Raw genomic sequence first — 72,089 nt, 5'->3', positions numbered from 1 at the left:
CTGTGCGAGGCTTCGGACCGTGCTTCGGATCCGCAGAAGCTTTGGACACTTCGGCATCCAAAGCAGCATGTCCAGATGGAAGCACTGGCTTTGTTAGGCTTTCCAAAGCGGTTCAGAGCTTCTGAAGCGCTTCATAAAAGCTTCAAAGCTGCTTCGGAGATCCGGCCATAGGGTATAATGGGGAATCAATTAAATATTTATAACTTTGTTGTTTTTTGTCTGATTTGGATGAAATCTGCAGGGTTGGTAGCCTATTCAGAGAGCATGAAGCAAGCCATCAAGAAGATTGGTGCAGGGGTTTGGGGGAAAATGTACCCCAAATTCTTGAAGGAAAACTCATGTCACGTGTATGTATTACACCACAGCGGGGTAAAAACTGCTGAGATGCTAGCCCCTGCTGAGGCCACAAAGCCTGCCAAGTTTCAGGAAGATTGGTGCAGGGGTTTGGGGGGAACTGCTCCTCAAGCTGCTGACAGGCAAAACTCGTAACATAGATGACCCCATGAGTGTTAAGGCACAGCGGGCTGAAAATTGCAGGGGTGGTGGACCCTGCTGAGGCCACAAGGCCTTCCAAGTTTCAAGGAGCTAAATTCAGGGGCTTGGGGGAAACTGTACCTCAAGCTGCAGACAAGCAAAACTCATGACATGGGTGACACAGTGTGCATTAAGGCGCAGCAGGGTGAAAGCTGCAGGGATGGTAGCCCCTGATGTGGCCATGAAGCCTGCCAGCTGTGGAGGAGATAGGTGCAGGGGGGTTCTGGGGCCCTGCACCTCTGGCTGCTGACAGGCAAAACTCGTGAAATGCATGCTTGTGCAACTGTGTCTGTCTTGGGGCGGGGGAGGGGAACTACTGCAGGCCTGGCTGCTAAGCTACTGTGTTACCAGTTACCAATCAATCATGATTCACTCAGGGACCAGCTCAAAACACAGTTGCTAGCTAATGTAACCAGTTAATTAGCAACAATTAACACCTACAAAACAACAGACTAAGGAGAGGAAAGAATCAATATAGACAATCAACTGCCCCAAGACAGAGACAGTCAGTTGCACAAGCACCCATGTCATGAGTTTTGCCTGTCAGCAGCTAGAGGTGCAGGGCCCCAGAACCCAGAAGCCCCTGCACCTATCTTCTCAACAGCTGGCAGGCGTCATGGCCACAGCAGGGGCTACCATCCCTGCAGCTTTCACCCTGCTGTGCCTTAACGCACACAGTGTCACCCATGTCACAAATTTTGCTTGTCCGCAGCTTGAGGTGCAGTTCCCCCCAAACACCCACACTTATCTCCTTGAAACTTGGCAAGCTTCATGACGTCAGCAGGGGCCACCACCCGTGCAGGTTTCATTCAAATCAGACAAAAAACAACAAAGTTATAAATACTTCATGGATCCCCCATTGTACCCTATGGCCGGATCTCTGAGGTGGCTCTGAAGCTTCGGAGGTGCTTCAACTGGATCAAAGCGGGAACCTGGTCCAGAGCTCCAGATGGGATCCCTGGCATCCGAAGCAGCCACATCTGAAGCCGAATAAAATAGCTGCCTACTTGCACAGGCCTATTAGCTATCTCCTGTATTAGAATCCTATTCACCCAAATAACTTTTACCTCAATTGTAGCAATGTTCATTGAATTCAAGTCATTTTTCTAGCCAATGTCCACTTGATCCAAATCTTATTTCTTAAAAAAATTAAATGAAAATCCAAAACATGGTTTTCTCTACTGTTAAAACATCTTGTATACTGACATATTTTTTCATAGTCGTGTGAATACATGTTTTAAAAGAGCAAGTGAATTTTATGAAGTTATTATGAAGTTGTGCTACTTTCATGGTCATATTAACAATTGCATTGACAAGGGAAAGATTGCTTAAAAAAAATGAATTGATTTGAAAGCCTTATGGTACATGTCTACACATTACATACTTACTTAGGTAATGAGCTGTCCAGGTCAAATTTAATTAGGGACAGGCAATTGCTTTCAGAACAAATCAACTCCTTAAGGTTTCACTAGTTTTACAAAGCAGGCCTGGCCAGTTTATTTTGATCATATAGAAAGTGCAGACAACTGTATTTAGTTAATTTTGAAAAAAAAGTGAACTTCTCAGTTCTGTCCAGGACTTGGAAATAGGAATACTAATTTAGCACAACAACAAAGAAACAACAACATGAAAAGTGATTATTCCATCTGAAACAAGAAAAAGAAATAACAGAAATGACAACTAGAACCTAGTTTTCTTGTCCAACCCAACTGTATACACACAGAAATTTTGGACCATGTGCATAAACTGTGCAAATATTATGGGACCGTAGCAGTTATATATATAAAATATATATTAGATCACTGAGTCAGTTTTGTGCCAGGGCATGGGAATCAGTACATCATTTCAATAGATCTTCAAATCCATTATTTTGCAAGTGGAAGCTATAGTTTGCCAAGAAAAATCTACACAGTCTTGATTTTAGCCCAAAGGCGAATACTTCAATTAAGCAACCAAACTCTGGAATGGTTCTACAATTCAAATCCAGACTTAGAATCCTTAGAGGTTTGTCCTAACACCACTATGAATGGTTGGTTTCCTCACAAAGTGTATGTTTGACATTTCTTCAGTGCAGATGTTTTGGTGCCCTGGAAGATTTTAAAGAAAAGTGTGAAAGAAATATACCATATTTATGGCACTCTGTTATTTTATTCCATCCTTTCTCATGTTCTGAAAGGCAATTTCACACTATTTCCTGAGGGGGCCCTAGCCTTGAGGAGTGATGACCTTTGTGTTGTATCTTTTTTTTTTCTAAGCTGTGTTTTACATCTTGTTGTGTCATCAACCAGTATATCAAGAGCATTACTACACTTGACTTTCCTTATTTTCTTTTTGACAGTGTCCTCAGGGTTGATAAATGGTCTTGCTTTCAAGGAGAGGGGAATGTATTTATTTTGGGTTTATATATAAGTTTATGAAATCATTACATTCTGCAATAGTGATGGGAACAGCAAGCACAAGCTATTACATCAGTTATTCCTTCTGGGTTCATTTCTTGGTTTCTTTCTATCACTGGTAACTACTCTGGAACCAGGAGTTTTTGGTTTTTTGTTTGTTTGTTTTTAATATCAATATGCTGCACTTGGATATTTGTGAAGGAAGCAACAGGGTGGTGATGTGAAAAAAAATAGCAATAACATTTGGACTGATTTTTTAGTCCAAATGTAACACATCTAAAATAAAACAGGTGCTTCTGAAAACGAAATACTCGAGGGAAATATTGCTTACAGATAGTGTGAGAAGAGGGAACTGAAAACATAAAATAAATCGAATCCTCCTCTCTTGTTCGTATACTGTCCATTTCATACAAAGCTTAGTTTAGCGGATACCTCTGTAATTTTTAGTCAGCTCATTATGAGGTAAGCCTTGGAGGATGTAAAAGACTGGAAGGCCTGTAATACAGTTTGAAAAAGTTTTCATTGAAAAACATTTGCTCATTCCATAACACAAAAAAATGAGGATTGCACTGGTATACAAGAAGAAAGTGTGAAACTGGAGCAAATGGTCAAATGTGTATGAAGAAATGGCATTGTGAGGAAAGAGATACCATGGACAGGACTCAGAGCAATGATCTTATCACTTCTTTTTCATTTTGAGGTTGAAATCATTCTGTTTATTTAGTGATGGTCCAACTCTTCATGGCCTGCCCCATCCCAAATCTTCTTATAGGTTGTACTGTATAATAGGCTCCTTTCACACCCTTAACATATTTTTATTACCAAGGCACTAGCTAGAAGGCCTCTAAAAATGTACCTACAAAAAGTAACAATTTTAAACATTACTGAACCCAGGAGTTTCCCTTGTTTGAACAGAGCCCAGAGCAAAGGGATCTCCAACTTCATTTCCAACATAATAGACATTACAAGTACTAATAACAGCAGCAGGCACACTTGTTTTATGGATGTGAAATCAACATCTACACGTCCAAAACAGATGGGTTCACAAATCAGTTGGCAATGATTTTTTTAAAATGACCTCTAGAGAGCTGATGCAGAGCCCAGGCTCTGTCATAAGGACTCTTCCTATAATACTGTTCTATAACAACCCTCTCCCAATGCAGTGGAACCAATGAGGTAGAATCAAGAAGCCAAAAAGCCATGGGCCACCATGGACTCTACAGCCCACTCTGTTCACCTGATACCAGTAATCACATGCTTTAGATTATTATGGAAGCAACGGGTTGATACTGATTACTGAGTGAGTGCCAAATGCATGTTTACTAAATATTAGTCTCTGACTATGACTAAATTAGGAAATTTGTTTTTATTTGTGGTGTCACTTTATTATATACACTAATTAGGTTTCATATCATATGACACCCGGGGGGTTATTTGTACATAAAAAGAGAGATGTTGAGCTCAATCCCTTTTATTGAGCGTGTTAATGAAATTAAACTGCAGTAAATAAATGGATGTAATTTGCCACCACACAAACATTTCTGTTTCTGAATTGCTGGGGAGCAGATCACACTATTGCACACAATTACAAAATGATCAAGTATTACTTTTTTATTTTAGAATGGCATAAGAGGAAGTGTAAGTAATTAAGAACAGCCTGAAATTACTTCTGAAATATTTTGGAAACTCTGTTATATTATGCATAATGTATCAGTACACTCCTTACAAAATTCAATTCAATTATCACTGCCTGAGTCATTGTCATTTTGGAGCCTAGACTAGTGGTTCAGGTAATTCATATCAAAGAACCTATTACAGCAAATTCCTTCAGCAGCCATCTGTATCATGTGATAAGTTGATCCTCAGTTTTGCCGCTGTAACGCAGTGGCAGTGGCAGTAAATTTGCTGGGATGAATTCCCTGTGGTCACAGATTTGTTCAGCCAAACAAATGGCCCTGCTCAGCAGCCAGCAGATGCTGTCATCTGCACAATATAATGATCTTGCCTCCTCTGATTGCAACTATGAACATTTTAAATATATAAAACAGATATAAAGTCCGTGTATAATGTAGTCATTTCTGTGTTTGCTACTTGCAAGTGTTCATCCTTTGTTTCTACCCTTCCCCTCAATTCCTCCTCTGAACTCCCCCTTTCCCTTGCCTCATATGTAATAGAGCTATGCTACCTACTCTTGTATGTTCATTTATTTATTCATTTATTTATTTATTTTTCTCCTGGTTTGCTACCATTGAATAATTCACGGAGGGCACATCTAAATGTGCCTCTGTTACTGTGCCATGATTTAGTACTTCCTATTGGAAATATTAAATGATGGCACAGTAACAGCCCATACTGCACCATGTTGGCAGGACATGGTTATTTTTAGCCCCTACATTGCCTCAGCAATGTGCTATAATGAGATAGCACATTGCTACAGCAACATAGCTGTGGCATCATGGTTCATGCCCGCCTATGCTATGCCACTATAGCGTGTTGCTACAGTGACAGGACGTCACATGTAGATGCACCCAGAGGCACAGTGTTATAGTTCTGCCGAAGTGTTGGCTTGGTGGGACTTTCTAACAAGTGCTGATGGCTTCTTTTTCGTAACAGCATAGATCCTCTTCTGCTCCAGCTGCGAAAAGTTTATATTCATGAAACATGTCCCAAGACATAGATGTCTACCACAGTAGAACAACATACTTAATTGTTAGCAGTAAATGGTGGTCTCTGTCTGATTTACAATCTTTTTATAGTTTTTTTTCTATCTGCCCTGAATGTACACAGTTGGCTGATTTTCCAAATAAAATTTCATATAAGGTATGAAAGTCTCCGAAATTTGCCTGTATTCTGTGTTTCTTTAGTGACCCCTATGGGTGGTTATTTCAGAACAGAAATGAAAAAAATCATACCCCACCATGATCATAAGTTGGTGGAGAAATTATTTTCAAGCTATTATAATGTATATTCTCCTGTCACTGTTCCCTACAGGAACGTGTTTGTCAAGCCCAGGTTGCCTGTGCTCCTGATTATTTGCATATTGTGGCTGTGCATGGACAATGCTGCTGAGCCTTGATGCTTTCTCATCACTTTGGGTCAAGCAAATACCTTTTGAGAAACCCCACATGTTTGAACCATAAAATCATTCAATACCATACAGTTTTCAATCAGCATTTGCATAGGATCTTTGTCCCTAAACGTATGCCATGAAGAGAAGTACAGTATTGCAGTCAAACCTGCTTACAGTCCAAGTGCTCTGACTGGAATCAAATGCCAATCTTCCACTGAAAAATACAATATGCCCAATAATGTGAATACACTTATTTTGGACACTAAATAGAGGATGCAGGGGCACAACTAACCTATTCTTTAATACCTGAGTTTTAAAAAGGTACTACCTGCCTACTGTAAAATACATGAAAATTGTCATGTCTATGTGCTGCTTATAAAACGGTAATGAATATTTCTGAATGCAGACATGTTACAGGTCTAAATCAGCATAGGTGAATCTGGGATTTTAAAAAGAGGGGTTCAGGTAGTGTGGTGCATCATCCCATATAATATATCACATATTTTTCTGCTGGTAGAAGCTTTACTAAATATGCTAGGGGCTTAGGGCTATGTTATTCGATTTAAGATCAAAGCACTAACAAAGATGACTTTATTGGAATGAGTTAAAAACAATCTGCAGGACTGTGAATTGGAGATGCATTACCAGGAGCAGCTAACAGACAAAAGAATTACAGGAGAAAGGCTAGCTTGGCTAGTGGAACATCAAGACCATTAAAAAGGAGAGAAAGCCATTAACCCTTGGATGCATTTCAAGGGTTCTGAGAAGGGGAAAAAATGGAGCTCTGCCTTGGGAGATCCCTTTGCCCTCATCCTCCTCCCTTTGCTCTCATTCTCCAATCTCAGCAGTATTTTCATGCTACATGTAGCAGGAATCTCAGCAGTATTCCTACCCAGAGCAGGGGAGGATGATCTTTTGATGTCCCTTCAAGCCCTTAATTTTTATGAATCTATGAGGGCAGGCTCTGGCAGGCCATGCTCTTTCTGGAATGGGAGATGGTGCTAAAGGAAGACTGTCAGCAAATAAACTGGGACTCAAGAGAAAATTGCTGCAGCATCAATTCAGACCCTTTCAGCTAAGTTTCTCAATGGTCACAATACAACTGGGTTCAGACCAATCTGCCGCTGCAATTTGTCACCCTTTTTCTGTGCTGTGTCCTCTTTGCCCCTAGCCTGAAATTATCTGGTGGTGAATAAAAACATTCCATGGGAATTCTACATCTTGCTACTGCACTGAGTTATTCCACATTTGAGCCCCCTCCCCAAATCAAATCTTTACCAAGTAAGACCAGTATACATGCATCCCACTGATGGCTCACTCCTTCTGCTCAGTCACATAAAGTCTCTCCATAACATCAGCTGTTCCATTGCTGCTTTAGCACAGCTCTCCTGAACTGCTCACTGAGTAGACTGCTAACTGCCCATAGATGCACAGAAATCACTGAGTCCCCTTGGCATCTGTTAAGGTGGCAGAGCTGGAGAGGAAAGGGAAGCACCTGTGACTGTAACAAATATGATCTAGAGAGGGAGGAATATGCCAGGGTAGCATAAAAGAACAAGGAGCAACAGTCTCAAGTTGCAGCAAGGGAAGTTTAGGTTAGATATTAAGAATAATTTTCTCACTAGGAGGGTAGTAAAACACTGGAACAGGTTACCCTGAGAGGTGGTGGGATCTCCATCCTTGGAGGTTTTCAAGACCTAGCTAGACAAAGCTTTGGCTGGGATGATTTAGTTGGGGATGGTCCTGCTTTGAGCAGGGGGTTGGACTAGATGACCTCCTGAGGTCCCTTCCAACCATAACTTTCTATGATTCTATGATTCTTTCTGTAACACCTGCGGAATGAAGTGTTTAGAAAGAATCGGTTACATTTTAACTGGGGTGACGAAGTCAACTGACTCCCTCTCTTTTGCCACTGCCAGGAAGTTGGTTTTAAATATAAAATGAACCAGGAATAAAAGTGAGGGGTGCAACTATACCATGCCCCTCCCTCCCCTCCCCCCCATCCACCCCCGTAAATTAGACATCTGCTTCTAGTTATAGGGGGGCTACTTAGCAGATGCTGAGAAGCGGACTAGGCAGTCATTTTTATTAATATTAAATGGTACTCAGATTTCAAGGATGAAATATAAATAATTTATCACACTGATAAGCGGTAGGTCCTCAGACAGCTCTAAATTCTAACATTTTATACCATAGGAGTATCTGTTTTGTAGTATATTACTTACTATGCATGTCTAAATGATTTTGGACTAGATAAGGATTTCCTTTTCAGTAGTTTCGTATGAGTTCCCTCTTTTTCCCCCAGCATACACACAATCCAGCTAGAGTAACAAAGGCAAATTGTTTTTGAGGTGTTTAGAACAATGTAGTGTCACCCAAAACCTCAGACTGAACATTGTTAAACTTGGACAAATGTCTCCAATCTAATTTCAGATCTTCAATTTTGGGTCTGGAGCCTGTGTCAGGTTAGCATAGTGAGAAATAGTTCTCCCTACTTCCAGTTTTAGAACTTCAGCTACAGTATCCAACCTAAAGTGTTCAGTTCCAAAAATATTTGCTGCACTCAAAAGAAAGTACAAATTCATGTTTTGGGTAACTGGGACTAGAAATTGCATACAACTTTCTTATGACATTTCAGATTCTCATTGTTGCTGATTGTGCCAAATATGCACAAACTTGTTCATGAAAGGTCTATAATTTCTGCTTCCTCTCTGCAGATACTAGAATATGTGCACAAATATGAATAAAACAGTAATAAAAGAAAAGAGGACAGCTATAGTGTGTATTTTTCTGAACACCAAAAAGGGCTCCCATTTGGATGTGGCTGGATCTGGGAAGAATGTTTTCAGTTCACTCACTTATTTTCAGTGTAAATTTTTACCATATCTTTCTTGACAAACACTAAGGATTTGGTTATGAACAAGCAAAATTTATTTATTACATAAACATTTATTTTTTCTTAAGTAATCATGCAAGCAATTACCAACATTTTTCCGCAAGATATGTGGAATCAAGTTGAATTTATTGCGTGTAGGCAAACCTTAGGACTGGCTTTGAAAATTCATATGAACTATGTAAAGTTTTGTTTTGTTAAGAGTTTCCTCATGTTCCAGCCTGTGGACAAGCAGGGAGTGCTTTCAGAGGGTATGGCCAAGAGGCTCATGCTTGTATCACAAATATATCACCAGACTGATCTTCCTGTCCTTCCTACACTGTGAAATAAGGCTAACATAATATGATGAAGAGATTACTATAGAAGATTAACAGTGCCCCGTGGGCTGACTAGAAAGCTCATCTTCATCTCCTGAATCAGTAACATTTTTATTCTTAGCGACCAGCCTAGCCAATAAAACATATAGACATATATGATCTGTGTAAGAGGAAAATTTAAACAGGACCAGAAAGGAACCCAATGGCATTAAGAACACATGTGTTAAGAGATGTCCCCAAAACAATGGCATATAACAAATGGTAAAGCAACAAAGCTGGAATTCAAATAACAAAACATTTTGAGTATTAGAAGAAAGCATGTTTTATTTACATAGAATAAATAATATTATGATTGGAAAAAAAACATATTAAAGCACAAATCAACCCTAAGTTGAATGTGAAATTAGCCACACGTTATCTTGTAGCAATTAACTATGAAAAACTGTGTTTTCAAGGAAAAAAAAATACCCACCTCCAGCAAACTACAGGCAACATCTGCAACGCCGTATGCAGTAATCCCTGTGAAGGGATACCGGAGACAGGAACAGTAGTGATATTAGACAAATGTTACAAAAACAACAGGCCAAGTGATTGGACCAAAAGGCACATGCTGTAAATTAAAACTTTAAAAGGGCATATGGTGACAAAAGGACAGAGGGCAGCATTGCTAGCTATTCTTGACTGTCAAATGATATTTTTTCATGATGCTTATACCTACAGGACATACATGTACTCTGTCAATTATGCTGTGAGAGGATCTGAACTTTGGCTGTATTACAGCAGAGACTTTGAAATGCACTATCAATTGGTAAACTCATGAAAGGGAACCAAAGACTGAAAAGGAGCTCATTTATTCCATTCTTCCTCCCCATTGCTTCTATTCTCAGAAGGTGAACCATACCTGTCAGGGCTAAAGCATGCTTGGAATTATCCAAAGCAAGGCTAGGGCTGATCAAATCCCAAATCCCAGTTGGAGGTAAGCTGGGTGCATCTATACAGTCAATAATGCACCTTAGGTACTGCACATTCAGTTTAGTACTTGCTTAATAAAGTACTAACTAAATGCGCAGTAACTAGAACTATTGCTCAGTAGCACTGGTGCATGGTTATTTTATGATGCTTACTGTGCATTAGCCTAATAATGCTACACAGTAGGCTGTTAGCATGGTTTTTAACCACCACACTACTGTGCAGTGTTATTAAGCTAATGCATAATAAGCGTCTCATGTAGATGCACCCACTGAGTCATCCCTCAAAAAGAAGCCCTGCCCTCACTGTTTATATGAGCTGACACCAGAGAGCAGGTGAGTTGTCTGGGCAAAAGACCATCTTGCTGTGCTTCTGACCTGCTTGGAACCGCTAAAACTGACTCCAAACTCTGAACCTCTGGCTTGTGAATTTGCGCTTATTCCTGATTGTTCCTCTTCCTGACGTGGATTTTCCAGCTTGAATCAACTGTTTGTCCTTGTGGCTTCATATCCTGAATCAGGCTAATACCTGGCTTAACCTTGCCTACACTCTGGTAACACCTTGACCACTCAGACGCCACTGTCTGTGTCCACTTGAACTGACCACCCATGATCCAGTCAGTCTATTACAATACTGTGAAGGCCATGGGCAAATGATGGGTGAAAGCATGATGAAAACTTGCCAATCTTCTTTCTACATCAAGCCTTTTCTGTACCTAAATGGAGGGCTTCACTCCCATTGATTATGTGCTCACATCCCGCCCTACCCCACCCCCATGCTTGCCCAGGAGTGCATACCATGCTGGGAGCCACCCTTTCCCCATCCCCACACCCCACAAAATGATCTGCTCACAGCTCTGTCCCTCACCCTGCCCCAGCTGGGTGGCTCCTGTTGGTGTCCCTTCACTTCGGCACCTGGGACAGTCACACCGCTCATCCCCAACTGGCTATAGCATCATGTCTAAAAGTATTTTGAAGCTTCTTAAAAGTCTGAAGAAAGCACTGACAATCTGGACCTTATCACCTTAGTATCCATGGCTGTGTCCAGATGAGCACGGCTGTGTGGTATGTGGCACTGCAAACACATACTGCACATTCAGCTGTTCTCCTAACTGCAATGGAGCAGTGCAGGGCTGGAGGGAAGGGCTTGTTAAGACTTGGATATCCAGGGGTCAAAAAAACCCACACACACAAGAAAAGGGAGGCAGTGCTTGCCACTTAAAACCAGAGCTTGTCCAGCCGGAGCCACATTCCAGCTGCCAGCCAGGCTCTGAGCCACAGGATTGCCACTGCTACAGGCCTAGGGGTCCCCCAGCACCCCAGGTAAGGCTACTGGGGCCAGCCCAGTACTGGCCCCAGCCTCTCCTACCCTACCTGGGGTAACCTGTTGTGTACCAGAGGGCACATGGCACAGGCTTTCCCCAAGGGCAACAAGCAGCAGCACACTGCTAGTTGTCCCTGGGGAACTATATGTCCATGCTCATGTGGATGTGGCCCATGTGTCTCAACATTATTAGTCAGGTTTATCTTTGCAGAAGTCTTAAAAGGTACAGATATGTTGTCTTCATTTTAATAAGGTACAAGGGAGGTATAAGACCTGCATGTCTCATAAAGGATTCTATGTTAGAGCAGGTACTGTACTTAGGTCTCTTGAGTGTAAAATCAGTGCCCTAACAACTAATCTATTCCTCCCCTCACTTGAGAAAGGAGAGAGGAAGTGTGTTAGTGAATAGTAACAAGCACTCTTTTACAATAGTTGCATTTAATCAAACACAAAGTCCCATTAGGGGTTGGGTTGCTCAGGAGGAGGGTTGTTGCTTGAAGACTACATCTTAGACCGCATATGCTCTGATTAGTATACCTTTGGACTAATAAACCCCAGATTCTGTCCACAGAGAACAGCTTCATTTTAGAGCTCTCTCCCAGACATTATTGGTGATGTTTCCTTGTTTGTGATTCTGTTAGGGAAGAATCTTTCTCTTACAAGAGACCCAGGGATCTCCTAAGCAGCCTTGTCTGAATGACACAATTCTCTGGGCTGAACTGGGATTGGTGACAGCATGTGTTTTGCATATCCACTCTAGGACATCTCTTCATCCAGGGCCTGGTCTAACTCCCAAGCTTTCACAGGTTCCATATTGAAGAGAAACTATGGCTTGAGGATTTGGTACGTTGGTTACCAGGTCTGTTAGTAATTACATACAGGTTTACTTCAGGCTGTAAAAAAAAAAAAAAAAAATCCTCTCTTCCTGCTAAAACAATGTTGTATTTCTGCATTAAGAGTAAAGAAATTGGCACAAAATTCACAATCATTATTTACACCCAGGGCTCTTCAAGATAGAAATTACAATGAAGTAAATAACAAAATGAAGGTACTGATTTATGACAAAGCAATTTAACACATTACACTTAGAAAGTATTAGCACCTTATGAGAAACTAAAATCAAGTGAGCTTTTGAAAGGGGGGTTGCTGTGAGCTAGAGCAAAAAACATCGCTGTATGAGCAGAAAATAAAAACAACAGAAGCCATATTTCTGAATGGCCAACAAAGAGGGGAGGGAATGAGTCAGGGCTGATACCATATTTCTCTTCTGTGTTTCAGGCCCCTGTGTTTCAGGCCAGACATCCAAGTAAAGGCATCATAGTATCTGATGCATGGTCCCCACAGTTGCACTTCCTACCATGCCACACATACATGGCAGGAGGTGTGATTGTAGGATCAAGCACCAGATCCTATCATGCCTTATTGCTAGTGCCTGGGATTATGATCCCAGGCTCCCCATGCACCACCAAATAGCAGCTGGGAGCCTTATCAGCTGATTCAGGCTCCCAGCCATGGGGGCACACCCTGTGGCAGGGAGTCCCAGCTTGGCCACACATTCAGTCATTGGCAATGTGTAAGGGGTGTACCTGGGTGCACATGCACCCCTTGAGCTTGGCAGTGCACCCCTTGCAAAAAGGTACTGCTGACACTGCTAGCAGTGCCTGCAGATGGTAGCCACTCACCACCCCCACCCCCTCAACCATCAACACTACTGGCAGCATCTTTGGGCAGTTCCCAGTCACTGCTGGCTGCTGTCGATGCTGCCAGCAGCATCTACAGGTGGTCGCTGATCATCCTTCAAAGCTCGCCACCCCCCTGCCACCGACAGCACTGCTGCCGCCTGCGGGAACTCACCATGTCGCCTCCTGCCCCACCTCCAGGGGCACTCAGTGTTCATGCATTCATTTGATGATGTGATAAAAATGAGCCACAAACTTATTGTCCATTTTTTGGTGTAATAACTTTGCAGCTTCTTCCTTGTTTTATCACATCATTCATTGCACGAACATGTGGCCAGGTAACAGCTCAAGACATGATAAACATCTTAAGTGTAACTTGTGCTGGAACCGTGTGAGTTCTGAATAAATAACTAGCATCTCTAATATTTTATGGTCTTGAATTTAAACACATATTTCTTATTTTTAGCTCAAGACTTGAAGTCACACTGAAAAGTGATTGAAAAATTACAGTGTACTGTTCAGACGTATGTCTACTTTACAATTAAAACAGTGTAAGGAATGTTTACTCTTAGGTACCAGCTATGCAACTTGGGTATGAAATCTGAGGGCATATCTAGATAAGTGCAGATGTTTGATTCCCTGGGGACAAGTAGCAGTGGCGCACCTCGAGCCGCAGTTACTTGTCCCTGGGGAACACCCGTGCCACATGCACTTTGGCTACAAATTACCCTGGGGGCAGTAGGAAAGGCTAGGACCAGCAGTGTCTGGCCCCAGAAGCCTTACCTGGTGTCCTGGGGGCCTCCCGGGCCTGCAAAAGTGGCAATCCTGCTGGGTAGTCACAGTCCAGCTCTGAGCAGCCTGGCTCTGCTTTTCAGCACCATGCGCTGCCTGTGAGTGTGCTGCTCCAATTTTTCCAAACCAAACCAGACCAGAGCATGCACAGGCAGCATTTCCCTGCAGCACAGAGAATGCCTAACTGTGTGGTATGTGGCACTGCAGACATGTTTATGGCACCACATATCGCACAGCCATGCTTGTTTGGAAACAACTTGAGAGTCAAACTTGGTTCTTGTATTCTGCAGTACAAATTATACTTTCAGCAATACTTCTGCAAACCTGTTATCTTCAGTAGATTTGCACAAGCATCACCAATTGGGAAGTCTTTAGAGGTCTTCAATGGCCTTGGTTTTCTCCAAACCTAAAGCAAGTTAGAAGCATTCAGTGTTTCCTAGGTATAAGATTATCTGAACTTCTCCCTTTCCTAAAAAAATGAATTGGCTTTCAACACACTCATCTGAGCTGGTGGCCCCACTATAGATAAAATCAGAGACTGAGGACGTGAAGGACACAATCATTTTATGCACCCAAATGGCAGTTTGACTCTTACTCCATGTTCAGTACAGCTACTGGACATGCACACTAGACTGCTGTCTGACTGGGAGTGGATACTGGATACAAAACATAGGAAGGTCCCTTCCTCCTGAAGCTAACACCTGCTAGTCATAGGTTTTTGCTGGGTAGAATTTTGTGACTTACGCTTGCCTAGCATATGCATGTGCAGAGCTGTGTATCTGCCTGGCAGTCATGCAACTGAATGCACGTGTTCAGTAGCCACGTTGTCCATGCTGCAAATGAACTTTTAGCACAAACAATGCATAAGGCCTTAGTTAGGTGGGTGTGTGAGTGTCATTTGGGTTCGAAAAGTAAAAAAGTTCCCAAAATGGTCCCACAGAGGTTACTTGTGATCAGTAAGAACAAGGCTATTTTTTTCTAATGTAGCCCCCTATGATGCAGGTATACTTTGATATCTTTGGGGCATGGATCAAGAAAAGACCAAGACTACTTGGGGCGCAGCAATGTTGTGGAAGCGTAGAGACATTGAAGAATCTCCTGGACTTTTGCATACTATGAGGCATCTGCACATTTAGGGCTTCATCCCACCACCTAATCTGTGGCAATGGGAAGATTCAGGGAGAAGAGCTGAGAAAGATCCATTGTAGAATTTGCTTCCCCTTATCACAATGGCTTTTAAAACTGAAGGAAAAATGTGTCCAGGATCAGGCCCTTTTTGCTTTTTGCTGGTGTACAACAGACACTACAGCACCATAGTGTGTCACTATAGCGCCGTACCATACTGTGTAGATACACCCTGTGGGCTCCTATTTTAAATGTCTGGGTTAATCTTGTGAATCATGGGTAGATGTTTGTACACCTAATAGTGCTAGTCCTGCCTGTAAATCTGTTCTCTCTCTCCTCCCCTTTCCACTCTCTGTATACACTCTTGGCATTGGCATGATAATATATCCCTTCGTAACTGAAATGAAATATGATTAGAGAGGGATAGATTTAATAGATTTCATAGACATTGGGGCTGGAAGGGACCTTGTGAGATTATTGGGTCCAGCCCCCTGCCAAAGGGGCAGGAAGTCAGCTGGTATCAGATCACCCCAGCAAGTTAAGCATCCAAGCGTTTCTTAAAGGTAGGTGCTTGCACCACTTATCTGGGGAGTCTATTCCAGACCCCGGAGATTCGGATGGTAAAAAAGTTTTTCCCGATGTCCAGTCTAAAATGGTCTTCCAGCAGTTTATGACCATTAGACCTTGCCTTCCCTTGGGGTGCCTTCATGAACAGATGTTCTCCCAGTTCCTGATGCATACCCCAATAGGCTGCCACCAAGTCCCCCCTGAGCCTTCACTTCTCCAGGCTGAAGAGTTCCATGACTGTCAGCCTCTCCTTGTAAGTCTGATTCTCTTAACCTCTAATCATGTGCATTGTTCTTAAGCGTCACCACATCTTTTCTAAAGTGTCAAGCCCAGAATTAGATGTAGTACTCGAGCTGCGGTCTCACCAAGTCTGTGTAAAGTGGGAGGATGACTTCTTGGATCTTGCTTGAGATGCACCAGTAGATGCAAGCCAGGGTTTTATTTGCTTAGTTAGGCCTTAGTTAGGTGGGTGTGTGAGTGTCATTTGGGTTCGAAAAGTAAAAAAGTTCCCAAAATGGTCCCACAGAGGTTACTTGTGATCAGTAAGAACAAGGCTATTTTTTTCTAATGTAGCCCCTATGATGCAGGTATACTTTGATATCTTTGGGGCATGGATCAAGAAAAGACCAAGACTACTTGGGGCGCAGCAATGTTGTGGAAGTGTAGAGACATTGAAGAATCTCCTGGACTTTTGCATACTATGAGGCATCTGCACATTTAGGGCTTCATCCCACCACCTAATCTGTGGCAATGGGAAGATTCAGGGAGAAGAGCTGAGAAAGATCCATTGTAGAATTTGCTTCCCCTTATCACAATGGCTTTTAAAACTGAAGGAAAAATGTGTCCAGGATCAGGCCCTTTTTGCTTTTTGCTGGTATACAACAAAGAGTTTAACTCATTTTCTTTTTCTCAGTGTGTTGGCTTCATAGGGTTAATAAAAGTAAATCCCAGTGACATTTGTTTTAGCAAATCAATTCATCTTATCTGTACACATATATAGAGCACAGCTACAGAATGGATTTCATTTTGTAACTGATCTATAAGGCTGCTAAATTAAATACCTTCTATTGTCAATTTTCCAGCTTTATGGAAAAGATTCTGTTGGTGTAATGGGGCCCCATGCCCCATTACTGAAGGAGAGAGGGAGCTGGGATTACCTGGATGGTTCCAGCCCCCTGGAAAAACTCATAGGGACAGACAGCCCTTTAACCAAATGGCCACCTGCCCCAGGTGCAGCCAGCACAGTGTGTCTAATGATTGACAGGCCTGGGGTGGAAGTAGTAGGTCAGATGACCCAGAGAGGGGCCAGGGCCTGATGCAAGGTGGGCAGGCTGGCCCTGTAGACTACAAAGAGTGGTGCTCAGGGAGGTGAGGGGCCTGACTGGCCAAAGAGGAAGGACGCTAGACTGCAAAAAGCTGCAAGGAAGCCCCTATATGATGAGGCAGAAAGAATAAGCATTTTGGGCCTGGTGCTGTAGCTTGTTGCCACAGTGCGGGGTTGACCCAGGAGCAAAGGCTTTTTGTTTTGGAGCACATGCCCACAATTTTCTTTTCTGTGAAAGCTGGACTGGAAGACTACACAGTATGGTTCTAGAGGAGGAAGAGATCACCAAGAAGGGTGCCAAGAGCACCCAGGTCCTAAATCCTTCAAAGGGGTGGGGGAAGCACTGTTAACAGCAGAAGGACTGTGATGTCAGACAGCAAAAATGGTGGGAGGCACAAGCCCAGAGCCTGCAAAGGGCAAACCTGGGGCCAAGGGGCCCAGAACTCACAAAAGGTGCAGCTGGAGGTGGAGCCCTGAGAACCTAGGGTCCTGGGATAGTGGACCTCCGGCAGAGGGTCCCAGCCAGAAGAAAGTGGGCCAAGACCAGGGGGCCTCAACCCAGTCAAAAACCCAAGACCTGAAACAAAACCCCTGTGCCCTCTATAGGGAGCTTCGCTGTGCAACTATAACAGCAAAGTGTGGCAAGCCAGACAACAGGGTGGGACCCTGAGAGGCCAAACGGGGAGAGCAAGGCAGAATCCAGGTGGCCACCAGGAGGTGACTTTCCCACCCCAGTACTGGACCTGCTACATTTGGGAATATTTTACAGGAATGTCCTTGAATGTAAGTAGCATTCAAGTAAGCATTGCTAAAAAATATGAATGCATGTAACTTGAGCTAAAATACAAGAGAAAATGGTATTTGGTACAATCCTGAGAACTGCCCATTACTTTTCAGGGAAGACTTTAGCATTCTCAGTCCAATATTTAATAGAGTGAAGACCATACACGTTAGTGGATACTCTCAGTCATGGAGACTTCCTGAAACCAAAGTTTTCCCTTTGGTTCATGCTTGTTTGTATTTTTGTTTTGTTTTGGTTTTGTGCCTTTAAGAAAAATTGCTGCTTAAAATGTGTGCAATACTACAGCTCATATAGACAATATTAACTAACAAATTAATTAGTTGTTTTCCCACTAATGGTTTTTCCATTGTTTCATGAAATAGAGATTTTCCATTCTCAGGTTATTCTGTGCTCCCCCTGCACCAGAAAGAAGCAAGCTCCCATGGCTTGAAACCCCATGCATCCCAATTAAAACCCCCTGGGGCTAGAGGATCACCGCAGGTTAACCCCCACCCCTCCCCAACCCTGGGGGTGCACGAAATCCCTGAAGCCAGAGGATTACCACAGGGCGATTCTCCCCCCACTCCAAGGGGTTTGGGAAACCTGTAACATGTAGAGGGGGCCTTAGAAAATGAATAAACAAAACGTGTCTATTGTATCCAAGAAGATCGTAGAAAATAGATAAAGCTGACTGAAATAAACATGAATTTTGCAAAGGCTTTGATTGAAAGCTGTTCATAATTTTATAAAGCCTTACAAACACTCTATTTATTTTAAGCCACAGTGCTTTCCAATCATTTATGTTTTGTTTTGGGATTGGGATTCAAAGAAACACAACTCCTTAATTAAAATGGCAACACAAAGTTTCAGTCCATTTAATAGTGAAACCAGGTGGACTCTTATTTCTCACATGGTTTGATACAAAAGCTCCAAAATCATCATAGAAGTATTCCAAAGGGAGGCAAAGACTTAAAAATTCTTACACTTAAGTAGAGCTTTTGTCAAGCCTAATCTATATTTCAGACAAACTTCATCTGTTTTTGTATTCATTTGTAATATAGGTGATTACACTGAATTAATTATACATTCTTGCTTGTATTCCATCATTCATTAAGGTGCTTGAGAGAGAAACTTGTGTATCTTGATAAGACAACCAAGAAGGAGAAATATTTAAGTAATTAAATCTACACTGAAATGAAAGAGGCAAATAATTCGAAGCTTTTGTGTCAAAATAGCCAGTGATATGACAGGTTATTAATTATGTATATTATGGTACTTTCTAAGAAGCAACCAAAAATGGGACTAAATTATGTTAGGCATTGTGAAAATAAAAAGTAGCGTACAGTTCATGCCCTGAAGAGCTTACACTAAAATAGACAACATGGATACCTGATGGGTGAAGCAATCAGTATAAATACACAAGCCAAGGGAACAATATCATGGCAGCAAATGTCATGTTACTACCAGAATACTGTAGATAGATGGTAGGTTTAATTATGAAGGAATAATTGGAAGGGAAAGGGAACAGGAAAGGGTAGTGAGTAGTATAGGCCATATATATGGGTAAGAAGGGCAGGTACAGAGTGAAGGTGAATGAAAAAAGACTGAGGGAGTAGGGAAGGAAAAATTGCAAAAACCAAGTTTGAACATGGCTGACAAATTCCAATTAAGATTGTAAAACGTTTTCTGAAATTCAGAGGGCTCCTAACTGGACAACTTCTGAAGCTTCTCCTGTTGGCTGGAGGTTCTGTGGGTTTCTTTTACCCTGCCCCATCCCTGAAAGTCAATGTTTACTAAAAGGAATGGATAGTGTCCCCCTGAACCATAATTGCCCAGGATAGGATGAGGTTTCCCCTGTTTGAGAACAACACATAAAATAACTTGGGCCAGGTATAGACGTTACACTTTTGTTCATCTAAGAGATCAGAATCAATTCTAAACTCATATCCATACAGATGTTTGGCACACATTGACCAGTCTAAAAGTGGCAGAATCAGGTCTAAGATAGACCTGGTTCAAGGTACACTAAAATTAAATTGATATAGGTTAGACCAGTGCGTTAAACTTCTGTACTAGTTCCCCTATTAATCCAAGTTATATCACTTTTCTCCTGTATCCCAGCTTCCTTCGCAGAGCTCTGCAAGTCCCCTGTTGCAGGGAGGTGCGCGAGCACTCAGCCTGTGTTCAGCCTCTCCAGCTGAGTGCCCAGAAGGCCTCATCTATGAGTTCTTCCAGAGCTGAACCAGTACAGGCCCTCTTCCTAGCCCTGCCTCCTGCCTCCAGCCATGTCAGCCACAAGCAGGCAGCAGGGGGAATGGGAGCATCTATGTCCCCTGCACAAGCCCCAAGACCAGGGCACCTTAGTCCCCAGTCCATGCCCTCACATCCTGTCATGAAGCACTCACAATGTACACACAGACTTGACACTGAGTCCAGAAGAACCCACATACTCAGGCACAGCTGCACAGACCCCCACCCCTAGCTCCTGCACACCCAGCTACAGATCCGCATGCCCCTGCACTCAGGCATAGCCCTACAAACCCTGGTCCTGGCTCCTACATACCCAACCAAAGACCCCTGTGTCCCCACACATGGTCATAGCCTCATAGACCCCAATCCTGGCACCCACACACCCAACCAGGGACCTGTGGGTTGAGGTGCCAGGGGGCAAAACACTGGGACTAGGCCTGCATAAAGGCAACCCTGTGACATCCATGGCTTGACCACTGTCAGCAGGTACCTGGGCCATGGGCACCTGGGGTGCTGCAAGACTTTTTTGCCCATGGCTACAGGGTCCCAGAGTAGAAAATGTGTGGGACACTGAGCATCCAAGCTGGGGCAAGTAGGCGGATGCCCCTGAAAACTTCAGGAGCAGGTGAGGTGTAGCCAGTTGCCTCTGTGCTGCAGATAGAAGATACTGGAAATTTCCCAGCCAGGTTGTAGGGCACTGCCAGAATCACAGGGTGTCTGCTGGAAGCCTCTGGAAAGTTTAAGGTGTGGGGGTGGCCTGATCAGTGGAATACTGGTCACTTTGGACAAGTTAGATCATTTCCTTCTCAGGCTTTTTGAATATCTGTACTTAGCCTTAGTCAGAAGTGAGCAAAACTTAGCTAGAGGAGCAGGAAGAATAACTAGGGGGGTTGATCAGGGCTCCAGACACAGTCATAGACAAGGTGCTAGTATGGCCCTCCTTGCCTTGTTATGTGCAGCCCAGTCATAGGACCCAGGTAAGTGCAACCCCATGCCCAGCATTGGATCTGAGAGGGAAGAGGTTGGAATGACTCCCCCTGCCCAAGGCTTTGCTATAGGAGGCATAGCCCTGAACCTGAGAGAGAAGGAAACAGGGCACCAGGAGCAGCAATCTAAACCCGGGCTGCCATGAATGACTTGTGCTTCCTGAGGCTGGGGTGGACATGGTGACTGCCCACAGGCAGCAGCAGTGTCAGCAGTGGGGGCAAGACAGCAGTAAACAGGGACCACCCACAGGTGGCTGCAGTGACGGCGGCAGCAAGCGGGGCTGCTCCCTAAGTGAGCCCCAATAGGTAAGACTCCACTCCCCCTCAATTCCCCTGCTCCCACTCTCCAGTGGTCTTCATAATCCTTCCCCTCATCTCTGTCCTGGGTGCTAAAAGAGCTTGCTACACCTCTGAGAAAGATGAAAGCAGTGTCAAAAGTCCCTGTGCCTACTAACAACAGATTTGGATTTGGGTACTTGTTTATGTGGAAGTAAATAAACTGCTGGTTCAAGAGCATTGTGCTAAATCTTTTGTGATGGTTACTGTTTACACTTCACCTTAGATTCGTTTTATATTTCCTTGTGCTTGTACCCCGTAGGTGATGGATTTGACTTCCTGTGCTTCACTCCATATGGAACTGATCAGAGCACGCACTCTTGGCGTGACCCACATGCTTTCCCGTCTGTCATAACTTCCCATGTGCAACTTTATTTGGCTCCCCAAAGCCTTTGCACTCCAGGGACTTGTGACTAGCAAGATGATTAAAGTGGCTCAAAAACGGCATCTTCACACAGAGTAATATTTGTTCTTTCACCCAAAGTTCAAAGCATACAGGGTAAAGATAAAAGCCTGCATCTTAATTTTTATTTGCCAGCTAACACCTCTCTCTTTCTGGGGGAAACAATCTACACTGTTCACAATATGTTCCCTCTCTCTAATTCCTTGTAGGCCTTGCTGTCAACCTAGGCAGTGTCTCCAGCCAGTCACTCTCTCTTCCTAGTTTTTTCTAGGATGAAGGATCCTCTAGTGTTTTAGCATTGTTTGACCTCTCTCTTCTCAGCCCTGGCCTAATGGTTACCTCTTCATGGACATGAACCTGCCTATTGTGTCCACTGGGCTGCTTTCTTTTTGGCCATGCTTAAACTTTCCTGCTCGATTTCAGTTTAGAAACCCCTTTTGATCTAACTGCATAGCAAAAAACATATATTAAAAAACACACAGAGGCACGCAGCATTTTCAGAACAAATACCGATATTTCCCATTTTATCAAGCTTGCCCATCACAACATCAGGTGTTTTAAAATCTCTAAAAAGGAATAAATAAAATATTTATGTTGCACCCTGAGTGAAGATCCAGGATGCTTGATAATTCATTGGAATTTTGTCCATTCCTAATTGAAAAGCCAGGTCTACTGCAAGAGATTTGATTGTTACATGGTTTGACCAATTAATGTCCCACAGACTTGGAATTATTGTTTTATTAAATGGGAGCATCTCTAATATAAGCATGCTGCTAGTATTTTTTTAATTTTCAAAATTCACATGATTCATCTCACAGTCAACATCCCCACTCATCTGAAAATTGTTTATCACTAAGTAAACATCATATTTTTTCTTCAGCAAGGCAGTTTTACTGAGGGTGAAGATTTGCTGCCTCTAAATGAAAGTGATAAACTGTTCATACAAAAACTGAAGCAGCATGTCTTAGAACTTCATTTTAAATAAGTAGAACTTACATCCCCTTAGTGAGATGAATACGCTTCTTGCTTTATTGCCTTTTGACAAAGTTGTAGATACAAATAGGCATTTGCTGAGGCAGCAGAATTGTTTGCAATGCTGAGTTTCTAAGGTGTGTTATACTGCAGTTGGTACAATGCACACAAAAAGATCTAATAGTTTTTTCTCAAAACAAATGTGCATTTTTATGTAAAATGTTCAAATGAGTATATATGCATGGGCAATTCTTACAAACTCGAAATTTTATGCTAAAGCCATGTTAATTTGTCATAAAATTGTGGTGTGATTCTTTCTTACTGATTTTCATTAGCATGATAATTGTTTATAAACATAATCTCCCACTTTAGAACCCAAGGGTGGGCAATTATTTCAGCTAGTGGGACACTTAATGAGTTTTGGTGAACTGTGGAGGGCTGCACACATCAAATCTTTCAGAAGATATCATTTTAACAAATTATAGATAACAAACAAATCATATACTAAAAATCAAACATCTACAAATATATTTGAATTTTATTTCAAAAAATATTTTTTCTCCTGATCATTTTTTTAGTAGCAATTGCATAATAGCTCAAAATAAAGCCTTACTCTTGTATTTTGTATATGTAGGGGATGTGGAGTATGTGTGGCAGGGCATAGGGGCGTGGCGTGTGTCGGGATGTGTGGGGTGTGTGTGTATGTTGGGGTGTGGGGTATGTGTGGGGGTTGGGGGGTAAGTGAGTACATGTGCTCCTGCATGCTAGGTCCTAGGACCTGGCCAGGAGTGAGGGGAGGGATGGAGAGAGAAGCAGAGGGTGCATGCAGCAGAGCTCACCTGGGTGATGTGGGGCAGGTGCAAGTGCAGTCCACCCCCACGCCCACTTGGCTGCCTTCCACCCACTCTTGCAGACAGCGAAGTGGGTGGGGGGTGGACTGAACCTGCCCCACATCACCCAGGTGAGCTCTGCTGCATGCATCCCCTGCCCTTCCCTCCCTCCCTCCCTCCCTCCCTTCACCCCCAGCCAGCTCCCAGGACATAGCATGCAGGTATCCCCCTCACATACATGCACTAATCAACCCTCTCACCCTCTCACACACCCTACCACCTGGCTGCAGCTTCTCCCCTGCCTGTCTGGGCATGTGGTGCCTGGCACACACCCCCATGGTCACAGTCACTTCCCTGCACTACCTGCTGCCTGGAACAGAACAGCAGTGGCATGAGGAGCAAGAGGAGGAGTTGCTGGTGGCGGGGGGAGCCAAGAAATACCTGAGCAGCTGCAGCAGCAGTGAGAGCAGCCCTGCCAGGAAGCTTTGTGCGCTGGCCAGGGCTGGGGCTGGGGTAGTGCCATTGGAAGGTTTGGGGCAGGTGTGGATAGGAGTTCATCATGGGCTGCCCCAGGCAGGAGTGGGCAGGACTCAGCCCCATGCAGAGTGCTGCAGCAGCAGCCATACACTGAATACAATCTATTGGCAGGGCAGATCTGGTCCATGGGCCATATTTTGCCTATCCCTGTTATGACCTCACCTCTCAAGCTCTTTCTCTATAGCATCCAAGTCTATCACTGTCAAAGACAGAATACTGAGCTGGATGGACCATTGGCATATCTACATGCCACTGAAATAGTTGGCATAGGTGCACGTTCATTAATACACAGTAGTTACTGCACATTTAGTTTAGTACTTAATGAAATTCTAACTGAATATGCAGTAATTACAGTTACTGTGCAGTGTTTTTAGGCTACTGTGCATTAAGCATCTCATGTAGACACACCAAGTATGACACTTATTATATTCTTATGTTCTTATGTTCACCTTGCCAAGTTACATTTTAAAAGCAATGATACCATTACCATTTAGCACTAATGCTAAATGCAGGCATTTATATTTACATTTGATTTTATAAACTTTTAAATATGTTATAAGCCAATGCCATAGTGATAGTCTTTCTACATGAAAAACCCTATAAAATAAAATAGAAAATGAAATTAATTATTTGTTGTTTAAACCATCCCTGGAATCAGATATACAATTATATTATGTCTATAACATTCTATAAGATAGTTTAAAATATTGAAATTATACTAAACTGTATAATGTTCTCTATGCTTTTGAGTAATTTCTGCAGATATCTGAAGGCTTGATTCTTCTTAAAGAATAAAGAAAAAAATAATTGTAATTACTAATGAAAGGAAGGGTGTTGACAACATAGAGAGTGACAGATATTTCTGTTCAGAATAGACAGGCTATGCAAAGAATTCAGAGCATTTTCCTTGGCTAGTGTCCACTATACTTAGCAAAAGTACAGCATCAATATAGAAGGCTTTGTAATTAATCAAAATGTGTGGATGATACTTCTGTTTGTACACTTTAAAGTAGAGAAAAAAATACAGGAAGTACAGAAACTTTAGGCAGTACAGAAACTTTAGGCAGTTTCAACTGATAACATAGAACAGTGGTACACAACCTTTTTTAGACTCAAGGTTGTTTACCACCCATCATGACACCCAGAAAACATTAGTTCTTAGCTTTCACTCATTTCTTGATTCTATAAAAATAATAGAGAAATTCTGCCTTGCAAAGAACACAGAAAGACCACAACAGGTCAGAATGTTTTTGACACTGTGGGTACATCTACAAGTGGCCGTACGACACCTTTGTTACTGTGCCATCATTTAGTACTTCCTTTTGAATGGCACAATAACAGCCCATACTGCACCATTCTGCCCAGGCACAGTTATTTTTGGCCACCGTGTTGCTGTAGCAATGCACTATAATGAGGGAATGCATTGCTACGGTAATGTAGCAGCAGCGGCATGGTTTTTGCCAACAGACACTACAGCACCATAGTGTGTCACTATAGCGCCGTACCATACTGTGTAGATACACCCTGTGGGCTCCTATTTTAAATGTCTGGGTTAATCTTGTGAATCATGGGTAGATGTTTGTACACCTAATAGTGCTAGTCCTGCCTGTAAATCTGTTCTCTCTCTCCTCCCCTTTCCACTCTCTGTATACACTCTTGGCATTGGCATGATAATATATCCCTTCGTAACTGAAATGAAAAGAACCAGAACACTAATTATCCAGTCTCTGAAACATCATTACGTACCCTAATGAAGATGATATTGAAATTCTTGTGTCTCTTCAAGACTAATGATTCTCATCAGAAACTAATAACTCAAAACTAAGGTCACTAGTATGTTTTAGAGTTCACACCGTTCAGCTCTGTGCTCAGCCATCTTTGCTTCAGACAAACCTTCAACATGTTAAGAAGATGGATTGTGCATCAAGAGTCTCCTCTTTTGTCAAGCCTCAACATTAAACCTTTCTTTTGCTGTCACTATCAAATGGTTATCAAATGCAGTTGATTATTCAACTGACAAATATACTGTATTTGTCACTTATGCTTAAGAATGATAATGAAGTTCTAACAGGAGCTATCCCATTCACTCTTAATTACAGCACACTTGTCTGCTTGTATGCATGGTAACATAATGCAATCACAAAGACCCTACTTCAGCAGTGCTAGAATGTGCATATATTATTTAGCAGAGCTTGATTAGGTTCTGCAGTCTAACTCTTATTGTCCAACCCATGTTGTTATTTCAATCAGCTTTTAGAGAAGGCTTAGATGAAAATAATGGATTTGATAATTCCTGAGGAGACCTCCCTGCAATTGAGAGATAGGAAAACTACAAAATAGAGTAATGATTATTTTGTTGCTTTAGAAACACAGAAATATATGTGTGTGTGTGTGTGTGTGTGTGTGTGTGTGTGTGTGTGTGTATTTTTCATTAACATACTTTCCTTTCATTCATACATTTCATTAACACTCACCAAACTAGTTAAAATTCATTACATTCATTCCCAGTCACAAAGTTTTGGTGCTATGTATGTCCATTCTATCCTTCCCCTCTTTCTAAACCCACACCTCCTTGAACTCATCCACAAATTTAACCTAGTACTGATATGTACTGATAATAACAGATGGTATAATCAGTTAACTTTTTATTTTCAACTGTATTAAAATGTTCTCTTATGAAACTATGTTTCTGAGACAGATAAGTACAAGAAGACATTTCTGACCACCTTAACAGATAAGTTCTATGGTTTGCTTTATATAATCATGCCTGGGGATCGTGTCACCTGGGAACCCATCATTTTAGCTTATTATATGACCTTGGGCTAGCAATTTCACAATTCCCTCTGTCTCTTCCTCCATTTGTAAAGTGAAGGTGGAAATGGTCTCTTCTGTAATGTTCTTTGAGATCTCTAGCATATATCATACTGTATAAATCTTGGGGAGGACCCTACACCAGAATTTTCTCTTGAACTGCAAAATACCATGAAATCCCACATTGGCTTCTGAAAAAACTACTTCCACTTATTCCCCACTCTCCTAATCCAGGAACTTGCTATATCAGTGGTTCCCAAACTCTTACAGATTGCACACCACCAATTTAAAATGATACAACTTAAGTACCACCAGCAAATTTTTGTCATATAAAGTAATTATCATAAATTTGTTAATGCGTATCACTGACAGGTTGTCTGCGTACCACTGGTGATACACATAACCACAGATTGGGAACCAATGTTCTATATACTTCCAAAATCCATAAACAAGGTAAGCCTGGCATATCTATCATATCCAACAATGGTACACTCACTGAAGAGCTCTCAGGATTCATGATAAAAATCACTTATCACTTAAAGAGCAAGTTTTCTAGAAGATGCAACAGACTTCCTTAGCATAATCCAGAATATCAACTGAAAGCAATACTTGCAACCATGGATGTCACCAGCCTGTAGACTAACCTCCCAAACCATAAAAGCACAGCTGCCTACCTGAAGTACCTACAAGAACATGAAGTACACTCAGATTTGGAACATGTTGCATAAATCATCCACTTCATCCTCATCCACTGCAACTTCACCTTCAATGATTGAAATTTGGCTCTTCAATATGCCAAACTCCTCATGACCCTCCTGGAGGAAAAGATTCTAAAAAGCTTCATGAAAGTTATTTTCATCATGTGGACTGAAAACCTAGAATCAATTATTGACTTCCGCCTCAAGTTTACCAGCTATTAACTCGTTATCAAACTTTCTCTGGAACACTCCTACAGTAATATCAACTTTTTAGATACCATAATCTACATCCAGGATGGCACCATAAAAATCATCATATACAAAAAAACCACGGACCACCATCCTTATGTCCACAAGACCAGAAATCATCCCAAGCCCACTGAAAAAGCTGTAATATACAGTCAGGCCCTCAGATACTACCACAACTACTCAGAGAAGAATATTTGTGATGCCAACCTGGCCAGCCTACATTTGTCTTTATATAAGGACACTCCAGTAGAGAAATATAGAGTATATTACAGGGGAGTATATATTTGAAAGAGTTATCCAAATACCCTGCAGTAACCCTGCTATAATACAAAAAGAAACCCCCTCTGATTGCATACCCTTGGTGACCCCACACTGAAACCAATCAGGAGAATCATCAAGCAACTATAACCTATACTCAACAAAGTTCAGACCTTGGAGGAAATAATTCAGCTCCTCTGATCCCAGTTTTCAAATAACCACCTAAACTTGTTCAACTCATCATCAAAAGAAAACTCCCCGGTGTCCAACAGACATCAAGTGGGATGCAGCCATGGATGGATCTAGGATTTAAAAATGGGGGGTGTAGGTGGTATAGTGCATCATCACAAAAACACAACACATATTTTTCTCCAGTTAAAAAGAAGCTAGAAGCTTTACTAATAAGATAGGGGCTTAGAGCTATATGATTCAGTTTTTAAATAGCAGAGACAAAAACTTTTATGGAATGTGCATTAATTTGCTATATTATATGTTATGTATCAAAATGCATCATTTTTTCCCAATCTGGGTAAAAATAATCAAAAGATGTTATTTCTTTAGTTCTGTAGTCATTATAATTAAATGTACATATCTTTTTCAGATTCATATAACAAAAATCTAGCCACCTTGAGCATTGTGACAATACATCCAATACTTCACTGACAGTTATTTCCACACCTGAGTAAATATTCACCTGACTTAATGTTTTCACAACTGAGTTAATGTTTCCAGCTAGAGTTACAAAGCAGTCTACAGGGCTGTGAAATAGAAACTACATTACTAGGAGCAGCTAACAGGCAGCAGAATTGTAGAAAAAAGGATAACTTGATTTGTGGAACCATTAAAGACTCTTAAAAAGAAAAGAGAATTATTAACACCTGTGAAATGGAAAGATGAGAAGAAATCAGGAAGTCAACCAACTCCCTCAGTGCTGCCTGAATAGAAATGCTACAATCAGCATTTGGCTTTCAACTTTGGGTGGACCAGGAATCAAAGTGGGAAGGGATGACTCACCACTGCAACCTCCCTTGATCCATTTGCCTTAGCAAGAAATGCTTAATCTATCAAAACTTCTCCATTCCTACTATACTCAACATCTCCCATAACAAAATCATCAGAATCTATAGATCCTATATATGCTTTTCTCAAAATGGGATATACTTGATCCAATTCACCAAATGCCCTTATGGGGAGTGTCCAGTTGAGCGCACACATGTTTTTCCCCAGGGACAAATAGCAGCCGCACAACATGTGCCACTGCTACTCGTCTCCAGGGAACACCATGCACACACATTCTGGCACAAGGCAACTTACCCTGGCTGGCCCCAGAAGCCTTCCCTAGGGACTTAGGGGCCTCATCCCTGCCCCCAGAGTCCTCCACTTCACCTGTAACTGCTGGCACTGTTTTGGAGAAGCAGGAAATGCAGGGGAATCCACCTGCCCCACCGTTGCTGCCACCATTGCCGCCAAAGGTGGTAGTGGTGGTGTTGGCAGAATGCAGGCTGTCACAGAGGTGTTCCTTTTTTCCCTTCACCTTATGTGAACAATATAGGGGTTGTAAATCCCTCTACCTGTGAATTTCATTAAAATGATCCCTGCCAGAAGCCAGTTTTGTACCAAAATCATAAATGGTCTTAGAAAAGTAAATTGATTAGTTTTTTGAATGCAATGGATTGCATGAAAAATATTTGAGAGGCAGGATAATCCCATATGTGTCTACAAGAATCCACACTCCCAAGTTTATTACCTGGTTGTTTATGACACATGGCAAATGATGCATTTTGAACATGAAATTCTACAACCATAAAACCAAATAAGTTGGATATCAGATCCTGCTCCCTGACTCATCAGAAGACAGGAAATCAAAGCATTCAACAGACATCAGAACAGATATCTTTGCTTTCCTGTGAAACAATCATGAAAAGTATATAAGGCACAACTAATCAGAAAATGAAAACCACTTTTTGTGTTGTAAATAAAATGAAAAACATTCTCCAGGCTTTTCTCGGTATTCAAATAACCTCATGTTGTTTCTGTTTTTAAGCCTAAAAAAGTTTCTTATTCTGAACAATAAAAAGTATTTAAGGCAGTGTTACTGAAAAATACAAATTATATTTTTAACACCAGTTGCTGGTTCAAATCCAACCTAGGTCTCTCCAAAATGACAAATACAACCCCATGCTAAGGCTGCTTAACAGCCTGTGCGAAATGTGCTTTGTATTCTTTTTACTTGCAAAAATACATTACTATGTTTACAACAAAAATGTTATGAGATATTGGCAAACTAGTCATAAATCCTATTAAACTAATCAGCCATTTTAATCACTCCTTTTATTTGTTTCTTAAGCCACACTTCCTAAAAACTTTGAAGGATAGATAGGTATTTCAGTATGCACTGAATACTCACACAGATTTGGGTTGACAAAAGGGACACTGAATTTGGTGGTTGCAATCTAGCCCCTAATGATTGGTCCAGATTTTCTCCTTAAGGGACCAAAGTAAGGTACATAAGTACTTCTAGGTATCTAGCTGAAAGCAACCTGTGTCTTAGAGTTGCCAAGAATAATTATCTTCCATTGACCTCACTGGATATTGTGGGTATTCAACACTGCATAAAATTCAATGACTTCTTACTTAGGTACCTAACAAAGGATTTATGCTCTTAACATTAGGAACCTAAATTTGAACATATCCACATCATAAAAGCATTATCACAATGGCTTTAATTGGCTGCAAATATCAGCCTATATTATGAGTGACTGCATGCTCATCAAGGTAGAGTATTCTTTAACACTATTATTTGCTACTTCAGATGAAAATTAAGGTACAGGAGAAGACAGCAATTTCACTTTGCATATCATTTTGACAAATGACCTTGTAGGAGGGCACTAAGGTGCCTGCTACTTGGAGAGCTGGAATAGCTGCTTAGGTGCCGGTTGCTAGGATGACCAGAGGGAGCCAGTGTCCCACACCTGCTAGCGGCCAGCTGACCAGAAGGGGAGGGCCTGGCTCCCATTTAAACACCAGGACTGAGGACAAGGGGGCAGTTCCCTGCCAGCAGCCAGGAGGAAAGAGCTCTCTGTCATGGGAAAGAGGAGAAGCCTGATGCAGGAGCAGCATCTGACACGGCTGTGAGATAAAGAATCCCCAGTAGGCTTAAATGTTGTTATGGCCAAGTGGCTTCTGTTTATGTTATAGCCAAGGGCTTGCATTTTGTTTACTGTTTGGAACCGGTGGTTTGGGTGAGGCTACTAGGGGTTGGAGGAGACTTCATAGGGGACCCACAGCAGTGTGGGAACCCCAGCACCAGCGAGGGCGTGGCATTCGGGGTGCACTGACCCGAGCCCCAGAAAGGGGCAGTTGAGAAGCCCCAGAAAGGGGGCATTGCTGAGAAGCCCAGTGTGGGTGTGGTAAGCTCCAGAGAAGGGGGCAGCATTACTGAGGAGCCCCAGAGAAGGGGGCAGTGTTGTGAGAAGGCACAGAGAAGGGGGCAGCATTGTGGAGAAGGCCCAGAGAGAGGGCAGCATTGTGAGAAGGCCAAGAGGGTAGTGGGTTTTGGGGCTTGCGACCCTCCAGCTGGGGGTCTGGCACCCGGGCCTCTGGGCCAGGCTACAGATTGGAGCGGGAAAAAGGGGCCACAGGCCTCAAGACAATAGAAAAGACTAGAGCCTTGGAGTCAAACCCTGTTTGGTGGGTTTAGATGGGGAGGCCTAGCAAGAGAAAACCAGGGGTCAGTCCCACGTAGGGGAAAGGCCCCAACATACCCAATACAATAGGCAGCCTCCCGCTCGCAAGAATATCATCATAATTTCCATCAAGACATGGCAGGATAGTATAGGGCGGAACATAAGAACCCTAAAGAAGGATTCAAGGGCGCCCCATGCAAGGCACAGAGTACTAGGAAGATGGCGCTGGGAAGGGTGACTTGTTACAGTGGTGTAGTGGCCAGGAAGTTTGTTGCGGTAATGTGTACCCTGAGACGATGATTGACCCTAATGAAAGAAAGAACCCTTGGGTCTAAGAAGAAGAAGACAGGAAAGATGGGACAGACCCACATATTGGATTTAAAGGCACAAAAACTGGGGTTGGAACTCATGTGCAAAGTGGTCCAGGCTCTACAGAAACAAGCAGAAAGACAACAGGCATGGCTAGAGAAGATGGTGAGGGACATACAAACAAACCAAGCTTCATTCGTGGGAAGTTGTGGGTATTGTGCCAGGGTTTACTCAGAGCCAGGAAAGGAATGACCCATGCTGACTGTGGATGTCACGCTGGAGGGACAGAAAACCCGAGCAATGTTAGATTCCGGCTCATCACACACAATAGTACAGAGGAACATCTTACCGAGAGGAAAGAGGGAAGTGGTGGACCAGATCACCATCCAATGTTTGTGTGGGGAGGCCCAAAGGCAAGACCGAGTGTGGGTCACTCTGCAAGTGGGCGAGAAAGTATGCCGAATGCTGGTCGGAGTGGTTGAACGCTTACCCTACCCAATGATGCTGGGATGTGACTGGCCAGAGCTTCTGACAGTCATAGCTCAGGCAAACAGTTTGAGTAGCACGAGGAAGAAGGGAGGTACCACGCAACGCTACCCTATGCCCACTAGGGGGAAAACCTCTGCAGAAAATGCAGGGGCAGGAGAAGGCCCCAGTTGGAGACCACTTGGAACCAAGAAAAAACAGTGCAAGATAGTCAGGTCTGAAGTGGTCCTTGGGGGTGAGCAGACAATAGAGGCATTCACCGGGGAGTCTGAACTACATCTACCAGTGGAAGAAGCAGAATGGGAGGTGGAGGTGGCACATCTATGGGAAAATGAACATTTCAGACTGGAGCAGAGCAGACAGGCCTTCGATATGCCTTCCAGGAACACCTAGCCCAGAGGAATGGGGAAGTGCTGAGGCCAGAGCTGATGCAGACCACCCCGTGATTTGAGGTGAGGAACGATCTCCTATATAGAGTCGAACAAGGCAAATATGGGGAAGAGGAAGTGATACAATTGCTAGTGCCCCGGCGATACCGAAGGGCCCTACTGAAAGTGGCACATGAGCTCCCTATGGGTGGGCATTTGGGGCGAGACAAGACCGAGGCTCACATTAGGGGAAGATTTTTTTGGCCCGAGTTAATATGGGAGGTAGCTAAGTACTGTGCATCCTGCCCCGTGTGCCAAAAAATAAGCCCCAGTTGTCCTCCAAGAGCACCATTAGTACCACTACCATTGGTGGAAGTCCCCTTTGAGCGTGTGGCTGTGGATATTGTGGGGCCACTGCCAAAAAGCAGTGGCGGGCACCAATTTATTCTCGTCCTCCTAGACTATGCGACAAAGTATTCAGAGGCTGTACCTATGCAGACAGTGTCCACACCCAAGGTGGTAGAAGAACTATTGAAAATATTCTTCAGGGTGGGGCTCCCTAAAGAATTGCTGACAGACCAAGGGACTAACTTTACATCCTGGGTGTTTGAGGGAGTGAGTAAAACACTGGGAATCAAACACCTAAAGACCACGGTATATCACCCCCAAACCGATGGACTAGTTGAGCAATTTAACAGGACCTTGGAACAGATGCTGAGAAAGTTTGTGGTAGAGAGTCCCCAGAGGTGGGACCAGATGTTACCGCCCTTGTTGTTTGCGATGAGAGGCACCCCAGGCCTCAACCGGTTTTTCCCCCTTTGAACTGTTATACGGACGACAACCCAGAGGAATTCTTGATTTGGTTAAAGAAGGGTGGGAACAGCAACAAAGTAAAGACCAGAACCTAGTTCAGTACGTGATACAACTGAGAGAACGCCTGGAGTCAGCACGGAGGGAAGCCTTAGGAAATCTGAGGGAGACCAAAGAGTGGCAAGCAATCTATTATAGTCGAGGGGCTCGGGAGAGGAAGTTTGAATTGGGAGACTGTGTACTGGTCCTCTTGCCAGATCAGGAGAGTAAGTTGCTAGCATGATGACAAGGCCCTTATGAAATAACATGCCAAATAGGGCCCATAGATTATGACGTATATCAGCCAGACAAACAAAAGAAAAAACAGATATACCATGTTAACATGCTAAAGTCGTGGCAAGAACGAGAGGGCCTGTATGTGGCCCTCCAACCAAAAGAACCAAAGCTAGGACCTTCTCTGGGGGAGAGAGAAGGGGAAGGTGAAGTGAAAGTGGCTCCCCAACTCTTGGAAGAGCAGAGGTGGCAGGCAAGAGAATTGGTGAGGGAATATGGAGATGTGTCCGAAGAGGTCCCCGGGAAAGCTCGAGGCGTGATACATCGAATACAAACCCCTCCAGGTCAGGTGATCTGTGAGAACTGGAGGTGAATCCCACAACAACTCCAAGGCCAGATAAAGAAGGAACTCGGGATGATGTTAGAGAAAGGCATAATACAAGAGTCTCGAAGTGAGCGGCGCAGCCCCACTGTGGCTGTGCCGAAGCCAGATGGAAAAATTAGGTTCTGTATTGACTTCCGAAAGGTGAACGCAGTGGCCAAGTAGGACGCATACCCAATGCCAAGGGTAGATGAAATAGTAGAGAACATTGGGCAAGCCAGCTATATGTCCACATTAGATCTAACGAAAGGCTACTGGCAGGTCCCCTTAGCACCCGAGGACCAAGAAAAGACTGCATTCGCCACCCCATGGGGCCCATTTCATTTCAGACGCATGCCATTCGGCTTACACAGGGCTGCCGCAACATTTCAGCGGCTAATGGACAGAGTCCTGGCTCCGCATAGGAGATACACTGTGGCATATATAGACGATATTATTGTGTATACTACAGATTGGCCCAGGCACTTAACAGCACTGTGGACAGTATTGCAGGACTTAAGAAAGGTGGGGTTGACCGCCAACCCAAAGAAGTGCACAACTGGCAATGAAGAGACATAGTACCTGGGGTTCCAGTAGGCAGTGGGAAAGTAAGACCATTGGTGGACAAGGTGGAGGCCATAAGGGAGTATCAAGCACCGCAAATGAAGAGGCAAGTGAGGGCCTTTTTGGGAATGGCAAATTATTATAGGAAATTCATCCCTCATTTTGCAGAGGTAGTGGTACCTTTAACCGAAATGGTAAAGGCAGCAGCCCCGAACAAAGTGAGATGGACACCAGAAGCGGAAACAGCATTCCAAAAAGTGAGGGAGGCGCTGTGTACACAGCCACTACTATATACGCCAGACTTCAGTAAACCACTAGTGGTGGTGACCGATGCATCCAACTGGGCTATCGGGCAGTATTGGCCCAAATGATGGAAGGAGAAGAACATCCGATAGCATACATTGGTAGGAAGCTACACCCTCCAGAAAGAAACTATGCTACCATAGAAAAAGAATGTTTGGTGATCAAATGGGCCATAGAAACGCTCCAAAATTATCTGTTAGGGCGGAAGTTTACATTAATCACAGATCACACTCTGCTGCGATGGCTACAGAGTATGAAGACCGATAATGCAAGGTTAATGAGATGGGCCCTCAGTCTTCAACCATACTGCTTTGAGGTGCAGCACCGTCCTGGGAAAAAAGACATAAGTGCAGCTTTTTTATCAAGACAGTATGGAGAGGAGGAGGGTCCAGAGGAGAAAGGAATACCCCAGACAAAAGAGAAGAGGGGGGCGTGTATAACAGGGCTTGTATAACCCTGTCACTAGACAGCAAACCCGTACCTTTAAGACAAGGACTTTCTGGGCTCGGAGTACTGGTGTGGAAGGGGGTAAGGACAGGTTCCGGCCCACCAGTCAACCAACCAGAAAGGGGCAGGATAAGAAGCCGAAGCAAAATAACAGAAGGGAAAGGAGTGCCCCTTGAGAGCCCCACAGAGAAGTTGGTAAGTGGCCCAAAGGCGGGAACTAGGAACCTGTGGAAAGACGGCAGCTTTGTTTTACCAAGGTTGGCTAAAGTGGGGGGGACTGCCCGTGGTGGGGAAATCCAATAAAATCCCACACGGTGTGCTTTGGGGAAAAGGCGAGCAGGAGGCGCCTTAAAACTTCCGCCTCTATGTATTAGAATAGTCAAAGAACAAGAGCCAGGACCAGAGAGAATGGAGACAAAGGACGTGCGGTGGAGAAAAATCAAGACCCGGCCCAGTGAGTCTGAATCTTAAGTGGGGAGGTGTGTAGCAGGGCACTAAGGTGCCTGCTACTTGGAGAGCCAGAATAGCTGCTCAGGTGCCGGTTGCTAGGACGACCAGAGGGAGCGAGTGTCCCACACCTGCTAGTGGCCAGCTGACCGAAAGGAGAGGGCCTGGCTCCCATTTAAACACCAGGACTGAGGACAAGGGGGCAGTTCCCTGTCAGCAGCCAGGAGGAAGGAGCTCTCTGTCATGGAAGAAAGGAGAAGCCTGATGCAGGAGAAGCATCTGACATGGCTGCGAGATGAAGAATCCCCGGTAGGCTTGAATGTTGTTATGGCCAAGTGGCTTCTGTTTATGTTATAGCCAAGGGCTTGCATTTTGTTTACTGTTTGTGACCGATGGTTTGGGTGAGGCTACTAGGGGTTGGAGAAGGCCTCATAGGGGACCCACAGCAGTGTGGGAACCCCAGTGCCAGCGAGAGCGTGGCATTCGGGGTGCACTGACCCCAGCCCCAGAAAGGGGCAGTTGAGAAGCCCCAGAAAGGGGGCATTGCTGAGAAGCGCAGTGTGGGTGTGGTAAGCTCCAGAGAAGGGGGCAGCATTACTGAGGAGCCCCAGAGAAGGGGACAGCATTGTGGAGAAGGCCCAGAGAGAGGGAAGCATTGTGAGAAGGCCAAGAGGGTAATGGGTTTTGGGACTTGTGACCCTCTGGCTGGGGGGCTGGCGCCCGGGCCTCTGGGCTGGGGTACAGATTGGAGTCGGAAAAAGAGGCCAAAGGCCTCAAGACAATAGAAAAGGCTAGAGTCTCGGAGTCAAACCCTTTTTGGTGGGTTTAGACGGGGAGGCCTAGCTAGAGAAAACCAGGGGTCAGTCCCACATAAGGAAAAGGCCCCAACATACCCAACACAATAGGCAGCTTCCGGCTTGCAAGAACATCATCATAATTTCCATCAAGACATGGCAGGAGAGTATAGGGCAGGGCATAAGAACCCTAAAGAAGGATCCAAGGGCGCCCTACGCAAGGCGCGGAGTACTAGGAAGATGGCACTGGGAAGGACGACTTGTTACAGACCTCTATACCAATGGGTCAGTCCCTCACAGTTGAATCATCTCTTAAACAATAAAATTCACATTTTTAAATATTAAAATAATCCCAAAAATATAATATCCAATGAAAGCTCACACCTTAATCTACTTAGTCCTTTCTGACACAATCAAACATACAATTATTCATTTACCTCTGTTTTACATTTGTTTCATTCAAATGATGTACTTGATGTTATGCTAAAAAAATGGTATAATGATCATTGATGATTTTGACCGAGCATATGGAAAAATGTTAACTTTGTTTTTCTCACAGAATGGGACCTTCCAGATCATTGAATCCATTCCCCTCCACTTACAGACAAGCATTTCTCTTTATTTGTATTTTCCTTCCCCTTTTTTCAGCAATTCAATTAAATATCAGGCATTATAAGAGTGTCTTATATTTATCTGAATATAAGCCCAATGAAATCAACTAGAGTTCTTCTTGCTTAAGGACATCTGAAATGGGCTTGTGGGGCAGCTATACACGTGTGGGATGTCTACTCTGATGTGTGCTAATTAGCATATGTCAGAGCAGTCTTGATTAATAAAGTCTGCTGGAGAGTGCTAATTAGCATGGTCTAGCACCCTCTGTGTCAAGTGTATTCAGCACCCTCACACTTCAAAATGGCAGTGGGGGTGCTTTAAATCTCACTAAATGAGCTTTAGTTAAAGCATCCCCACCACCATTTTGAAGCATGGGATTCTGAATGCATGTGACACTGTGGGTGCTTTAATTAGAACAACTCTTAGAACTACTCTAATTAAAGTGCCCCACCCCTCCACTCTGGAGCATGTGTATAGACACCATAATTCCTCACTACCCAGTTTCCTAAGCTTATAATATTCTCTTGTGAAAGTTCAGAAAAATTACCAGTAAAGGAGAGGAAAAGACAACATCAAAATCAAGCTATTGTGATTTTTTTTGTAATATTCAAACTGCTGTGACTTCTTGATAAATCGCCATTTCCTCTGTACAACTGGCAAAGTTGGCATGAATAAGTAGATGTGTTAACACATCATGTTTTAAATTCAGTTCAGCATCCTTCTATAGGCTTGTTAATTTTTTTTAAGAATTGCTGATCAACAAAGTGTCCTGAAATACTGATACCTGATTAATGATCTTGTTAATAAACTAATCTAAATGCATGCTTCTGGGCATCTTCCAAAGAGAGGGAGGTTTTTAGAAGCTAGCAGAAATGGTGGGGAGGGGAGAGGAAGCAGCACAGTTAATGAATAATAGATGTATTTGCTGGCTTATAGCTAAGGTCTTTTGCTTGCAATGATGTGTTTTGATAGCTGTAAATAGCAGGGATTTGCAGATGAAAGATGCTCCCTACATAAGATACTTCACCATTATGCAGTTGTGACAGATTGTTAAATCACCTGATATTAAAATCAGTAAATGCTATCTGACCTTAAGGTCGGCAGTAAGAACAATTGTTTAATGATTTTCCTAGAGAAGTCTAATGATTTTCCAACATATTCTTCAAATCCACCCAAATTAAATCTCCAAGCATGTGTCAAGATTCTTTAGTAGAGGTTGGATTTCTCCTGGAACAAACCCTTTCATCCTGGGACCCTACATATTGGTAAACCCACTGTCCCATCTTAAGTATCTCTGAAGCATGCAAATTAACACTTTGCCTCAGGACAATAGCAGCTAATTTGAATCAACTGCAGGTAAACTGTTTGTGCCTGTTTTGATGAGAGTCACAGCTTGGGACAATCTGTCATGGAATAAAACCCAATGTTGTTGGAGTTTTTTTAGCCTAAATGGACTCTTCATCTCTTTCAAACCTTTCATTTTCATAAGCTATGAGTCTGTCTAAAAACCTTCTAAACAGCATATTAACACTGAATTACTACAGAAAAGTCAGTAAAGTTTAATAAAGTTTCTTGTTAAACTCAAACTTGATTTTCCTGTAATCTTTCCTTTCTTGCATCTTATAAATAAAGTGTACCCTGGTGTTATGTTCCTGTGACTTCTCACATTTGTTGGATATAGATAGAGTTACCAGACATTGTGGTTTTCCCAGACATGTCCTTGTTTTGAGTCCTCTGATCTCCATCTGGGAACTTTTTGAAATCTGAACCAAGGTCTGGGATTTTGCTTTGCTCTGATGGGGGGAGCAGAGGGAGAGTGATTGGAGATGGGGTGCACCACCTGCATCTGCACATGTACACATAAGTAGCCAGCATAAAGCCAGGCTGGGTGGTGGAAGAAACCCCAGCAGCTGGATGCAGGTAGGTCTATAGGGGACAGGGGTTGGAGGGCCAGAGCTTGGGGGCTGTCTGGGGGGTTGTGTGTGTGGGAGGGGTGTGTGGAGAGGATGTGTGTGTGAGGGGGGTGGGTGTCTGTTGGCACCTAAGGGTGGTGGCTGGGCTCTGGGACTGGGGCTGCAGCCGGACAGAAGGGGCAGGTGGGAAGTGCCTGCCCATCCAGCAGGGGAAGGGAGCAGTGGGAGCTTTGAGGGCAGAGGGGAGCTCCATGGCTAGGCCAGAGACACAAGGGCCAGTGCCTGTGCCCATGAGGGTGGAGTGGCCAGAAGATGCTGCCCAGTAGAAAGGGGGAGGGGGACCATGGGCAGGCCACCTGAAGCGGCATGGTGCTGGAGCCCCAACCCAGGGTGGGGGGTACCACAGGCCTCCCCTCCTCTTCCCTCCCACCTGGACAGGGGCCAAACTCACTCTGCTGCCACTGCATGAATCAGAGCCACCACACTCTGGCCCAGTTGGTTCAGGGGCATCTGGGGCACCCTCCAGCAGTGCTGGGGAGAGCATAGGACTGTGGGTCAGGAATGAGGGGCACTGCCAGGGCTGGGGGGGTGTGGCTTGAGAGTGAGGGAAAATGGGGGAGGCAGGGGACTGTGGGTCAGGAGTGAGGGGCATCATCAAAGACGGGGGGGACCACTGTAGGTTGGGAGTAAGTGGCACCAGCATGGCCTGGAGGGTCGTGTACTGTGGGTTATAAATGAGGGGCAGCAGCAGGTCTGGGGGGGAGGGCATAGCTTGGGCGTCAGGGCCAGGGGCAGGGCACCGGCATATCACTGCTCATAAATGATCTGGATTTGGGTATCAGAAGCAGACTGGCTAAGTTTGCAGATGACACCAAATTATGGGGAAGTGTGGTCGCTCTAGAGGATAGGCTGATGATTCAGGCTGACCTGGACAGGCTCGCAAGATGGGAAGATAAAAACTTGATGACATACAACACAGAGAATTTCAAGGCGTTCCACCTCAGGAGAAGAAACCCATATCATACTTATAGGTTCAACAGTGCTACACTCACTAGCACCATGACCAAAAGAGACTTAGGGGTCATGATTGACCACAACATGAACATGAGCTACCAATGTGATGCTGCAGCCGGAAAAGCAAATAAAACCCTGGCTTGCATCTACTGGTGCATCTCAAGCAAGATCCAAGAAGTCATCCTCCCACTTTACACAGACTTGGTGAGACCGCAGCTCGAGTACTACATCTAATTCTGGGCTTGACACTTTAGAAAAGATGTGGTGACGCTTAAGAACAATGCACATGATTAGAGGTTAAGAGAATCAGACTTACAAGGAGAGGCTGACAGTCATGGAACTCTTCAGCCTGGAGAAGTGAAGGCTCAGGGGGGACTTGGTGGCAGCCTATTGGGGTATGCATCAGGAACTGGGAGAACATCTGTTCATGAAGGCACCCCAAGGGAAGGCAAGGTCTAATGGTCATAAACTGCTGGAAGACCATTTTAGACTGGACATCGGGAAAAACTTTTTTACCATCCGAATCTCCGGGGTCTGGAATAGACTCCCCAGATAAGTGGTGCAAGCACCTACCTTTAAGAAACGCTTGGATGCTTAACTTGCTGGGGTGATCTGATACCAGCTGACTTCCTGCCCCTTTGGCAGGGGGCTGGACCCAATAATCTCACAAGGTCCCTTCCAGCCCCAATGTCTATGAAATCTATTAAATCTATCCCTCTCTAATCATATTACCTGCCCCTCCCCCCCCCCGCCCGGTGTCCTCTTTTTTGAAACTGGAAATATAGTAACCCTAAATATGGAGATGATCTCCATTTCATAAAGCATAATCATTGAAAAATGAGGTTGGAAGGGAACATTTTGCCTAATTCCTTGCTGAAGGCACCAACACTGCACAGGTGACCCTTTTCTTGTACATAGTATTTACTCTTTGGAGTTTTTTATTTCTGGTTATTCAAAAACCAAATCTGAACTCATCTCATTTTGATGGACTAGAATAGTGGCTCACTGAGGCCAGTGTCCTGTCTCCAGTATTGGCCAATACCAGCTGTTGCAGTGTAAAAACCTTTGCATTGCGTAGTTTTGAATAACCTATCCCCCAAGGAAAATTTCCTTCCAATAAAAAGATATCTTATGCCTCAAAGCTTAAGGCATTCCATACTTTGTAAAGCTCTGTGTATGTATGTGTGCGTATCTGCTAGGCTTTTGTCTAAACATTTTTTTAAATCCTGTTAAAATGGATTCTCCTTTTTTGAGCTGGCTGCAGCTGTAAAACCTTTATTACAAGTTATGAGATGCAGCACACCGATTTTCAGATCCCTGAGTGAGTTTGTGATGGCAGCCGTTAGAAAAAGCATCATTTCACTTGTAATCAGAGTATAGTTGATTAAGAAATCATTGAGAGAAAAAAATATAGCATTCCTCATTTTCATTTTGGATGACACATTTCTTTAAACTCTAGTGAGATATCCACCAGGTAGCTATTCATCTATCCATTTTACAGGATTTGATTTTTTGTAGTTCCCTAAAGAATGTTTTTGCAATATATGTATATAAGACAGATGAATAGATATGTGCATGCATGTGTGCATGTGTGTCTATTTAGCTCATTGAATTTCCTAGTATCATAAATCTTGACATCCTAATCCAATGTGCACAGAAATCAGTGGAAATCATCTCACTGATTTTACACAATGTTAAATCAACCTTATAGTTCTGATTAATTAAAAGACCAAATATCAAATGCCTTCTCCAAATACCTTTTGGCAAATAACCTGTTCCTATCTCTTTTACATATCACAACATTTGCCTCTTCCACGCCCAGGGGTTTTTATTGTATCTTCTCCCAGCAGAGTTTCTGTGCCTCTTACTAGACTCTTGTCTTTCACAGGAGAAGAATTGAAAAGCCTTTGGAGTTTGGGGCAAGAATAACCATCACAACCATCGTATCTGACTTTTTCCCAGGTGGCAGAATGTCATGAATGATTTTGGAGCTGAGTAGCAAGCAAAAGAAGGTGTCTGTCACATTAAACCCCTTCTACAGTCCTTTATTCTACAAAGCAGTACTTTCAGCTGACCTTGCTCCTCTCATGCAACTTTTTTCCCCCTTCATGGACACACTCCAGAAAAGTTTCTCTTCTGAACCCTGTAGCAACTGTATTCCTCAGTGACACAGTTTTAGTTTTCCATTCTCACTTTCTGCTCCATTTTTATAATCCTTTCAGTGTAACTGAATTGAATCACAATTTCAGAATCCTTTCATGCTGCTGCAGAATTCCATGCTGATTGACAGCATAAAATAAAGACCTTGGTGCACCATTTCAGTCTAGTGTATTGCACGGTACACACAAGCTTTAGTTAAAAGATACAACACAACTGGATATTTCTTCATCGCTGTTCATATGAAAGCATCACAAAAAAGAATGTGTCTCAATTTATCACAGCCTAAAAGTCATTTTATCTCCTTCCCCATAGCCATCCCCTTCAAGCAGCAGGATCAGCACACATGGTCCCCGCATAGCACATAATTATCTGAACAGGCTAGAGAAATCCAGCTGTGAAAGGTATTCTTCTACAGGTAACATACGGCTACATAGAGTGTCCCACCTGCAGTGGCTTCAATGACTGCAGACTCTCACATAAAAGACTTCCAATGGGTTAAGTGGCTTTGAGACACTGCTCTCTTGTCTATCCTCATCCTGTTTTCTTTTTTGATACAGCCTTGATTCAGTGCAATCTTTATGCTATACCACAAGCCAATGTACAACTGCAAAGCAGGGACTTAGGGCGTTCCTATATTTTTTATGAAATAGAATTAAAATTCACAGACATATGTCCTAAGATCTAGCCACAGATCTAAACACCAGCAAACTCTCCCTATGCCTGAAGAAGGATGCTTGTGCCGTAAAGCTTGTAAAGAACATTTTTTCCAACTATTCAGGTGGTCTAATAAACAATATCACAGGGCATATCTGCACATTCATTAATGCACCATAGTTACTAAATCAATGTACAGTAAATTGCACTACTGCATAGTAACACCAGCACACAGGTTTTTAGTGACATTTACTGTGCAGCAGCCTAATACTACTGCTCAGTAGCATATTAGCACGGTTTTTGCATGGCATGCTACCGCATAGTGTTATTAGGCTACTGCACAGGTTGCGTCTCATGTAGACATGCCCACATTTACCCAAATAATCTTATCTGTCTATGTCCTGAGACCAACACAACTACAACCAACACCCCTGAAAGATCTACCTAGAGCTTTTCTTTTCCTCATTCCATATCACACAATTTATTTTTTGTGAGAGAATACCTTTTCAGGTGCATCCTTACAAGAAAAATTGGTGAGTTCTTAATTGTGTTAGTAAAAATGTGGTGACTAACATAGGTGAAGTAAAATTTTAAGGAAGACAAAATAACTTGTAGCCTTCATACATTAACAGGATGAGATAAAAGCTAATGGGGAGCTCAGGGTTTCCCTCAGCCTACTATCTTGTGTTAAAAACCTAAATAGCATTGTTTTCAGTCGGATTCAATTTTTCAGTAGATACCATGTGTAAACTGAGTGAAGAACACATCTGTTTTCCTCCGAAAATATAGTTTACACCCATTCCTTTTGTTGTTGATTGTGTGGAACTGAGTTTTCACATTTCAAATTTGAAAAATTAAAAAAATACAAATTTCAAATATTAACCTGGAATATTTTGAAGTGCAATGTTGTATTTACTATAGAATCATATTTCACATATAACCTTCTGTTCTTTTAGCAAAAAAAATTAAAACATTCCTAGTTAAAGTTATTTCATTATATCCATAATTAGGCATATAATTCCGGGCTTACAAAACGTTAACTTTTGGCCTCTGGTATGGGAAGATGGAACTTAACATTTTATGCAAGTTTTATGCAATTTTTAAATTACTCTGTTTAGTCTTTATAGGCCTTACTAGCACATGAGTGAATCACATTGCGTGGTATGGAGCAGATTTCTTTTTAAGCATGAATTGTATTCTGCTGTTATTTTGCTTAGTGGGGAGGAAAAGGAAATTGCTGTAAGAAAGTTTTTGGCTGGCTGCTGTGAGGCCATTGCTAGGCTGCACATCCTGAAATAATGAGGTGTGTGCTTGAAACTTATGGATGAAAAAGTTGCAGGTTTTTTATAAACAATGTAATTTGCAACCCCCCTCCCCCCCCTCCCCACCCATGCACACTTTATTTAAGTTTAGCTGAAATCCATTCTTAATCAACATAAACTAGATCAAAATAAGTTATTTTAAAATGAAATAAGAATGGCTCTTTGTGCCAGTTCAATAAAATCAGAAATCACACATTAAACCAGCCAAGTTAATGTATCATCTGACTCAACAGCCAGAAGCATCATAGGAAGTTGTATAGGGTTCTGTGGTCCTGTTAATATCCCAATTTGTAGTTTGTCCATGCAGGACAGCTAAGTTATATCATCATAACAGCTGCAGAAATGAGAAGGCATTAGCAAGCATTTGTTCTTTCACTTTCCAAAATAATATGTATCACTCTAAAGGGTGACATTAAAAATGTGTCAGATTTCCATTGTCACATCTATGAACAATTTTCCTATATTAGGTCATCATTTAAAAGCCATTATGAATAATTATTTATTTTTCTGTCTCCTGTATCCTTGTTGCACAAGGAAATGTAATAAGATGTATTCTTTGCTAGCTTTGAAACCAACTGAAGAAGCTAAATTGTACTTCTTGAACTATGAAGTTAGGATAATAGAATTCTGAGTGATCAGAATTCAAAGGCATTCTCTATTCTTGTCAAATTCAAAGATGTGTAAGTCAAGGGCAATTACCTCAAAGACAATGTTCCAGCTTTAGTGTCTATAGAGAATCCTTAAAGCTTTTCCCTTTTTAAAACAATCATATGTTTCCTAGAGTTTCTCCTGTTCCTGTTTCTCACTTTGGCATTTCAGATGAAACTTGATTTCCTGTTGAAATGATCTTTCCTTTGATGGATATATTTTTATCTGTGCTGAGACCTAGCAGTCCTTTCATAGGAACAGTTTGCTATTGAATGTGAACCTACTTACTCTTGGTCACAAATTGGCCCCGTACAGCATGTCCCAAATCTCGCTCATATACCTTTAAAGTATTACTTTGTATTGGGTAGAGAAGCAGAGTAAAAATAGGATGTGTTGATGCAGTTATATTTTTATTTTGCACAGAAAGCCCTTTTTTAGCATTTTAACTACACTGAATAATTGAAAGACATTGAAATTACAAGGTACTAATATCAAGTAATCTCTGCTTATGCAAGTAGTAACGCAGCCATTTAATAACATGTTTATAACCATTACAGTTTGGAATAAACATCAGATTACAGGGTAAATAAAATGACTTTTATCTCTAATTAATATATATTTTTTCAGCCTACTATAACAGGGGTGAATATTTTCAAGATCTCCAGTGATTTTTACTATAGCTTTTGTTAAAATTTACGTTGTGAATTGTATACTGCCAATTTCTTACCTTGGTGTTTACTTTTCTATATAGAAAGAAACATATAGAAAAAAGAGGGGTTTTCTTCTTGTTTTTCACTAGCAATGATATGATTCCATACAACTCTAACTCAGTGCAGGAATCTGGTGCATATTATAAGTTCAGGTAAGAACTTAAGTACTTGCAGTTTAATAAACCCAGCTATATGTGTCTTCATTCATAATTCTCTCTCAATTTAGCAATATACTATTAAAGGGATGAAGTGGGCTGTGATAAACAGGCTATTCTATCTTGCCTACAGGTATATACTTCATATACACTTTTGTGCTGTTTTTTTTTATTAAGCTGAGTTCGTACTATTAGGTCATTTAATGGCACTCAGGTCAAATGAAAGAGATAACATTTTTTGTATCTATGGGATTTTCCACAGAAATTTGCAGTAATACATTAAGACACTTGTGTTTTCTACGTTTAAAACAGATATAACTGCATCCCAACATGTGCTTTGCAAGGATTCTCCTCTGGGGTTGAGAAACAGGCAGTACACTTAAATCTTTTCCCAAAATATAGAGGTAATCAGGTAAACACAGTGTTTAGCATAGGTTAGAAAGGACAGTGATATTGAACTCTGCCACAGGTCAAGCAATATATAAGTAAAAAGAAAAAGGCCTGGCCTATATTAAAAGTGAGTCATGGATAAGCCTAGCTGCTGCATGGCAACTTGCATCCATTAGTCCTGGAGTATGCTTCCCAAATTCCTGACCAGGACTTTGTACAAATCAAACCAGAGACAGCTTGGAAATCCAAATTCAGTGTACACTTGGACAAACATCTAGGAGTTTAGAGAGTATCGTGTAAGTACTCATATGGTGCTGATGCGGTCAGTACGGTTCATAGTCCTCACAATTAGGACTCAGTACTTTGATCTAAGGAGCCCTCTGTATGCCACAATATACATTTCCTCTTAACAATAACAAAGAAAATCAATTAGCACACACATTGATTAACACCCATCTACAGAGGAGAGTTTACTAGCACATCACTCTGAAGTGAGTCTTTATTACTCACTTTCCTATTCCCCCTTTTTTACAACTCTTTTTTCAATTCTATATTAGTCTTTCAGGAGGTTTCACTTACTTCCCAGACCCACAAAGTATCAGATCTGGCTTCCAATTTATTTTTGGTGGGAAGATTTTTTTCCAAGTCTTGATAGACTTGAATCCTTAATACTGGGATCCAGTTGACTTGCACTTTGGGCACCTGTGCTTCTGCACATGACAGTTTGTTAACTACATACTACTGAGGCTGATTTCCTCTCTGTGCATGACAGTATTTGAATTGGTGTTTGTAGGAACTTTTCTTCCCATAGATGCATGTTTTCTTCTTCTCTTCTGGAAGAATTAGTTCCTTCCTAAGAAGACTGTCCACATTTGGGCCATGAGAATGAAAAGGATCATCAGGAAACATTAATTTTGTGTCTTCTTCTATTGCAAGCATGCAGTTAACAGAATTCGATTTCTCACTAGCTGCCAGACCCAAAACTGCTGTCATCTCCCTAGGTAGCACAATGAACAAGTCTGCATACACTGTGTCTATATTGGATGCTACCAATACATCTCCCTTTCACTGGCATATTTGTTCCTGAATAGCCAATTATTTTGTTGTTTGTTGAACTCACTTTGGGTCTCAATTTTAATTTTATGTATCACTATTCTGGTAAAATATTTATATCCAGGGACCAGTTGAAATGAAACAATTACTCCTTGCGTTTCTGCTGGCAAAATCCAGTCTCTCTCTCTGATTTTGCTTGATTTCCCAGACCTTTATAAAATTCTTCTGGAATGACCCTAGCTGTACGCATTTGTGGTTTTTGCATTTTGGATCTGCAGTACCTGGCAAAAGGGTTCTGTCTGTTACAGTTAAAACAAAGCTTTCCAAATGCAGCATGATGTTTGGGGCAATGTTGCTTACTACTCTTGCTGCACTAGCTTTTTTGTCCTCCCTCTCCTAGCATTCCCCATGCTAATATAAAATTCCATTCTGCGAAGTGGCTTTTTCTGACCACACTCTTTCATGCCTAGTGCACAGACAAGCCCTTGTGAGGCATACAGCTCTACAGTGTGGGCCTTCACAGTTTCTGCTGCCCTGCCTTCTTGGACAGTCTTTTCTAGAGATGTCTCCCCTACGTAATAACCTACATAACAGCCTTTCTTTAGGATCAGATCCAGATGGAGTGCAGTGGCATGGACACCCCTGCTGTCAGTCAACACCATGGGAGCAGCAGTGGAGGACTTTTGTATGTCCTTGAAGCAAGTGCTTCTTCTCCTCTCCCACACCCATTCCCTGGGTACTTCAGGGGTGGGATGATTCCAGAGCTGCTCATGCCCTACTTCAGCTGGGCTCCATGGTAAACCAGGCTAAGCTAGGGACAGTGGCATCTGTGGGTAGGTTTCATTGTTTTAATTCATTATTTTAATCCAATCAGTATTTTGAGTGTATGTCTCATCATTTTTAAAAGATTTAAGGTGGCAAGCTTGGCTTTCCATTAGTTAGCTCTTTCCTCATCGTCTCCACTGAAATCATTAATTTAAAATTAATGGAAATTTTAAAGTAAAGTTAAATAATACATGCTATGACAGGAGTCACAGCACTATTTTTAAAAAGTTATAAAATCACATATGGCATCAAAGTAATGCTTGTCTACGGTTTATCGGAAAGAAAGTGCAGGTGGGAAAGAAAAGGATGGATAGAGGCCACCAACTAATTAAGCAGTCTTTCCTGAAATGATTGTACAATAGAGTGCCTTGGGGCACAGCAAGATTGAAATAATGTCTGAAAGTACTAAGATAAAACAGGCTGCTATTTGAGTAAGAGTCAACTGGGAGAATTTGAGTAAGAGCAGTCAAAGATGGAACTTTGGTTGTAAGCATTGGAGATGAGAGGACCGTTGTGATGGAGGGTGGTGAACAGCGATTGAGAGGACAGTTAAGTTTACCTTTAAAGGATGCAGCTAAAGAAGCTAAAGATACAAAGTTGCACAGAGCAGGCATGGAGGCCTGTAAGATTGCATGCTATAGGAGGAAAGTGGAAAATGTGCTGCTGTTGGCAAAAACATGCCCTAAGAATTCTTGTGAAAATATCAATTGTGATGGTGCTGTGAACACCAGGAACTAACCTGAAACTACAAAATCAATGTCATAAAGACCATAAAATGATCTATGAGATCTTCAAGAATATGAGTTCATTACCAGTTTAGACTAGATATAAAACTGATGGAAACTGAGCGTATATATCTTTGTTAATCCTGCAGACACTTTTTTCAGAAGTGTGAGCCCATTACTTAGCATACCAAAATACTGTCACCTCTATTCATTTGCCAAACACAACTTCAAAAGCCTAAGAACAAAGCAGAGACAGCCTGAGCCTCTTCCTAAAATGACAGACAGAGAAAGAGAGAGAAGCAGAGAAGAAACAAGACTGTTCTTTGATTTACAAATGCTTCTCTGCAATGAATTCATTTCATGAACAGAAGGCAATCTCTTCCAGAGAAACAAATAAGCAAAAAGCAAAACAGAATAAAGATCTAGAATGTAAACTAAACACTTGGCTGGCTCAGAGCCTTCAGTTTGACATCTCAGGTTATAAATAATCGAGGGCTCTTGTATTATCCCTGTTGTAGAGCACTGATATTCATGAATACTTAAAAATCCACTGACAACTGGTAATGTTTCATCAACCAGAAAGTACAAAAGGCAAATTAGTGTTGTTTTTTCATCACCCTTTGCAACAAAAAAGATCAAAGAAAAGATTTTTATACCAGCATAGAGCTTGTCAGTCTTTCTTTTTGCCTATACCTAAAGAAATATTTCCACAGTGTGACACTTAAGGGGTTTGTAAATGTAAACAGGGAAGTCTCCCCTGTATAAAATATGAGCAACTTTGGGATCCAAGCCATGGCCTAAGTAGCTTATATGAATTCACTATCTGCAATTGGTTCATTTATTTATTTCTCATAGAGAAATGAACATTCCAGTTCTCTGTGAATTGGGACTGCTGACTACATAACAAAGGCTGATGGTACTTTTCTTTTTTATTGGATCAGGAATTGTTGGAACTGTCACAGACCATATCCTTCTGATATAAGTAACAAAGTGTATGATAATTAGCAATATTTGGTGAAGACAATATTAATGGAACAGTTAGGGTTCTTGTTGGGGTTTTTTTAAGGGAAATCATTGCCACATAAATTGTAGAACATCAGCAAAGGTTGAGTATTCACCTCCCTCAAAAACAAGGGTTAGAGGTTTAGGTATAGAGTAGACAGACATGATATATTTATTACTGTACTGTAAAATAGGGGTATGTGAAACGGCACCCTTCCGTTTTGACTTGCATTTCGATTTTCAATGGAACAGCGCCTCGTTTCGATTCAAAACCACTGTTCCATTTTGTTTCATCAAAACAGTGACACTGTTTTGATGCTGTTTTGAGTTTCACCCATAGGCTATTATGGGGAAGCTTGAAACAGCCTCTCTCATCCAGCAGGGATATCGGGGCCCAAAACCCCGGGAGGGATGTGGGGGCTGTGCCAGGGTTGTGGGCCCCTGATCTGGCTGCCAGATGAGGGAGGGAAGCCAGGTGCTGATGCCTGGGTCCTGCACCAGCACGCCACCAGTCCCAGGCAGCAGCACCTGGCTTCTCTCATCTGGCAGGCAGATCGGAGGCCACAACCCCAAGTAGGCTATGGGGACTGTGCAATCGAGCTCAGTTCCCTTCCCCAGCCTGATCGAGCTGGAGAAGGGAACTGAGCCCCATTGTTCAGTTCCCCTCCCCAGCACTGCAATCCATCAGGCTGGGGAAGGGAACTGAGCCCAGCTGAGCTGAGTTCCCCTCCCAAGCACTGGGATCAGTCTGAGCTGAGTTCCCTTCCCCAGCCCAATGGATTGCAGCACTGGGGAGGGGAACTGAGTGATCCGGCTCTGTTCCCTTCCCCGGCCCAATTGATTTCAATGCTGGTGAGGGGAACTGAACGATTGGGCTCAGTTCCCTTCCGCAGCCTGATAGGTTGCAGCACTGGGGAGAGAAAGAGAGCAATCGGGCTCTGTTCCCTTCCCTGGCCCAATGAATCACAGTGCTGGGGAGGGGAACTGAGAGATCAGGCTCTGTTCCCTTCCCCGGCCCAATCAACCATAACGCTGGGGAGGAGAACTGAGTGATTGGGCTCTGTTCCCTTCCCGGGCCTGATCGATCGCAATGCTGGGGAGGGGAACTGAACAATCGTGCTGAGTTCCCTTCCCTAGCCTGATCCTAGCACTGGGGAGGGGAACTCAGCTGGGCTGCTTTGAAACTCAAAACATTTTGAAAGTTTCAAAACATTTCAACTGACCTCATGCTGTTTCGAAGCCCTTCATTTCATTTCGATTTTGCTGTTTTGAGCTCAAAATGAGTTGAAACAGTGTCAAAATGAAACAACTGGTGAAATTTTGCATAGCCCTACTGTAAAAGTACTGGACTATGTACAGCGTGTTTTAAAGGGATAAGACTAATAGGCTTCTGAAAAAAATAATGTGTATGTTCACAGACTCGCACAGGTTTATTATACATATTTTTATGAATAATTCAAAAAAATTAAATGGTGCACACTGCATTTGGTGTGTAGTATATTTCTCTTTTGCATGTATTCCCAGGTCTTCTCCCAAAATTTAAATGTGACAATACATACTCACAATAAAGCATCAAGTACACGCAGGTAAATTCCTCCTTTTTTTTTCCCCACCACTATTTTTGTTTTCTACACAGGAGACACCCACTTTTCTTGTCTGAAACACCTCCCAGGTAGGTGGCCCAAGGAGTTAATATCTTTTCCTATCTATCACATAGTCTGAAGCCGAGTGCCGGACCTGCAGCAATTCACCCCATTGTTCCCTTACAGCTGTTACTCCAGTTTTCATGAGCTTTGTATTGGGTAAACCTGATGAATATGCACAAATGGCTCTCTCATCATTCTCCCTCCTCAAGCCTGCCACTTTCATGATACTATTGCAGTACTCTATAAGCCATTCTCAGCCAATACAAAGCCCTTCCTTGAATTTCACCGTATTTCAACATATTTTATCAGCAAATCCTTTAAATGCCTCTTCATTTTGACTAGGCATACATATTGATACCATTTTAAAAGAAAGCTAATAGAGCTGGTAGTTGTGCTATGGTTTCTTTACAAGCAGACAGGCAAATACCCAGGCTTATCATGCACTCAGTTTAACCAGGAATATGCACCCTCTTTCTGGACAAACTGGCCTTTTTCCATGTCTTATTTGAAGGCTGTGAACTAAATTTAACCTTTTTCCTTTTGTAATAATTGAATTACTGAAGGCAACCAATATACTAAAAAAAGTAAAAGCTATAATACTAACATTTGTTTAGATAGATATTACTTTTCTTAATTATGTGCCACTGAAATACAGCCAGTTTTGTGGTGGGACAAAATAACTTGTCTATGATACCAATATTACACAAAGTTTATACCTTTCCCAACTGAAGCTCCAGGAGAAATTTTAATGGGCAGGAAGTTGAAGCCTACCAAGCAAAATTAGTATGTCTTTTATTGGGAAAATAATTCTTTGTGATCTTGTAATATTAAAAATGGGATTTTTTTGTGCTTTTAAAAACTAGTTTTGCTAGTTGTTGGACTGCTTCTCAATAGCAAAGGTAATCAGAATTTCCTAAACTTTAGGCTATTTCAGAAAGTTACAGTCTGTTTCTGCTATCATATTTCATTTTTCAAGAACTCAAAAAATGCATTAGGTTCACTGAAAGGCAAAGTAATGTACCTGTTCCAGGACAAGATGTATCTGTTCTAAACTGAGCATTTGGTGGAAGTAAAGAATATTCTTTTCTGAATGATTGCTCTTAGTTAAAATTCAGAGATTGCATTATCCCAACTCTTGGTATTATTATGCTAGAATACATAAGTAAAACTCTCATTTAGAGACAATTATGGGTTTCTTCTTCAAAAATTCTCTTGTCTGTGTCTCCTGTGGTTTAAGGATATGATTTTTTAAAAATAAACTGTTGGAAAAAAAAACCTTTCAGAAACGTAATATATGGGAAAAAATGGAAAAAGCTGGCAGACTGCAGAACCATTTGGTACAATTGTAAAACTTTCTAAGATCCTCTAATATCTGGAATACTTTGCAAAACAGTTTCCCATGTGTAAGCCTGGAGTCATTTAGTTAAACATTGGAGACTTTCTCTCCCTAGACAATGTATAATATTTAACAGGTAAGCACATTTGAGGGGCAAATTAGCCGTGTGGCGAAGTCAGTCTCCTAGCTGGTTTCCTAACTGAAACCAGTTTCAGTGATCTGGTTTAAACCTGTAACAGAACAAAAGTTTGTTGCACATAATCTGCTCCTAAAATGGCCAAAACTCATTTAAGATAAACCTGGTTGGATTTAGTATCAGACTGAACTGATTTAGGTCAAACAGATTTATGGAACTTCTGTCCCAGACCCTTATCTGATTCAAGTTAACTCACGGTTCCCCAGCATCCCAGGATGAAATCATGCTGTCTGCTCCAGCAAAGCAGGAACTGCCTTGCCCTTAGCCTGCTTCCTGCCTGCATCCATCAACTCCTGGGGGCCAGTGGGGGACAGAACCCAAGACCCCCCTAGCCAAAGTACACATAGCACATGGAGGAGGGAAGTCCCTGTGGTGGGGACTTTTTCAACCTTGGTAGCTCTCCCCTCACCCCTCTACTGATTCTTTCAGCACCTGCCACAGGAGGGAGGGAAAAGAAGTCCTCCCAGCTGGGTCCTTGCCCATGCAGACCATCATGGGGACACCAGGGACCCCCCATCTTGGGGGCCTTCCCCCTACCCGAGCCCAAGGTAGCTCCAGGGACCTGAGGGGAATTCTTCCCCTCCCAAACCAGAGACCTCCTTGCCTTAGCCCCTGCGAGTCTCAGGGATAGCACAGGGCAGCCTCAGGGGGCAGAGGAAAATTCTCCTGCTGGTCCACAGCCAGTTTTGCCTCAGCTGCAGGGGAGTGGAAGTGTTTCCCTCCACTCCTTGAGGCTGCCCTGGGCTATCCTTGAGACTCACAACAGCTAAGGTATGCAGCTCTGGGGTTTGAGAGGTAAAAATTTCCCCTCAGCTCCCTGAGTTCCCTGGGTCCAGGGGACTCTGGCCTGGGGGGAGCGGGGGGAGCCCCCCATGCTGGGCTACCTGTGCAAGCACCCAGCCCAGAGCCCAGAGGACTCCTTCTCCCTCCCTACAGCTATCAGCAGCTGGGAAGGGGAAGGGAGAATTACCCTCAGCTCCCCAGAGCTGCCTGGGCTGGGGAACCCAGGCTAGGGGAAACCCCCTGAGGAGGAAGCTCCCCCAAGGTGGGCCAGCACCCAGACAGGGGGCTCCTTAACCCCTTGTGAGGGGACAGCAGGGAGTTGGGGGCATGTACTGGGGAGCCAATCAGAGACATTTGTCTGGGCTGGCAATAGCCAACATGCTGGGAAACGTGCTGTAGCGTCGCCCACTGGCCTGGGTCCGTGTAGGCCTCCTTTTGCCTTTCCCAACTGAAAACTGAATGACAGTTCAGTTGGTTATCAATTTAACCTACCCAGCTTAGAGGCACCTGCCTAGATTGAATCGATTCTGCCTTGGGCTTTTTGACTGTCTGTACTTGGCCTGAGTCAAAGTGATCTGAGTTCTGGTCAACTCCGCACAGATATTCAGTGCTGTCTTGAACAGGTCACCGCGTTCTAGTCCAAAGCTCGGTGACATCTATTGATTTCCTGCACCATTACAACAGTTCCACATTTTCAAACTTAAGTGCTATAGTAGGGCAGAGGAAGGCTGCAGCAAGGCAAACTGTGGAGCTGTTACAGCATAAGGTGTATGCTGCAGGAGCAGAACAGTGAGGTACTTAGTAGAAATCCCTATGGCCTATCAGGACAGCAGTAAAGCATAAGCCAGCTAATTAGTAAAGATCGAAACCCCTGGGCCTGGCCCTGAGGGTTAGGGGTCAGATGCCTGGAAGGGGAGGTAGAGCAAAGGGTCATATAAACCCGGCTGCTGAAATAGAGCCTCAGACTGACTGCAGCTATGACAGCTGAAGGAGTTTCCTGCACTGAGCAAAGAAGCAATACTGGAGATGGGAGAACCAGTGGCAATGCATAGAGGGTGCACACAGGTGCATGTGCACATGCACCCCCTGAGCATGGCAGTGCACCCCCTACGAAAAGGTGCCACCCCCACTCACCACCCCTGCTGTCTGTGGGCAACCAATGATTGCCGCTGGCTACCAGCCCCTGGTTGGTGCTTGCTACCCCCCTGCTGCTGACAATGTCGGTGGCGTCTGCGGGAGCTCCCCCACTTACCACAGCTGTTCTCCCACCACTACCAGTGCCGCTGTGCCCCCCTAGCCACTGGGAGCATGTGTCATTCATGGGGAGAACCATAATTAGGCCCAGGAAGCCTTGAGTTGGGATAGGCCAGAGGAGCTGAGTAGGAACTAGGAGAGAACTTGGAGAAAGGCATCCCAGCTGCAACTGATTGCATTTAGGCTTTGATTTCAGTTACTGAACTGAGCTACAAGGTAGGTTAGTGACTGAAGGGGAGGCAGGAAGCCACTGAAGATGCCAAGAGAGACAGAACCAAGGGGTTGAGGGCTGAGACAGATGGAGCCAAGGGGTGAAAGAATTACTATGGTGGACTGGGGCAGCCTGCTGGATTTAAAAAATAGCAAAAATGTGGTTGATGAGAACAGGGAGGTAACCTGATTAACCAGAGATGAAAAGAGAAACAGGTTTACTGAGCTTACAAAAGGCACCATAGCCTCCTTCTGAGGTAGGGTCCTATTACAGGTGCTTGGAGCTAAAGACCTCTGTCTATTTTGGGTGATCCCCAATGTAAGACCTTATGAAAATGACACAATGCATCCATCTTTGTCACTTTGAGATCTTGAATCCAGAATGGTTAAAAATGTGTTGCTTTTATGTTATTTGCTTGCATGGTGCCCCTGCTATTCCTTCAGTACACTCCTCTTGTTTGTGCTTTTCTATTTTAATTACAGTTGTATTTATTGTTGCACTGTTTACTGAGCATTATTTTAAGCTCACTTTTTCATATTTATATTCCTTTCCTGGTTTTTTAACTTTAAAATCAATATATATTTTATAGGGATATTCAGGCAAAGTAGCCTGAGCCTGAAGAATGAAAGGACTTGTAAGGGTCTGTAGAAATCTGGTTATTTAAACAGGAATAAAAAAGTCTGTGTCATCTGCTACAAGATTTTTCTGTAGCTTGTGCCTCTCCATATGTAGGACCAGAGTCCAAAAACCATTTAAACATCAACTTCTCTTAAGATACCAAAACTCCACTCCCATTCCAATTGATTGGGAAAGAAAGGCACCTAAGTAGCTTTTTGGCCCTTAGTTCCTGATCCAAAGCCACACTGAGAGTCTTGATAATAGGACTCAATTCTCCAGATGTTCAGCAACTCCCTCATTGAAATCAATGGCAGGGTATAGATCTATAGGGAGTGCTCTGTATCTTGCAGGACTAAGGTTTTTAACTATTGAGGGAAGATGCTGTGCTGTGATCTCATTTGTTTGAACAAAATGCATTGACACGTAATATATGTCCACAGGGCACTGGAAGAAATAATAAAGCAGAGTTGATTTGTTGGAAACCTGATTTCAGAAATCCTTTCAGGCAGGTAATAACTCTCTTTGTGCTAGTCTTATACTGAGAGCTATACCTACTAAGTAAGTACTTACAGAGCAATTATACCCTCTTTTCTCCCTTAAACCTATGTACTGTTGAAATGTTAGCTAGTTTTCTGATAACCATTAGCTAAAGACAGACCTGTTTCATGAGGAAAATTATAAAACATTTGTTGGGGGTTGAGAGGGAACCGTTCTGTTCCATGGTTGGGATCATATACATTAGCAGAAATAAATAATCCTGCAAAAGTTTCAGATATTTGCACTGGAACTTAAAGTTTTGATTTCAGCTGGTGAAGTTAGGAAGAAGGCAAGGTAGATTTGCATTTTATAGACCAACAAAAGTAGGTATATATAGCACAAGCTTTCTTGCACTGAAGCTCACTTCATCAGATGCTGTAAAAGGATATGTAGGAAGCAAAGTATAAGGAGAAAGAAATTAGAATACGAAGGGGAACGAAAGTTGGGAGAGAAAGGGGGAGGGGGGAGAGAGGCCAATGCTGGGAGAGGCAAACACACAAGCAGTAAATGCCTAGCAACAAAGGAGTCACAAAAGCTAATCCAAGTATTGGGATAAGAATCCATAGACCTTGTTTAAACCACACATTGAAATCCAGTCTGTGGATGATTTCTTGATCTGCAATTGCCCATTCAATTTATTTTTAAAAGTTCACTGCCTAAGAACATCCACCCTCAGATCAGCGATGGAGTGTCCAGGGAAGTTGAAGCATTCTGCCACAGGCTTGTGTGCCTTTCTTAAGATAATGTCAGAGCAGCCTTCATCCATTCTGTCAATAGGTATCACCCCATCTGTCCAACATAGACAGGAGAGGGTTACCATAACCAACTGATGGTGTATAGCATTGGTGGATTTGCAAGTGAATAAACCTTGGATGTTATAATCCACGTTATTCAGTCTACTAATGATGTGGACTGTATGGTGTTGGGACACAGAAGACATCTGGGTCCACTGCAAGGCCTGGTGCCTCAGTGAGACTGTGAGTTGGGGAACCCGTTGCTTGAAAGATGCCATTTGAGGTTGGGGGATTGCCTGTGAGCCAGGATGGATTTGTCCTCTGTGACTACTTTAAGACAGTCATCCTTTTCCAGGAGGGGCTGGAGATCATAAATGATATGTCTAAAATTGTTCAAGTCTGGGGCTGTAAATGACAATCAGAAGGAATCTTTCCTTGTCCTCAGTTTGATACTATAGCAAGTCAGAGCAGGGTCTCAGTCTGGCTTTGATTTGAGTCATTATAGTTTTGGGGTTGTATTGTACTTGTAGGAACCCTTGCTCCAGATCATTAGGGTATGCATCCCAATTTAAAAAATGCTGGCCACAGTTTGCATTTACTAACAATGAATGTGCACAAAATATGCAGTACAGCCTTATAAAATTCCTCCCAGGATTATGTAGGAACTAGCCAAAAAAATCATGGAGCCACTAGCAACAACAGTGACAATGTCAAAGATGACAGGCAAGGTCCCAGAGAACTGCATGGGCTAAAGTAGTTCCTACTTTTAAAAGGGGAAAAAGGAGGACCTGAGGCATTATGGTGTAGTCAGCCTGACTTTTGTACTCAAGAAGTTACTTGAATAAATTACAAACTATGACTTCTAAGTAGTAGTAGTAGTTATTCAGTTAAAGTTTTTGCTAAGCAGTACAATCAAAAGAACAATAAATGCTAGATATAACAAAATAGTACTATAATTGATCATTTTTGCTAAAAATATTCAGTAAGATTATCTGTTTTACAAGTTTACAAAAATAAAAACAGATTGTAGTGTATGATGATACAAAAGAAAAAATAAAATGAAGCAGTGGACAATACAAGTAGAAGAATTCTAGTTGATTTAGCCCATGTTCTTTGTGCAAATAATGCAAATATGCCTAGGTATATAGGACAGGCTCAGGAGCTTGTTAATGAGAAGCCAGATGGGGGGGGGGGGGAAATCATTCATTAACTTAGCATTTAAAACTCCCCATTAACAGAGATCCATTTTTCTCTTAGTTCCTCAAAGAACAACAATGACCACAAATTGTGATTTAAGTAAATCTTTCCTCCTTCCCACAAGGGCATATTTTCTCTGACCATGGAGTCTGACGCCACCTGCCCATGACAACTGCAGAGCTAATTAGAGTGAATCTCCTTCTAGTCACAGTCTCTTATTGTTTGTAGGTTTGTGCCACAGACAGGCAAGTTTCTAGGCCAAAGGAGTGCTTTATTAATCTCAAAAAAGGGGAAGCTCAAGACAGTCTCATTGCCAGCATATCTGTCTGCATTCTGGCATCCTTAATTTTTAAGTGCATGGGGGTTTTTTAAATATAATGGTAATCTTGGGTCAGTGCTCCACTGAACATCTCCCAAGCCATTTGCTCAGAGAATAATATAGATGTAACCATCCTAACAAAGGTTTATGTGACAAAGGCAAGGCTTCTAGAATGCACTTGTTAGGGTATCTAATTTTCATCCAGTAGTTTAGAGTTCTTAATTGAGCTAAGCTGCTCATATTTATCAGCCTAGATTTGGAGTACATGAGCTACCCCCTGCCTTCTGACTCCCAACATAGAAATGGATAGAATTTTAAAAATCCTTAAAAAGAAATTAGGAATCTTTTTGTTTTTTGGGTGGACCATATGGCCAGCACCCTAGAGCTCTGCTCCATACAATAAAAAGAACTCTACCTTATAGCTATAGATCTTTAGTGCTGCCAAAACTGCTCCTCTGTCCATCTTATTGTAAAAGGATAAACCTATACCTCAGGCTTCTAAATGCTATAGCATTTACATATTCAATGTGCCTATTCCAGCTCAGACTTTTGATGAAATACATTCCAAGGCTTAAAAAAAAAAAGTACCATCTCTAGTTTCCTTTCCTGTGAAACAAAATTCATTTCTTCCTTCCATTCCCAAAAATCAATACCTCAGGTTAGCTGTGATGCTTTGCAATCTTTTTGAAGGTACAATAACGATGAAAAGCATCTGGTAACCTTTAGAGGCCTATTTGGGATTGTTACATTATTAATGAGTCATTTAATTTGTAAATACCTAGTGGAGGAAAGGATGGTCACAGGAACTGGTTGTGTAAGAAGAAATCATGTCAAACAAGCTTAATTTATTTTTATGAGGTAACTAGGTTGTTGGCTAGTGGGAACACCAGGGATATAATATACTTGTACATTTAGTAAGGCAATATCAAATATCAATTACAGCATAATATAGTCTTGCATTACATTGTACTAATTAAACTGAAGACAAATAAACTGGATATAATTATAGTGTGGTAGATACATAGCTGACTAAATCATTAAAAGCAGAAATTACCTATAAAAGGATCAGTATCAGAATGGCGGGAGGTTTCAAATTGGGTTCCCCAGGGGTCTGTTCTAGGCCCAATATTTGCTGATCAAGTTTGCAGATGATGTGAAACTAGGGCTAGGGACAGACATTACTCATAAACCAATTTAAGTGATCAGAAACTGGTTTAAACCTGTAACAGAACATAAGTTCAGTGCACATAAACCAGTTTCAAAATGACTGAAACTTAAGATAAGTCTACATTCAACCAAGTTTAACTGATTTGGGTCAAACTGGTTTCTGAAATGTCTCTCCCAGACCCCTTCCTGGTTTAAATTAAACCAGAGTCTCCCAGCATCCCAGATGCTTTGCATCCTTGGGCTGGGCTGGGCTGGGTACTCTGCCTCAGAGAACAGGCTGGCCCCACCCCACTCCTTCCTAGCCAGAGCTCGGGGGAGACTGCAGGCACAGCAGGGTCTGCCTGGCTTCCCTCACTGCTGGCTGCTCAAGCAGGGATTCCCTCCTCCCATCTCCCACAGCACGAACCCCAGCCCCATGGACCTTCAGTATGTGGTATGCTAGCTAATGCTGTGTCTGTGTCCATCCAATTTCACTGGGACAGGCAGACAGGACAAAGGCAGACAAAACAGTGTCTGCTTAGGGCTTCTAGGAGCTAATCAACAGGGCAGCTGGTATGGTTACTCCAAAAAATGCTGTTTAAGAAGAACTTGAAATAATGAGAGAGGCTTTTGTTTTGCTGATGGTTTTATCAGCCTCCATGCTGGGTTGCAGCCCTGTCAGGTTTGCAGCTAGGGAGAGTGAGATTGAAAAGCTCAGTATCATCTACAGATGCATGTACTGCAACACCCCTCCCCACCCTTCCCTGTCCTTTGCCTCAGAGTGCAACACTCCCGCCCTTTGAGCAGTGAGTGGGGGAGGGAGGGGAGCTTGAGAGAGAGAGTGCAGGCAGGGTGGGCGTTTACACCCCTCCCTAATCAGAGAGCATCCTGCCGGGGCCTGTCCACACCCCTCTTCCACTCAGCATTTTGGAAGGGTAGGGAGGGCTGCTCTAGAGGCCCCTGGCTTCTAGCCTGAGCCACTGCATACATGTGCCAGCATTTCTGAAATGAAGAGGGAATGTCTATCCAGCTCCAGATCAGTTCAAGTTTTGCAGGTTAAACTATCCTGCAAAGATTGAATCAATTCAGGCTCAGGGTTTTTGAATGTCTGTCCCTAGCCTAGGAGTGCTTGCAAGTATTAAGGATAGCATTACAATTCAAAAGGATCTTGACAAACTGAAGAATTAGACACAAGATAACAATGAAATACAAAAACAAATGTACATGCTATCATGAAGTAGGAAAAAAACAATTGCACATATACAGATGAGAGATGACTGACTAGACAGTAGCATTGTTGAGGACAATCTGTGGGTTTTGGTGATCACAGGCTTTCTATAAATTAGTAATATGATATAGTACCCAGAGAGACAAATGACAGTTTTGTCTGCATTAGTGACATGGAATGTGATAGTACTATTCAGGTATTGTTTAGGTTCAGCTACAGGATCGTGTGCTGTTTTGGGCCCTACAATTTTTAGAAAGATGTAGAGAAACTTAAGGTGATCCAGAGCTAAGTGATAAAGATGATAAAAAGGCTCATATGCAAACCACATAAGGAAAGTTTGAGAGAATCCAGTATATTTAGTTTGATGACAAAGAAATTAAAGAGCAACATGTTTTCAAATATTAGAAAATATGCCAGAAAAAAGGGAGAATAACTTTTCTATATGACTTTTGAGGTACCTTCCAACACTATAATTTTATGAATACTAGGGCTGTCAAATGATTTTTTTTTTATTGTGATTAGTTGCATGATTAAAATGATTAGTCACAATTAATTGTGATTTTAATCGCACAGCTAAAAACTCAAAATTATGCTAAAAAACCCTCAAAATTATGCAGGTACTTTGCATGGTTGGGGGTGGATGTGAGGTGTGTGTGGGGGGGGAGAAATTTGTGAAGGTGTGGGGGGCTATGGGGGAGGGGTTGGATCCCAGGCAGGGGGGTACCCTCATGCCCTAGCAGGATGCAGGTTATTATGGGCTAGGAGTGAAGGGCAGCAGCAGGGCTGGGGGGGCTGTGGCTTGGGAGTGAGGGGCACAAGCAGGGCATGGGCATATCACTGCCTCCCACACAACTATTACCCCCTCCCTCAGAGGTGTCCTTTTCGTTATTCTGAAAATATGGTAACCCTACAGGAATGCAGCCCAGTGGCACATAGAGCAGTGCCCAGCAGGTAAGTCTGTGGAGGGAAGGGGCGGGAGGAAGACAGAGGCCCCCACAGTGAGGGAGGGAGTGGGACAGGGACAGGTCATGGGATGGAGCCATGAGTAGCTCATCCAGGGGTGTGTGGCTGGGAGGGCTGCTATGAGCACCCCGAGGGAAACCATGGGTGTATGTGTCCCCCAGATTTGTGCACAAGGTGGAGACAGGCTGCCTACTGCAGGCTGGGACTCTGAGCCCTGCTACCTTTGCCCCAGAAGCCGCATGCTGGCCACACCACATGTCCACTACTTGCCTGGCAGTGGGAGAACAACATGGTATCACATGGATCTCAGGGCAAAGGCAGCAGGGCGCAGAGCCCCAGTCCACAGCAGGCAGCCCGCCTGTCCCCCAAGCACAAATCCAGGGGACACATGTCCCTCATGCCTTCCCCAGGGGTGTGCACAGTGGTGGGGAGCCGCACCCCCTCCCCATGCCCCTGGATGAGCCACTCGTGGTTCCATCCCATGACTTGTCCTGGCCCTGGGGCCCCATTGACCCCAACCCCTGCTCCTGCCCCAGTCCCTCCCTCACCATGGGGTTCTCGATCTGCCCCCCCTGCCCCTTACATACTGGGTGCTCCTCTATATGCCACTGGGCTTCATTCCTGGCTGCATGCATGCTGTGGCTGCTCATGTGTGTCTGCCTTCCTGCTGCAGAAGCCTGGAGCCCACATCTGGGATGCCCTGCAATCCTCTGCACTGCCACAGCTGCCCCACTGGGTGGCTGGGAGGCGGAGGTGATGGCGGGGGCGTGGAGCCAGGCTTCAAAACCGTGTGTGTAATTAACACATTAAAAATTAATGCAAGAAACAATTAACACATTAATCCTGCATGTTAACAGTGATTAATTGATAGCCTTAAGAGTGCATTATCAACTAAAAAATAAAAGCAGATATTCAGATTTCCAGTTACATGTAAATCTCCAGGAAAATTCCCTATGGATGCTTATTTAAACAGTCACAATTCAAGTATCCAGTAAATATGCTGCTTATTTCCTTCTGTAAATCACAGAAGCAAACCCCGCTAGCAATTATGTGTGTAAAATTCTCCTTGGAATCAACAAGAATTGAAGCTATGTTACTGAAAGCACAATGTGGATCATAATCCTGTGTTTATGGCTTCACCACCTGCTGCAGTGGAAAATAATATGATGTTACAAGTAGGGGATTGTAATTTTGGATGAAGAATAAACAGAAAGAACAGCTAATGTATTTGTCTGTGTATTATTGCTTATATTTTAAAAAGGGAAATATATCCTTAGTGTTTTGTTCCTTAGTCATCATCATTAAGGTAAAAATGTACCTTACACTTCTTAACAGAATGGGTCCTTCCTGCCCCCAGTACAGCAGGGAAGGTATTGTTTCCATTTTATTGATGAGGAGCAAAGGGTAGACTGTGAGACTTCTCCAGCTCACAAAGGAAGAATATGGAAGAACTGATTTCTGGATTCCCAGTTCTCTGGCTTTTTCCATTGCCTGTACATCCTTAAAATTGACATACACTGCTCATTTGTTATTACTCCTATTGCAAGGATGAGAAAGTTTGGTCTCTTAAACTAGGTATGCCTTGGGTTTAAAATGTTACTGAAGAAACAACACAAACATAACCTTTACCTGAAATTTCTTTTTAAGTAATTTAGTAGTTTTCATTAGACGTTGTAGCTGGCCTGATGTACTTTTTTTAGAAATTCCTTCTTTCATCTCCTTGTGACAAGTTATTTAGCAGAATTTGCATTTTCATTGGAATTGACATGGGCATACTGTGAATGCTTCTGCTATGGTCCCAAATTTGTGACTTCTGGGCTGTCAGCCACATGCCTTGATAGCCATACTACTCTAGCCTCCCTTTAAAAAGTAATTTGTTGATATTTAGGATATTATACTTTGTTTTATTGATTATCTGATGTGCATTATCAGCAAAATAAAACACCATAATCTGATAGGTGAATAATCAGGTGAATAATACTCACTAATTACTCAGCTGAATAATCAGAATTATACAAGGTGTCTTGATAATAAAAGCATATGGTATAGCATACAAGTATTGAGACAGTGGATGAAAACTGCCTGATTCCCATTACAAAGAAGCATGATGTTTCATCTTTTAAGCACTGAGTACTGTTGTTAAATGCTTGGCATGATCATCAGAGAATATATCAAAACAATATATCAGAATAAATGCAGTTTTTATTGTTTACATTTCTGGGTAAAATCAGTGTATTCTACAGAGGAACAAAGTGGAATTACAGATCCAGACAACTGTTTCAGTATCTCCTCCTTTTGTCTGCAGTGAATCTGAGGGAGCCATTCTGAATTCATTTATGCTAGAAGAAGTGCCGGCCAAAATTAAGGCAGTGGTATAGAAAAAACATTTTGTGAAACAGACAGGAGGTTGGAAGTTGGTGAGGAATATAGAGAGCACAGTTCTACAAGCCGTTTCATGATACAGCTATAACCTCCAAACTGCAGTGGTGCTGTTACAATTAGTTAATGATATATGAACATTCTCGGGAATGAGACAGGTTACTGGAAGTCTCTTCCACTTACATGTGCTAGAATAGATCTGGCACTGCATGCTTATGCTCCAAGATTAAATTCCTAGAGAAAACCAAGGAAGTCAGAGGAAGGACAAAGAAGGTTTATAAGGGAAGGGACTGGAACAACCTACTGCTTTCTCCTATGCACCATAGATATGGAAGGGTAGAAATGTGACAGGACCTCTCCCATCCCAACCCTCTCTCCCCCTGTCCCCCAGCTCAAAAAAAGCAGTAGTATTTCATCTAGTTTTCCTTCACATTATGTTTTGGTATCTATAGTTATAAAAATATAGGAAAGGCTGTCCATTCTCTTCCATGCACTACATTTTAATTATGGAGCACTCCCCTGGAGGTGTATTTAGAGGGAGTGAAAGGGTGTGGTCACACCTCTCCCCCTTTTATTCATGCTGAAGCAGCAGCATGTAGGGACTTTCAAAAGTCTCCTAAATTAAGTACTCCCCCCATTCTTGAAGGCATATGCCCTCCCCTCCCATTCCCCCTCACCCCAGTGCACTGCTACTACTGTCTCCAGCTAACCCGAGGGTGAGAGAGTTGGGCTTGAAGGGGACAGCAGCAGCAGCACAACAAGCAGGTTCCTCCTACCTGACCAGTACCCCAAGGTGTTTCCTGCCAGTCCTGGAAGCAGAGATAGGGAGGGGGAACTGACCCGCAGCCCCTGGTTGATCCTGGGTACCTGCACAGTGCAGCCCTGGCTGGAGAGGCTCTAAAGCTACAGCTTCCCCCTGGACAACTGCTGATAGCAGAGCCCCTGGGCAGAAGAAGTGGGGAGGTACCACTGAACATAGAGAGGAAAGAAGGAGCTGCCAAGAGTTGGGGGAGATTCTTACCTGTTTCAGGAATTTAAATAAAAATTTCTGACTGCTACTACCTTAGCAAGGTCTGCCAACCCCAGGGTGGGAATAGGAAGCTGGGAGCAATTGCTTCTCCCACACTCCCCATTACAACATCCTGGATATGCCTATGGACTCTTCCTACCTATTTACAGAAATAGTTGGTTGGGAGACTGCTCCCTTCTTGAACTTCAGCTACTGAATGGTGCAGAGAGTTGTTATGCTTTCCCTTGTGGGAATGTGATACACTTGTTGACTTCTTTCCCCCTTAATCAAAAAAGTCATCAAGTTTAGAAAACACACACACACACACACACATATTTGTTTTTTAGACATGGAATATTAAAACAGTTAAACAACTAAACCAAAAATAAATGTTTCTTACTCCCACACACATAAATCCAGAGCCTGATTCAACTCCTATGGTGGCCAATGGAAAGACCCCATGAGCAGACCCTCTCAACTCTTTTTTGAAAACGTGGAAACATGTGGAAAAAGCAGAGAAACCTATAAGGCTGAAAATACAGCACTAGCAACTTTTGAAGGAGCTATTGAAGCTATAAAGCATAGTACAGCTGAGTGGATGGTTCATGTCCTTCAATTATTTTTACTGTTCCTACAATGAATAATTTCATATTTTGTGTTTCTGCTTTTTCTACTCAACTATGTTATAGAGCTTAAATATATTTATATTCAAGCTTTGGCCTAAGGCTTCATTTTCTTATGGCTATGAAATGCCTCATATGCTTTCTCTAATATTCTAGTTCCAGCAGTCACATTGGTTTAACATATTAGTAATATGTCTGTGACAATGCTAAAGAGTATCATAATCAAGAGTCATAGCTGCATTTCAAGGACCCTGGTTTGCAGTTTCTGCCATACATTTCCAGCACTGTCAATGCGACATGTAAAAAAAAAATGTAGTAGAAATAGTTTCAGAAACTCAGAAATACCTGATTAAATTTAAACCTACGGAACGGTAAAGGGTTTGTAAAAAAATATTTATTGAAAATCAGTATTCATAGGGTGACCTGAAAGAATTAAGAAGCCCCAGTAAATAAGTTAGCATGCAAGTAAAATACATAGTGGGCCCTTTAAGACTTAGATAACTGGCTGGTAGCTCTGCCTTCCTGGTGACCATAAAGGCCCAGAAGGAAAATCAGTTTTATCCCAGAAACCATAGGAATAAAGGCTCCTCAGCCAGCTGATGTGGTGGCCCTAAATGAGGAAAGATTTTTTCCCAGTCTGAGTCTGGGTTGAAGACTCCAAGAGAACAGAGATTTCTGTCCACCAGAGAAAAGTGAGACCCCCAAAACAATAGCTCCTATAGGACTATTGACTCTGGGGCACTGATATAGAAAGACCCAAGAACTTCAGAGCTTGGTTGTAGTAGGGCCTGCTCAGATGGTAGTCACAGCTGTGCAGGGCCTTGGACTGGAACTCAGTGAATTTGGGTCTGTCCTAATGCACAATCTCAGTCCCCTTGGTAAAGGTGAGTTAAAGATGCCTCCACTGTTAGAGTCCTAAGTTGCAATAAACCAAGACTATAGTAAAAGAGAAAAACTGCATATAGAAGACTGCAAGACATTCACGTATAGGAGTAACGAACTAGGAAGGAGAGGGGAACATGAACAATGCTGTGACAAGGGGTTAATCTTTCAGGTAGAGGACAAGGAATGAATGAGTTGTGAAGAATGACTTGTTACTTCAACATTAACTGGAGACTGTTCAGACTTCCCAAACAAAGTCCATTCCGATTTGGAAACATTCCTTCTTCACATGCAGTGGTTAAGGACTTCATTTTACATAATGGTCCCTGACATAACATTCATAAAAATCTTGACAGAAAAAAAGACTGTCCCCTTTATAAAGGCTTGGAATTAATACTATATATCAACATAAACCAACAAATTAGAAAGCAAGTGACCAGAATCTTCTTGGGTGCTGACAGACATGCAGCTCCCTGCTCTAACTCAGGGTGCTTTACAGAAAGCACAGAAAGCACCCTGAGTTAGAGCAACCCCCCCGATCCAACAGACATTCACTGTTGGGTTGGGGGAATCAAGCTCCACTTTGGAGCCTATCCAAGAGGAACTGCATGTCTGCAAACTCTTTCCCCTAGCCCTGCACCCCCCACCTTCCCGCTCTGATGCTTTCTTCAGGATGCGAGGGGGGAGAAGGGAAGGGAAGGATCTCTGCGCTGGGGTTTGCCCAGCCTGAGCTGGAGGAGAAAAGGAATAGGGGGACACCCCTTACCTTCAGCTGAAGCTGGACAAACTCCAGGCCAGCTCCCTCCTCTCCCTTCTCCCCCCTCCCATCCTGCAGACAGGATGAAGGGTGGGGATGGGCTGCATCAGCCCAGCCCTGACTAAGCAGGAACAGATAGAAGTTAATGAAAGTGCTTCGCTTTGGAGCACCTTTATTTGAACCCTCATTACATACGAGTTAATTTGTTGTGCCATTGGGAACTTTTAAAATGCTCTGCAGCTGTGCACTTCTGTCAGGACATGACTGTAGAGCACTTTCAAGGGGCTGATTGCATGACAAATGTCACTTCTGTCAGTGCCCCTTGTCATGTTTTTCTTTTAGTGAGAAAGAAAACACCCAATTAACATCAGTACTGCTATGTTAAGCACTACACAATAAACGTTTGAAACTATCACTTTTCCCCCACATAAATCTAAGGTACCCAGTTCTACTGATAAGATAGAGAGCCGGATAAAATAGAAAGGCAGTTGTAAAAGTCTTCCTGACTGCACCACTTACTACCAGAAAATTCATCAAAACTTCTTGCTCTGAGCATCTGACCCAGAATCTAAAATCCCTTTTCATTAAAACCATGCTGCTTTGATTCTTCACAAATAACTGTCTGAGATTTCACAACTCACCAGACACAAATCCAAAACAGAAGTGAGACTTGTACTATACCTCAAATGTGAGATCTAGACTGTAAATCCAGTAGAAATTCACACTGGACAAGATCATCTTTTGAATGGGATATAAAACTGACAATGACAATTTACCAATGGCAATCATTAAAAATCCTGTGACTTTATGAAACAGAAAGCAGCACTAACCTATCCATCTTCTGATAAATTCCAGTACAAGCAAATTAGGTTCTGCTTACCTTGCCATGTCAGATCTCATGTGCAAAACATCTGCAGTATCACAACAGCCCTTAACAGCAAGTGTCTGTGACTCAGATTAAATTAAAAGAGCTAAAAAAACAATTTTGCTGGTGCCTTATGCTTTCCCCCACCCCGCTTTAAAGGACTCCCATTCACACAATAAACAGGTCTGACTCACTTGAGTTTCTGAGATAAGTTTTGGTGATATTGGTGCATACTTTAAAACTGTATCCACACCTAGCATGTAATAATAACATGTGCTGGCTGTAAAATGAAAGGTCCATCTCATGGAAAATGTTGTAATTTCAGTTTTTGCTTATTCTAAAATCAGGATAGCAAATGTTGAAATTTTTCATGAGATCAAAATGCCAAAGAAAAATAATGGAAAATTAGTTTATAATGGATTTTAAATTTATTATACCAAAAGCTATCATGAGCTTTTTTGATCAGATAGGAAGTTACCTAGTAACTTTATTGGATCATTGCACATAAGGGAGTATTGAGGGAATGTTAGAGTAAGACATTCCCTTCTCTAGAAAAAGAAATAAAAATCCCTTCAAATGACAGATAAATTGGTGCAGGTGGTGAGTGAGTGTGTGGGAAAGACATGGTCATGCTAGAGGAGGAGGATGGAGATCCTTGCTTCTCCCCCAGGTACCAAAGACTATCTTGTGGTCAAGATGAGGCAGCTACATACAAATGACTGCAGCACTCTTAAAATGGTGCTCACATTACTAGGGACAGAGAGAATGGGAGCACTGCCTTCAGTTAAGGTGGCAGCACCCATCAATGCTGGAGGTAACCGAAGACCCCCTCTTTGAGCTGCAAGTGCCTCCATACCATCCAGCACTGTCCACTCCCCCCATCTTCACTTCTTCATGTGTTCAAGTGCAGAATTTCCCTCCCAATAATACTGTGGCAATGTTCAAGGCAGGGAACATATTGAAAGCTTTCTAATGTTTGCTCAGTTGTCTAAAATGTACAATCAAGCATGAGGGATGCTAGTTACTCATCTGTAACAGTACATAGTTTGTCTAAAATGTTACTGGAGGTGGTTGTTTTCAAATCTACATATGCACAGCATGGCATGGTGTCAGCAGGAAGTATATGTGTTGCCAGCGTTGCTGCTGCTCTCTCTGCTGCTTACCCAGCAGGCCATAACAGATGGACAGTCAGTTGTTTGAACACTGTCCCATATGTTGCTGATCAGGTGCACCTCACACAGTTAGACAGGCCATAGCGTGATGCACTTCTCAGGGTACTGCAAAAAGCTAGAACTGCCTTTTTAGCTAGGAATCTGTCCCCTGGAAGGAGCTGCAGTCACTAGTTATTTGAACTCCATATGCCTTGTGGGGAAAAGGGAAGATGGCTAGCATCTTCTCAAATTTTCTGGAAAATTTCATTGTCATTGGTTGCTTGCACCCATAGTTTTGCCTGCTTGGAAAAGTCTGTGTTAACAAGCTGTTAAGTGATGCTGTTAGACTTAGAGATGAAATCACAGAAATCATCCATGCTGTCAAACTGCGCTCTGTAGCATGCCCAGTGCCTGCTTGCTTTTCTCCAGAGCTAAGCTTTTTATGGTATGTTTGATTTTTACTCTGTGACTGTGGTCCATGTGCTGTAGCAGTCTGATGTCCCCACCCTCCCGAGTCTGCTGCCCAGACTGACTGTATATCTGCTTTAATGGCAAATGTCTGTTGTTCCACCTCCAGCATCAAATCTGAAGTAATTCCAAACTCAAGAGTGTGGTTATCTGCCTTTGGCAGGGGATTGGAGAAGTTGATGGTTGTTTCTGAAATAAATGCAATGTGAAAGCATTGCTGAATTTTCCCTCTGAAATTGTCTACCACAGATGAAGTCATCTTTTCTGACGGAAGGGAGTCATACTTTAGAACCACATACCTTCCACAGGTGATAGCTGCTGCATATTAGCCTGCACTGGTGGTGGCTCTAGAGAAGCAAATTCATGGGGCGTTGGACTAAACCAGTGGTTCCCAACCTTTTTAGACTCAAGGCAAAACTTTTCAAATTAGCAGCACCCTACTTCAATATTTAATGTAAATATACCATGCATATTATAATAAACATTGTCATTGTTTTTAAGGAATATGTTAGTAATTGATTACATATTATGATTGTATTATGTTCACCCCACCACACCTTGTATCTCCTGCAGAACCAGAATGGGAAGTGGCTGATATAGGAATGTGTGCTCTTGCCATAGGCCTTCCCAGTCTGACCCTGCAGGGTCTCTCCCAGAAACAGAGGTGCACAGGGAATGTGGAACTATCTCATATGCCTCTGGTTTCAGGAGGCACGTTAGAGCCAAACTGAGAAGCAGCTGCAGGAGAAAGTCTGTCTGCATCAGGTATGCTGTTTCTGTTGCAGCTTTTATTAGCTTGGCTTCAACATTGCTTCTGAAAATGGAGATGCATGGAACAGTTCTACCTAGTGGCAGCAGCAGCCTGAAATTAAATGAGGTTCCACTAGGTAGATCTGCATACTGCAGGTAGGCATGCCTTGCTGCTGAATCAGCTTCAGTTTGGCTCTGACATGCCTCCTGAAAAGAGGTGCATGGGGCAATTCCACCCCATGGAGTTGGCATCGGCATCAGTGGTTGTGGCATTGCATCTTTGATGGGTTTTCATGGCATCCTGGGGTGCTGTAACACCCCAGCAGTTGAGAACCATTGGACTAACCTCTTCGTTTTCAACACTACTCACATCTTCTGGTGCCTGGAAAGCCAAATGTGGCCTAGGGCATTTTTTCAGAGCTGTGGCCTCAGGCAAATTGTTATTTATTACGTCCTCTGCCTATCTTTTCCAGGGCTCATCCTTTAGAATAGTGTTCTCTAACAAGTGGCTGTGGGTCTCACATGTCCCATGAGGGATTAATCTGAGGCCTCTGGGCTTCCCACGGCCATTGTTTCCCTCATTGATTCAGCTACTGCTACAGATCTTTAGGCTCCTTTTCCTTCTCTGGTTTTCATTTCCTGCCCCTGCCTCTGCCCCAGGGGGCAGGGTAGGGCAGGGTGGCATGACTTAATGCAGCCTGCAGTTTCAGGTGAGCCCGTGGTGCAGGGCAGCAGGGAAGCCTTTAGCTATGGAAATGAGGGGGTGGCAGGCCCCACTGAAGTGGTCCCAGCACCATGTGTCATGTGTCCCCAGCTGATCACCCCTTCCTGCTAAGAATTTGGACTGCCCTGCCATAGAACTTGCATAAAAGATACACCCCCCACCACTTAAAGATGTTACTTGAA

The sequence above is a fragment of the Alligator mississippiensis genome, chromosome 2, assembly GCF_030867095.1.
Source record: "Alligator mississippiensis isolate rAllMis1 chromosome 2, rAllMis1, whole genome shotgun sequence".
In the NCBI taxonomy this organism is placed as follows: domain Eukaryota; kingdom Metazoa; phylum Chordata; order Crocodylia; family Alligatoridae; genus Alligator; species Alligator mississippiensis.
The sequence above is the reverse complement of the archived record's forward strand: the minus strand, read 5'-3'. Positions refer to the sequence as shown.